General features: G+C 38.5%; 1 protein-coding gene across 6 annotated transcripts; it reads left to right on the plus strand.

Moving 5' to 3' along the window:
* The first annotated feature begins 22282 nt into the window (after nucleotides 1–22282).
* On the plus strand, nucleotides 22283–29802 carry LOC132049933 (pentatricopeptide repeat-containing protein At5g57250, mitochondrial). 6 transcript variants are annotated; one of them, XM_059440919.1, is made up of 5 exons: nucleotides 22283–25809; nucleotides 26194–26425; nucleotides 26527–26556; nucleotides 26672–26908; nucleotides 29396–29802. In XM_059440919.1, exon 1 carries the CDS (start codon nucleotides 22573–22575, stop codon nucleotides 25696–25698), a length of 3126 nt encoding a protein of 1041 aa, XP_059296902.1. In that variant the 5' UTR covers nucleotides 22283–22572; the 3' UTR covers nucleotides 25699–25809; nucleotides 26194–26425; nucleotides 26527–26556; nucleotides 26672–26908; nucleotides 29396–29802. The 6 variants fall into 6 exon arrangements, with proteins under 6 accessions (XP_059296902.1, XP_059296900.1, XP_059296901.1 ...); XM_059440917.1 differs by having other exon boundaries at nucleotides 26194–26556; XM_059440918.1 differs by lacking the exon at nucleotides 26527–26556 and having other exon boundaries at nucleotides 26194–26526.
* Nucleotides 29803–72089: the final 42287 nt, after the last annotated feature.

A 72089-nucleotide genomic window follows, 5' to 3' on the forward strand; every position in this document is an offset into this window, starting at 1 on the left:
AAAACACGTGCTATGTCAATGCCTTGTGGAACTCCACAAGAGTATAATTTTGCTTTTAACCGTTTTCGCGAAGAGAATAATCGGATGCAAATACGCTACCTTAGGGTAGAATATGGTGTACATGGTAGCACAAGATTTAGATCAAGTGGGATTCGGAGCGGAGATGTCCGACGAAGATTAATATTTTTTATATAAAGTAAGTAGGTAGGGTCCCCGCTCTCCACCCCCCCCCACTACGAGTACACGGGGGTTTGCAACTACATAAGTAGCACTTTCTTTTGTTATTAGACTACAAAGTATTCAATGTCGAAGTAGTAGAAACTCGGCTTGGTCTTTTAGTAGAAACTGGTCTTTACTCCTTCCAAAAGAACCAAATAGTAGTGATGATGAGAGTTCAAATCATAGTAGTTTTTCGAGCGATACTAGTGATTTCAAACTAGATGAGCTAAATCCCCACCTTCTTATAGAGCGTAATGATGATTTATGCAGTGTGAAATATTCAGATCCGCAAGAATATTATTGCGGTTTACGAAGAATGGTCACGTCGTCTTCCGAATCGAACGTCTTGTTCGTGACTTGGAAAATCTCGCGCTCCAATCTCAACAAGGTACTCCTTAACCATGCCTCAAGTAGGTCCAAAACTTGGCGAGTTTGCCGAAAAAGTTAGAAAAGAAAACAACGAGAATGTTGGCAAGACGATGTAGATTTTACATGCTAAAGTTGGCCGAAGAACAAGCATCATCAACCGGTAGAGAACTAACGGCCCTATCGAAAAAAATATGTCTTAAGAAACGCCAATATTTTTCGAGGACGATATTGAGGACTTGTATTCGATGATGATTAAGAATGTTGTGATTTTAGTTTTAAGTTTAATTTATGATGATGTTGTTATTTTGAAGAATATTAATATGTTTAGTTTTTCATCAACCAAGGGCATGAATTGATGAATGTATTTTAAGTTTCATTTTTTTTTTTTTTTTGATGATTGTATTTTTACTACTTTTGATTAATTATTAATGAACAAGTTTAAGTATTCGTAAAGAACTTAAAGCTAATGACACCAAGCCTTCAAACGAAAATGGCGTTCGAGCACTTTTCAACCACTAAAAGCGGTATCCTAAGATTTTTTTATCCTTGATGTATTGAGCCTACCTTATTAATCGCACAAAAATAAGTAGGGTTCTATATAAAATATTGAAGTTTTCGGATTAATCTATGGCATGACGTTAAAAAGTGTAATGCATTGTTAAGTACGTTGAAAAAAAAAAAAGTGTAATGAAAGAAGGGTTAACCAAAAGGGGGGAAAAAAAAAAGACGGAGATGCTTTAGCGCGATGAAATTTTTGCGCTAAAGCGATTACTACCTTTAAAGTCACTTATTTTTTTGTTGGGGTAGTTTGGTTCAAAAAAAAACTTGGACTACCCCAACTTATTTTTTTTTGAGGCTAATTTTGATTCCGGACTCAACGGAAAAGTCAAAACTTTTTTTCTTTTCTTTTTTGGCTAAAAATGGAAAAGCGGAATTGATTTGAAAGATAAGGGGTATTTCAGGGATCAAAATTAAAGACACCAAACACAAATTGTATTCCTCGAATATAATCACGCGGATAGTCAAGATGAACAAACTGTAGGGTGCAATAGATAATATTTGTAAATTAATGTATATTTGTAATTTTTAATTATTCTAATTTAATTTGAAATAGATAAAACGGAGTTAAAATTAATTTGAAGAGTATTTCAAGTAATTTAATAATTTTCAATCACAAAAATTAATTTTTAAAATAAAATTTAGGGTTAATCGCCATCTCAACTTTAAATTTTTTACTTTTTGTCACACAAATAGTATCCAAACTTGCTTCACATATCGAGTTCTTTTGCTGAATTTAGACAAATTGTACTAGTGAATTTTAAATTCTGAACAAATAAAATAAAAAATAAAAAATGATAGACAAAAGGGAGAACGAAAGCAGTTGGATTATTTTTGAAAACGAAAAATGAAAAACAGAAAAGGGTTGGATTATGTATTGTATATGAGACAGTATAAACGAGCTCAGGAGTCATTACGCGGTATAAGGTGTGATATTTCGGGATTAAATTTGAGATAATTTATATCTTTAATCAAAAAAGGTATAAAAAATCTATCCCAAACTTAATCTTGAATGTACCATCTTAAGTAGGGCTACTTATCGGGCGGATAATTAAGCTTAATGGTTCGGCTTATCGGTTATCGGGTTTTAAATATACTAATCTGCTAGCCAACCGATAAGTTCGATTTCAGGTTAGTAATTATCGGACAGTGTATCGGATAATTTCTTATCATAACTACTTCACCCACTTGAACTTTTTTATATTCAAATTGAAGGGAAGGGAAATATAAAAACAAAGGTAATTAATTCAATTACAACAATGTATAAATCCAAATTCTGAAATAAACTTGGGTCAAATTACAAACTCATAGACATAACTAGTCCTCCTTACTAAACCGAAGGCAAAACACAGTGAAACTTGGCAAGAAACTATTGAAAGTAAAAGATACTTTGCATTGCATAAAAAAACATATGATTGGTAGATACTTGGTGTAACCGAATATATCCCTCATAATGTTGTTTGTTCTGTTATTTTTCTATTCATTCATTTAGCTCATCTTTACCTAAAAACCTTAGTCCCTCTAGTCCCCCCTTAATTTCCACCAAGAGTAATATAAAAACAAGCTGCATATCCTGTTAACTACTACTTCTGCAGTTCTGCTACATCAAGTCAAAGCTTCATACTACTGTGGAGCTTAGTTAACTACTACTTCTGGCTTTTAAATACTTAGAGGTAAGAATATAAATATAATAATTCTTAACGGGTTAACGGTTTACCCGATAAGAAAATTGAGTAATCCGCCCCCGCACCGATAAACCGTTAATTATAAAGTTTTAATCCGTTAACCTAATACTAATAAGCCAATAATCCAATGTTGCGGTTGGATTATCAGTTACGGTTCAATTTTGAACAGTCTTAATCTTAAGTCATCAAGCTTGGTATTATTTTATTCCACCTCCATGTGGGATAAATTAATCCAGAGATTATATTCCAGAACTATAGTCCCGAATAACTTAGTCTGCGTACCAAACAACCGCTCATAGTATATATCACGAAGGATTGGAGTGGGACCCAAAGAATTTGTAAATTGTGACATTTTGGCGTGGGATAAAAATATCTGATAATGTGTGTAATGGTGAAAATGACAAAAAAGGGGTTTTAGCCTTTTACGAATGAATACAACAGGGTGTAGTGATTGACTAATGATTTTGTGAAGGATTAATATCATAGGAAAAAGAATTAAAGGTTGTCAGTCGGTGAAATTCTCTTGATGTATTTGGGGCGAAGAATAGAAAAAATTTCATTAATGAGTGAAAGGTAGTATTTCTTAAAAGATTTTCAAATTAGATTTATTTATATTAAAAAAAATGATAAAATCGATTAAATAACTAAAATGGGGAAAAAGTTTAATATCTTACCCACATGAAGAGCTGTGTGACAAAGTGAAACCTAAAGTTAAATTATCCAATTTCATAAAAATGAAATATTTGAAACATATGTGAAATTTTCGTTCTAATGTGGAACATTAAAATTTTAAAACATAATTTTACCTCAATTTCTATCCCAGTATTTAATTTCGTGATATTCTAAGATGTCATATATATTCATTTTATTATATTATTTATATTACTTTTTCAATTTTTTTTTAACCACGCTAATTTAACCACTAATGTGATTCAATCAAATTAACATATTAAAATTTGAAGTTCAATCAACTACCTTCATACATAAAAATAATACAAAAAATATTTAGTATGTTATGGATATAGGAGCACAAAGACATTGTATATGGTAAAAACCGGGTCAATGTTTGACCGGTTAACCCAGAGCCGAGGGTAAGTCCAAATGAGCATGAGTACGTTCGGTCTTTTCTTAAGAATCTGGGATCGCACCGAATGCGACTCGACCCGAGATAAGAGAAGTATGTCCGTTGGTCCGATTTCTCCGAACCAAACTCAACGTGGCTGTTGGTCCAGTTACTTCGATCCAATTAGAACGTGGCCGTTGGTCCGGTTAGTGCGATTCAACCTGAACGTGGCCGTTGGTCCGGTTAACCCGTTGCGATCTTTGCCACGCGCGTCGAAGCAGAGACTTCGTTCGTATTTTGTACCGACAACCGTACGGTGTCGAACTATACGGTCCTACCTTATCCCTTTTAGGGTTTTCTTTATTCCAAAAGGCTTTGTATTGTATTCAAGGCCCATGAGGCAAACATATAAATAAAGGACATTATCCCACTTTTAGGGGTTGACTTTTTCAGATCTAGAACATTGTAATAGAAAATATATTGAAGCTCTCTCTCTCTTCCTCTCTCTGATTTTAGTCTAGATCTGTAGTATTCTTTGGCTTTAATCATCCATTCAAGACAGTATATATATATATATATATATATAGCTTAATCACCAATATCAATATACTTATTCAAGGCATTAGCATACATATCTATATATATATTATATTATAACAAACAAATCCATACATATTTCGTATCAACCAAAAATAGATTAAAATTCATCCACATATCCTATACCTCACTTACAAATTCAATTGTTACCGAAATTCGGGGTAAACAGTTTGGCGCCCACCGTGGGGTTAGGATAATAGTGGTTTTTTAGTCTTTGCTTCTACCTCTTTTTACCCGTTTGATTAAGGAATCTTCTGCTAATTTCTGTAAAAAACGGACCAAATGACAAGCAGCGGACAGTCTGGTCATGTCAACAACAACGAAATTGTGGCTGAAAACGAGAACAGTGGGTTACGAAACCTACCAGCAGATCCAATTGACCCGAACTCTGTTGATTCGAGGGAAGGCCTTAACCGGCAAAACACCGTGAACCAGGAGAATGCCACCTTACCGGCCACTGATCACTTGAATACTCATAACTCAATTACTTTATCTCGGGCTCAAGGTCGAAAAGCACCGGATACTCCGGATGAGATTAACTTACGTTTAATTTTTGAAATGTTGCAAATGTGAAAACCGCCATGGCCGAATAGGGTGCAATAGCTCGGTACAGAAAGCAAAAATGACAAGGCGGCCTTCGGAAAGGGAAAAAGGGTCACCGGGGCGAAGGGGATGAAACACGGATAGTCGAGAGTAATGGATCAGCAGTCGGTTCATCCACCGAAGTTTTGAAGATGCTCGAGACCTTGGCAAAGCGGGTAAATTCAACGAAGAATAGGGTGAAAACATATAACTCTCAGGTGGGTCAGATCCCGGGGGCTCCGCCGATCTTAAAAAGGCCGGATTCGAAAAGGTACATTCAAAGGCCTTTCCCTCTAAGTGCAGTTCCGAAGTTGATCCCGAAGAGGTTCAACATGCCGGATATCCAAAAATACGACGGTACAACGGGCCCACATAGCACATGACTTCGTACACCTGTGCCATAAAAGGCAATGATGTCAAAGAGGATGAAATTGAGTCCGTTTTGTTGAAAAAAATTGGGGAAACCCTATCGAAAGGGGCGTTGACCTGGTATGACCATTGCCGAGCATTCGATCACTTCATTCGAATACTAGCCGGATGCGTTCATAAAAGCCCGTACCGGAGCGAAAAGGTGCGGACGGAAGGCGGACGTGCGCGCCAAAGGGATGATGAATTGTTACGAGAATTTGTGAACCGTTTTCCAAAGGGAACGAATGGAACTCCCCTCCGGAATCCGGAGGAATGCTGCGACAACTTTCACCAAAGGGCTTAATCCTCGGAACTCGACGGCCTCGACTAAGGCTCGAAAGAAAACTTGTTGGAATATGAGGTTGTAACTTGGGCAGATGTTCATAACAGATACGAATCAAAGATCCGGGTAGAGGATAACCAAGTCGAGCTTCCCCCGGGACCCATAAATATAAGCAAAAGCTCTAAGAGGTTGAGGAAAAATTACGAGCCGGAGATGCGACCATCGAGGGAAAGATACCGGCCATACTCTCATTCAAAAAAACCGTGCTTCAGGTCGAAAAAATCAAAGGTTGGCCCGAGTCACTTCTCTGGTCGGGGCGATAAGCGGGTTGAACGCCCATCAAACAGTCGAGGCCTCTCATTTAAGAGTGATGCCGGTAGCTCGGCTAGCAACAAAGACTTGCCGAGAATATCAGAGTACAACTTCAACGTCAATACCTCGGATCTCATCTCGACCCTCGGTCGTATCATGGAAGTAAGATAGCCGAGGCCATTGAGGTCAGAACCGGAACGAGAAGACCGAGCGTGGTGTGTGAATATCATAAAACCCATAGGGCGCGTAACCGAGGGGCTTGTCGCCCGGCCGAGGGAGGAGGTGGCTCGACTATTGAAGAATGGCCACCTTCGAGAATTCCGAGGTGAACGGGGCCAAAAACCATTACAAAGAAAGGGAGAATCACGAACGAAACAATTGGTGGAGCCTCAACATGTAATCAATATGATAACCGGGGGAACGGATGCTCCGCCCAGGGCCCCGATGATAAACGAACAAAGGTTTCCATTATACGAGGGAAGCGCAGCCGGGACTATGTACCCGAGGGACCCATCTCCTTCAGTAACGAGGATGCAGAAGGCATCATTCAACCTCACAAATGATCTCGTTGGTAATTTATCCTTATTTTCAAATTGCGGGTTAAATGTATTTTGATTAATCCTGGTGTAGTTCGACAACATCATCGGTGGAGAGTGGTAGAACAGCTAAGGCTACCTCGATCGCATTGTACCGGTAGCTCGAGTACTCGGTGGGTTCATGGCGAGTGAAACCACGAGGGAGATTCCTTGCAGTGACGTTGACGGTACCATACAATATATATTCTATGTCGAAGAGGAGATATGAAGTATAATGCTTTGCTCGGAGAAGGGGATTCATAGTACGAGAGCAATCCCATCAACACTACATCAAGCTTTCGGGTTCCTAATTCTCGAGAGGGATAAAGACTATCCGGAGGTGAACGAGGGGCTGCAAGGGAGATGTTCGCGGTCGAGAAGCGCCCACTTTTTCCAAAAAAAGTCCGAACCAAGAGATGATGAATTAATCGAATGGCGAGGACACCAAATAGAATTAAAGGAAACGTAGTTCGAAAGCGGAAAAAATGGATCGGACTCCGCTAAGTGAAGAGATGATTGGGCGTACCCGGTATCGTTTGTATTGGAGTGACTCGATGCAACCAAATCTACCGTGAGAGATCTAGAACAAATCATCTTGTTCGAATATCTACTGGATAGAAAGGTATACCTGGGCACGGGGTTAACCTCGGAGCTCAAGAACAATTTAATTAAATTTCTTCAAGCTAATGCCGATTGTTTTGCATGATCCCATATGGACATGACGTGTGTGCCACCGAAGTCACGACTCATAAGCTCGGCCTCGATGGGAGATTCCCCTGGAAGGACGAAGAAAAGAGTGCTAATGGATGCCGAAATATGCCTTCGTAAACATTTAGTAACAAAGCTTTTAAAAATAGGCTCTCTATCCAGGAGGTCTGATACCCGGATTGGCTACTAATGTAGTGGTGGTGCAAAGAAAAGGTGATAAATTTAAATGTGTGTTGACTATAAAGATTTGAACAAAGCATGCCCGAAGGATTGCGTTTCATGCCTCACATCGATCAAATGATCGATTAACGAGCCGTGAGATGTTAAGTTTTCTCGACGCTTACTCCGGTACAATCAAATTCGGATGCCTTGAGGATCAAGAGAAAAACTATCCTTTATTACCCGATACGGGGACTTATTGTTATAATGTCATGCTTTTCGGGTTAAAAAATGTCCGAGCAACTTACCAACAACACTTAGTTAATGAAATGTTCGAAGAACGATAGGGAAAACAATGGAAGTTTATATTGATGACATGGTAGTTAAGTCCCTGGAAACAAGAGGACCATTTAAACATTTGGCAGAAACCTTTGATGTCTTGCAAATACAACACGAAGCTTAACCCGAGAAATGTGCCTTCGTGTCCGATCAGGCAAATTTTTGGGTTTCATGGTGTCGAATCGGGGGATTGAAATTAACCCGGATAAGATCAAAGTCATAGAGGATATTGAGGTGGTGAAAAACGTCGGCGGAGTGCCGAGGCTCACCGGAAGGATAGCCATGACTGGGAGTTTCATTTCGAGGTCTTCGGATAAAAGTCACCGTTTCTTCTCATTACTGAGGAAGAAGAATGACTTTGTCTGGACACCGGAATTCCAAAAAGCTTTGTAGGAACTAAAAAGGTACTTATCAAGTCCGCCTCGCCGCACACACCGGCGTGCGGACGAGCGGTTGTTTACATACCTTGCATGTCCGTGGTAGCGGTAAGCGGTGTTTTGGTTCGAGAAGAAGCAGGTACGCAATTTCCAATATATTATGTAAGTAGGACTTTAGGGGATGCGGAGACTCGTTATCCCCACCTCGAAAGTTAGCTTTGGCATTGGTAAGTGCATCAAGAAAATTGAAACCCTACTTTCAATGCCATACGATATGTATAGTAACTACTTACTCGCTAAAAAATGTCATGCATAAACCAGAATTATCAGGTAGATTAACCAAATAGGCCATAGAGATTAGCGGATATGATATCGAATATAAACCTAGGCCAGCTATTAAGTCTCAAATCTTGGCCAATTTCGTGGCAGATTTTATCCCGGCCTTGATTCCCGAGGTCGAGAAAGAACTTTTACTTACCACGGGAAAGGCTTCGAGTATCTGATCTCTACACATAGATGGGGATTTGAACCTGAAAGGTTCCGGGCTGGGCATTGTCCTTAAAACCCCTGCCGGTGATGCCATTAGTCAGTCGATTAGAACCGTTAAACTAACTAACAATGAAGCCAAGTATGAGGCTATGATTGCAGGTTTAGAATTGGCACAGAGTCTGGGAGCCGAAGTAATCGGGGCAAAATGCGACTCTCTCTTAGTCGTCAATCAAGTTAATGGCGTTTTCAAGGTCAAGGATGAGCGTATGCAAAGATATTTGGAGAAAACTCAGGTGATACTACACCGATTTAAAGAGTGGACCATGCGAGCGTGTGCCTGGGGAGCGAGGAATAACGAAGCCGACGCATTGGCCTAATTTAGGCTCTTCGGTCGAAGGGAGGAAATCAACCTGTGTACCATAGTGCGATTGATGAATCGACGGTGATAAAAACGGGCATGCCGAGATAAACATGATGGGTCTAACTTGGGATTGGCATAACAAATACATCGACTACTTGCAAGATGGAAAGCTCCCCGGTGACCCAAAAGAATCACGGTCACTCAGGACCAACGGTTACGGATCCAATAGACGATCAATTGTATCGACGGTCCTTCTTCGGATCCTTAGCCAAGTGTTTGGGTCCCGAAGAAACCGATTATGTGATGAGAGAAGTCCACGAGGGTGCCTACGGTAATCACTCTGGTGCAGAAGCCTTGGTTCAAAAAATTATCAGAGCCGATTATTACTGGAACTGGATGGAAGATGACGCGAAGAATTTTGTCCGAAAATGCGACGGGTGTCAAAGGCATGCCCCGATGATCCATCAGCCAGGAGAGTTGCTACACACGGTGATATCGCCTTGGCCTTTCATGAAGTGGGGAATGGACATCGTTGGTCCTTTGCCATGGGCACCAGGTAAGGCCCGTTTCATTTTATTTATGACTGACTATTTCTCAAAATGGGTTGAAGCGCAAGCCTTCGAAAAGATTAGAGAAAAGGAGGTTATTGACTTCATATGGGACCATATTATCGCATTTTCGCATCCGCCGAAATAACTTGTGATAACGGCCCTCGGTTCGTCGGGCGATAAAGGTCAATAATTTCCTCGAAGGGTTGAAGATAAAGAAAATTGTATCCACTCTGTATGACCCGAGTGCAAACGGACAGGCGGAATCCACAAACAAAACAATAATTTAAAATCTAAGGAAAAGACTTGAAATGTCGAAACATCAATGGAGAGAAGTGTTGCCGGAGGTATTATGGGCTTACCAAACTACATCAAAATCAAGCACGGGAGAAACGCCTTTCTCGTTGGTCTACAGGGCCGAAGCTCTGATCCCTGTAGAAGTTGGCGAACCGAGCCTCCGGTTCAAATACGCCACCGGTGGGTCAAACAAGGAGGCCATGGCCATAAAACTCGACCTAGCGGACGAACTACGCAAAAATGCGTTGGTCCGTATAGCATCTCAGAAACGTAGAGAATGGAGAGGTACTACAACCTAGAGGACAATTTTCGGCATTTCCAAGTTGGGGACTTGGTGCTTCGGAGAGTTACTTTGAACACCAAGAATCCCAATGAAGGGAAGTTGGGTCCAAGCTGGGAAGGGCCGTAAAAGATAATAGGAATAACGGGCAAAGGATCGTACCAGCTGGAATCCGTGGACGGACAACGGTTGCGCAATAACTGGAATGTGGCTCATTTGAAGAGATACTACTGCTAAGGTATGAATGCCACCTTTGTGATCATTTTTTACTATTTACCTGTCTTCTTTTTTGCAGAGAGTATCGAACAAAGTTAGGTCTGAAAACACGTGTTGCACTCTTTTTCTTAGCATGATTTTATCCTGAAGTGGGTTTTCCGACAAGGTTTTTAATGAGACAAAGAGTACAGCGTGTTACTTTATGAAAACGAGGAAATGTACCCGGGTATAGAGGGTCTACCCCTCGAGTGGGGACTTGGTAGTGCTTACCCGATCATTCAGCTCGGATAAACACTAGGGGACTATTATACCCACATCGAGATCTACCCCGAAAAGTTAAAATGAGTTCAACTCGCCAAAATATGAAGAAATCGTTAAATGCTAAAAAGGTCTCGAAATTTTATGTATCTCATCTTTGTCTAATCCCGGACCTTCTGTGTTAGGCTTCGATGTAAGGACTAAACGCTCAAAAATGAATCGTGTCCACATAGTATTTGCTACGGCAAAAACAGAAGGAAACAGATGAAGTCGTCATATTATGTACGTGCAAATACTTGCAATATAAAGAAAAACTTGAAAAATTCATCTCGGACATGTCTTCTTATTAAATACCATATACCGGGGACTGCCGTCGAGCTTCGGCAAAGGCAACAGGGTCACGTTGAACCGAGCTAAAATCTTTTAACACCCTCGAATGGGGACTACCGTCTCAAAATTTGATAAGGCAGGGATTCGAGTGTCCGAAAGTAATCCGATTATAAGTAAGGTTCGAACTCGGAAAACCTCGGCCTAAACTGCCCAACGTGATTCGGAGACATCTGAATTCACGAAGCACAAATAAGCCCCGCGGGCAAAACACTCGATCAAATCTTTGGTCGAAAACATACCGAACAAAGAGAAAAGCCAACACTTAAGATGGGCACAATTCGAAAAAATAAAGTGACTCCGGACCTTTGATTATTATTAACAGGATAAGCGAATAAGGAAAAAGTCACAACATTCATTCGGATAAAAGAATGAAGAAAACAACAACAAAGGTAAATACACATTTCACATATAAAGAAAAGTCTTTACATATGGACTTTCCGCAAGTAAAAAGCAAAAACAAAATAAAGGCTCGGATAGGCCCTGATCTAGCCGGTATGGTTGGAACCGGAGTCCTCGAAAATCGTTCGCTCGGAATCATCAGACTCAGCGTCAAGAGCTTTCTTGGCCTACTCCTCGATTTCTTTGGCTTTGAGTATCCGAGCCTGGAGGTCTCCTAATCCTTGTTGGGCCTGTTCAAGGGTAACCCTTCGGGATTTCCATCGCTCATACTCGACCAAAATCGTAGACGAGCTTCGGCAGCCTTCATGTCCTTAAGAGACTCTTCTAAGTCGACCTCGACTTTTTCCAATTTAGCAGCTAGTTTGGACCGCTCTCCGAGAAGTACTGTCTAAATTTGGTTAGCCGACTCAAGCTCAGCCTGAAGCACGCCATTGGCCTCTGCTCCCTCCTCGAACTTGCTCTTGAGCTCGTTACTAATCTGGGCTCAATCCTCGGCCTTCTGTTCGACCACCCTAAACTTCTCCTTGTCTTTAGCACTCTCGGATTTGAGATGCCGATGCCTTTCGCCATCTTCACGGCATTCGGCCTTGACCGAATCAAGTTCACTTCGAAGTTGGGAAATAGTGGCCTCGAGTTCACCGAGCCTTGAAATGAAACGGATATTGTCTTTGTTGAGGCCGTTATTATCCGCTTCAAGGAGCCGGTTCTTTTCAACAATATCGGCCAGCTCGTCCTTCAAGCGAAGATTTTCGGCCTTTGCCACCTCGAGCTCGGGTTGAAGGTTGGAAAGAGCAGCGACCCGACTCAATTGGTCTTCTTTTTCCTACAGGAGTCGGTACTCGACCTTGGGCATCCAGCTGACCCTTCAATTCATCAACCTCGTGTTGGGCTCGAACAAAGCCCTCATTAACGAGCACAACACTTTGCAGAAGAAGAAACGAAATCAAGTTAAGGAATTGAATAAACGGGGTTGAAAATCACACATCAATATTATGCAAGGATGAACGTAGAATTTACCCGGTTACCTGCCTGCATGCCTTCGTTAATAAGGCACTGCCAAGGAACCCCAGCCATCTTCTCCTTGTCAGAATTTGAAATAAGGGGCCTTAGATAACTTGCAACCCTCACAGGATGGGATAAAAAACTACAGTCCTCGAGGAAGGTGATCATCGCTGACCACGTCCTCCTCGGCTCTACACTAGAGGCTGGGAAAATACCTACGAGATTGTTCCTTGCACCCATTTTCGTGGACCGGTTAGCCGCCCTCGTGACCTGAGGAATGGGAAGATGGCCAAACCCGGCAGCCTCCCCGGTTGCTGGTGGGGTATCCGAGAACATGTCATCGAGGTTATCAGACCTCGATGCAGGAGTAGGAGAAGCCGGAACAGCTCCAGCAGCCTCGGTAGGAGCAGGTGCCTCGGATGTAGTAGCTTGGTCACCACCGGGCAGTGGGCTGGTATCCATTGTAGCCTCGGTATCGGGGGCCTATTTTGCTCTTTGTTCGGCCTCAATATCCAAAGATGGCCCGGATCTTCTAGGCCTCTTCAAGGGAGCCTCTTCGGGCGAAGCATCACTTGAAATGTAAATGAATTCAATTGACCTTAGAGGAGTTGGAAAAAGAACTTCTTCCCCACTTGTGTGCGGAGCCGGAATGGAAGGTCCTTCCCCAGTGGTAGGAAAGGGCGGAATAGTGGCTTTCTCCTCCAGAACAGAGGCGATGGAGGGGCCCCCACCAACCCTTCGAATAAGAACGTCGGGCTCTGTTTCATCCCTCAGGGTCCGAGCAACGCTCTTCGCCCTTTTCTTTGGTTTTACGCCTCGAGGGCTTTTTCATCTCTTATCTCGCGGAATGACGGGATGACCTCGCCGTATCGGGTCAGCCAGGAGCCGAGTGGCAGGATCGGCAAGATTTAGGTCTCGGCTCCACCGAGCCTTTGGGCAAGCTTGAATACCGAAGGAGTTAGAAAAAGAAAAAGGGAGAATGCAGTAAATACCAAATCAAGGAGAAGATTACCGTGATTTTGGGCAACCCATCGGCCACGCGATAGGTCCCCCCATATCCGTTTTTCATGAGGGTATTGGCTAAGGATTGCTCCAACCCACTCCGTAAGGTTCCAGACAGCTGAAGGTATCCATGCCTCGGCTAAAAAAAAATGAGATCATATATGCACGTAAGGGAGCAAATTTTGACAAAGCATGGAGAAAGGATAATTATAGAAGGGAGAACTGAAACTTACGTCTATCGTTCCACTTCTCCGGGAAGGGCATGTGATCGACCGGAATAATGTCTGCGGTCCTTACCCGGACACAACGTTCCAACCATCCTCGATCTCTATCCTCATCGAGTTTGGAAAAGATCGGGTTCCGATCTCGTTTGGCAATCTTTATCACGCCCCCTCGGAAGATCCTCGGAGAATACAACCGGATGAAGTGTGCCAACGTGAATTCCCTGTTGACGTTATTTGCCAATAAGCGGAGGCAGGCCACGGTCCTCCAGATAATCGGCCCAATTTGGGCCAAGGTCACGTTGTACGTCCGGCACATCTCCAAAATAATCGGATCAATTGGAGGATCGAGTTTGAGCATGAACGGATACGTGTAAACGTATAGGAAACCTTCTCTGTGATCGGTAATGGACTCATCGAGCCCGGGGGTGAACACTTGCACCGGATGCTTATCCCATCCACATTCTTCCCGGACCAGAGGTAGAAGATCCTCCGTAATAGACGAAGGGTATCGCCTTACGTCGTAACCCCTATCCGCGACTAGAGATGGTTTCTCGACGTCAAATTCATGGTTGTAATTGGGCTTGGACGGTATTATGTCCAGAGCAGTCGGTTCCACGAAGGTTTTACCTTTGGGCTGTGAAACAGGCTCGGCTCGCAGAGAGAAAATCGAGGGAACGTCTTGGGAAGTGGATTCGGTGTTGGCAGACATTTTGAAGATATGAAAATTTGGGAATTTGAAGTGGCAGATGGAAGGTTCAAGAGCGAAACAAATAGAAGAAATATTAGGATGGAAGAGGCAGTGGAAAGATGCAAAATGACTTATGAAAGAGGTAGCGAAGATGCTCTTACGATCAAAACAACAAATGGAGAAGTTGAAGTGGCTGTTACGATCAAGAAAGCAAGAAATAAAGGAGCAGAGAACGAGTAAGTGAAGAAGTGAAAATGAAAAAATGACACAGCTTTGGGCCTTATATAGGCGTTTTACTGTAGCGGTTACAGAGAACAACCAATCGGGCGGCGACATGTGTCTCACCATTAATGGGACGTGATATGAAGCCACGTGCATTACGACGGTTCCCAAGGTCGACCATTTAGGACGAGACATGTGGCCGATGTCAGAAGGACGTGACATAACTGTTCCCGCCAAATTTGAAGATAAGAACGAGCTTATGGAACCATCGATTTTATGACTTATCCACTTCCCGTTACTCCGATAAAACTACGGTCCGAAAAGTGTGGGGACTATCTGTATACGGTAAAAACCGGGTCAATGTTTGACCGGTTAACCCAGAGCCGAGGGTAAGTCCGAATGAGCTCGAGTACGTTCGGTCTTTTCTTCGACCGGGGATTATTTTTAACGGATTAAAACTAGTTCACAACTTATGACTATGTTTCCTCTGGTTTTGAAAATTTTTCAGAGTCGCCACCCAATTTTAGGAAATATTAGGAAACCATTAGTAAAAAAAAATAAACTCTTTTTTTGTCTTTGAAACCTGTGAGATTCTAGGTAAGGGTTTATTTACCCCGAGGGGAAGGTGTTAAGCATCCCTCGGAGCCTATCTAAAGACAGTCTTTAAACTTAGCCTAATTAACACTAGAGGGGGGATTATTTAATTTATTATCACCTATTTAAAGAATTGCGGAAAAAGAAACTACTCTCTCAAAACTATTTGTATAAAAAGGGGGTTTTAAAGTAAATATAACTATGCGAGTAAATGCATATTTATAAAAGGAAGTAGTTAATGCTAATGTATGCATGAGGAAAATATGTATGACATTCATTTTATATAAGAATAACATGTATAATATAGAATAAGGAGGGATATATTTTTTTTATAAGAATATGTATAATATAGAATAAGGAGGGATATATTTTTTATAAGAAAATAATGTATATATGTGATATGTAAAAGAATTAGATAGTATATGTGATATATATGTGTATGAAAATGGTACATATGTATGTTTACTATAGAGACAGTAGTTAGTATACATGAGATGTAAACATATACGTATATATTCACGATGTACTTTTGTATACAATAGTATAAGATAAGAGGATTATGAATGCATATTTTTTATTAAAAAAAATAATAATAATGTATATGTGCGATATTTATATCCTATGAAAAACGGTATATAATGGTTCAAAAATAGCTATTTTTGTGATATGAAAATAATATATATGTATACACATGATGAAAAGATGATCAAAGGAATTACTGAAAATAAGATAGTATATATATGTATGAGTGTATATAAAATGGAATATTTACCTTATATCTCGTAAAATGGCTTGAGCCACTATACTCGGGCCCTAATATAATTTCCTCATTTAAACTTAATGAATCTGACCTGTTCCATACGTTAGCATTAAATAGAAAATGATTACCCATAAAATATGCATCTTATCCTTTTGAAACCCCTATTTAAATCGCTTTTTGTTAAAAATGGATTTAAAAAGAAACGTTAGTTTGATGAGCAATTAACTCAAAAAGGAATTTTTTTTTCAGTTAATTTCCTTTAGTTGGAAATCATTTTTTAATCTGAAAGTGCATAAACAAAAGCTGAAAATCATTTGACAATTATTATTCTAAATACGCCTATAATCGGAATATTACTAAAATGAATACCTGACTGGGGGTGAGAAAAATAAACGATTAAATTTCTATATTTAACTATTTCTCCGCAAGTTCGTACACAAGCAAAGACACAAATATGCTACAAACACAATCCATAAAATGTTAGTCAAAAATATAAACAACATGAATATACACAAGTTTACGCAAAGACATAAAGTTCGAAGAGAGGAAGGAGGACGGAGACTCTTGACACGAATGAGGAACTGAGACTGGTACACATTAATGAACGAGACATAGGCTGCTACTGTTGCCTTCTCTGATATGGGCAGAAGGGTCTAGAGTTGTCATAACTCCAAATGCTCCCAAGGTTCCTCATAAAAAAAAAAAAAGATAAAGATAAGGATTAGAAACAATCTCAATTTAAATACGTAAATTCAAATTATGCGATAGCGCACAGTGTACACTTGAAATGCTAAATATATACACAATCATTTTTTATTTTATTTTATTCAAAAAAAAAAAAAGGAGAAAGAACACTGCCGTGACGCCATAGAAGAACAGTGCACACAACCATCATACTATATTAGCAAAACCCAAATTGTATCTGTCCCATTAATTCAAACACACGAGTTCAAATGGCAGTTTAATATATCTAAGTATGAAAAGACTGATTGACTTTTTAGCCCATTTTTGCAGGTAGATGCTTGACTATTCATGTGAAGGATAGAGGTTTTAAGATATGCATATCATTCCCATAGTATGACATAAATCATTATAGAAGAAAAAACTGGACACACAACTAGTTTTAACCCATAATACTTCAGGTAAATTCTAATTGTTCAAACAAAGGGGGTGAAGCGACAGCCACAAATGAACGGTGTAATCACATTAACTTAGCATGTACTTGACATCATCACTTAGCTTAAATAGAAATCTCTGTATGCAATAGTGCAAGCAATAATTAGAACCAAAGAAGGAGATCAGGTTCTAAGGCATCCCTAAAAGTTGGACAACTCAAACAACTTTCACCCCTTTGTGAATTAGTAAAGGTATGTTAAGCATTGTCAAACTAATAGATTAACCAATGGCTTAGATGAGAACAAAACATACTTTAATGTATCCCACAAAGACACTAATTTCTATATATAATATAGACAGATCCGTATTACATTCTGTTCCTTTCTTCAATTAACTACATGGATGATTAATCTTTAGAACAGAGATTTTAACACAGAATTACATGTTAAGCTTAAACAACACTTTCAACCAATGCCAACAACCTTCATACAATTCAAAACACCCTGTCAATATTTTTTTTTTTTAGGCAAAGTGTACAACATACTCACGAGAATAATTACGATAATCATTATTTCTCAACTTCTACTGTTCACCAGAATACAACATGCCACTATTTCCCTTATTTTTATCCAATTTTACCAACAAACAAGGCCCTTACTAACCTTCCAAGAGGTGGATTCAATTAAGAACATGACAACTTGACTTAAGGACTGTCTCTGAGAAAAGTACAAATGATCATGTTTTTAACCATTTTTTCTAGCACATTTTATAAGCTCAGGTCGTTAGGAACATACTGGGAAACAGTCCCATATATTGACCTCTCATTTCCATGAACAAGTAAATGGACGAGTAAAATCTTTTGGTTAGAGATTTCGGTCATATTACATATGAAATAGTTGAAATAATGATTCAAAAACGTAGTCCTCTTGATAAGTTACTAGTAACTATTATAGGCTATGCTAGGATTCAATCATATTGATATGCAACTGAAAAGTTTTCATGCATGGTCGTACACGTTACTCAATTAATTCAAGCGGCTTGTCCGAGAAAGAAAAGTATGAACAACCCACACTTAAATCAAACTTAGGGAGAAACCTTGGCAACTTACTGTTGAAAACTACATATCATACTTCAAGAAAACAAATAGGTACAGCCATGATTACTAGACTCTCAACATTTATAAGTTAGCAAGTTAAGTAATCTTGAGCATTCCCAGCATTACAACTTAACCAAACATCCTCATTTTTTAAACAATTAGATGACAAATACATACTCCTAGCATTTTAGCAACTTTAGGGGAGATAGTTCAAGAGCAGATCCAAGTCACAGCTGGGTTTGACTTAAGACAATTTTATACTTCAACTTATCTCATGCATTCTCAAAAGAGTAAACAGTCCCAAGTTCAATAATACACAGCTATTTTCTTCTTCTTTTTATTCTAGTGAATCACTTATTTATCATAACAAGCCCATAGTCTATGTTAGCCTTTTATAAACCGACTCATAAAAAACAGAGGCAAAATAACCGATTTTTTTATTTTTAGCAAGAAGCCAGTTCAGTTCGTAAAACAAATCTTATAAAAGATATACTACTTCATGTTATCTCCTATACTTTTCAAATAAAAACAGCGTAAGTTCTCACAAATCTTTGCAAATTTTGCCTTTAGACAAGTTCGCATCATCAACTCATAAGAACACCAAGATAGTTACTATATTCTAGTACTGGTGTTTCATTCACACAAGTTAATCGACAAGCAAACAATTTTTTGATTATTATTATTATTATTATTATTTTTTAAACCAGTAATTCTCCCCAACCAAAACAGTAACTTTTTAACCCGAAAACAGTAACTTTTTAGTTAAAAAAAACAGTAGCTTTCTTTTTATATCAAAACAGTAACTTTTTCTTAAAAATAATAACTTTTTCTCTCGAACAAAACATCACCCTTTTATTTGATCAAACTTAATAACCTTTTCTTTTTAGTTATAAGGCATCATATATTCACATATAGGTCTCTAGACGGAGTCACGGCATGATATTTTTAGTCATAAGGTCTAAATGGATTTTATGGTAGAGCTTTAGGAAATCGTATTAGCAGCAGCTATGTTATCAACCATTTTATTTAAGCTAACTACAACAGGGACAATGCTAACCTTTCAATGCCCTCAAACAAATAAAGTTTCATGCTCATGTCCAAATGAAAGTAGGAAAACAGCTATTTGACACGAACATCTTAATATTGATCCATAGTAGAACTGGTTTTGAAGACATGAACGAAAGATAAAACATGATCCAAGCCGTCTATAGCTACAGCCTTAATGGCAAAAAAAAAAAAAAAAAAAAAAAGATTACGGGATGTGGACAGATTCAAACCAACGGAAACAAAATGATTATTTGAACCCATATGTAGACTAGTATTAACTACCACCAAATCAGGACATTTTGTTTTTGAGATTCAAGATTTATTTTAGCCATTTTACATGCTGATTTTACATGATAAAACAGACCCTTAAGGGATGCCACAAACAGGTTTTTTAGACAAGCGACACTACTATTCATATATTCAGCAAGTTCAACGATCATTCTCTTTAAACGCTAATAGATTGCCATGACTATTTCATGTTTGTTTATAGCAAATAAAGTATAGGCAGATTCGGTCAAGCAAACTCCAAGGAATGCTGAGAACGACAAAACAACGAAACGACTACATTTCGACTTCTACAAAATTAAAGACGAAGGGAGGACGAATGTGATTACCTTCTCCGGGACAGCGAACTGAGGCTAATGTCGTCGTCGAGTCTCCGAATCCGCTTCAAGCAACCGTTGCTTAGCCGAGAACAACCGCAATTATATAGCCAAAAGAACTTAGAGTTAAAACAGGATTTTCTGAGAGTAGGAACCTAAAAAAAAAAACAGTGGGGAATTTTCCAGTTGTTGAACTTTGTGAAAATAAAGAGATTTTTTTTTTCAATTCTGAACTTAAGGGGATTTTTAGCTGTCAAGAAAACTTATGAAATAAAGGGATTTTTTCAATTGTTCGACTTGTTCTAAAACAGCCCTCAAAGGCCGGTATTTATAGCTGAAGATTGGGGCGTTTCAACAGCTTCTTCAAGAAGCTTTTTGCCTTGGAATTTCGAATTAAAGAGGGGGGAAAATCTGCAATTTTGAAAAGATGAAATGATGAAAAAAAATGACAGATTCTCACCTTTTCAGAGCGATTTGAAGGCTACAAATTCGTTGGGACTCCGAATTAAGTGGATTCTTCATGATTTTAGTCTCCACGGACCGAAACAAACCTTTACCCTATGGATTGTTGGAAGAACGGTTTGGAATCCCAAGGATGTTCGCGTGCTTTTTGATTTGGGGGCTGATTCGAATTTGGACGAGCTGTTCGAAGCTCTGTCACTTGAAGAAAAGGGGAGAAAGGGACAGGGGTTGATGGGAGGCGGCGTCAGTGACGCCGAAATCGGCTTTAGCCGATGGTCTGATGGGTAAAGGGGGGTGGCGGCGAGGTGGAAGACAGAGAGGAGAGGAGCGTTAGTCTTTAGGGCTGTTTGGTTAAAGAGAAAGGGTCTGGTCTTGATTGAACTGAAAATGGGTTGGGGGATTTTAGTGTAGGTGTTGGGTCGGTTCGGGTCGGTGGGGAATTGGGCTAGAGGTGTTGGGTTGCTGATTTAATTTGGAGGAGAAGGGAATTGGCCCAGTGTTATGTAGGTGAATTAATTTCTAATCCCTTTTTACTCTAATCAATTAATTAAAATATGCTTCTTTGTCCTAATTAATTCCCAAATATATACACCTATATAAATTACAATACAAGTAATTTAATATACGTATTTAGTTAAAAAGAAATAGAGCAAAAGATGATTAATACGGTAATAAGTAGGATTAAAGGAAAAATGCCAATGCCAATATTGATATACGAATATCAACATTATTTTTTTTGAGTGATTTTAATTATAAAAAAAATGATGTTTAGTCATTTATAATTAAAAAAATATGATTTTTTTTTTGGTAATTTCTAAGAAACGATAAAAATTCCTTAACTTTAGAGAAATATATCTCGGAAAATAGCGTAGTAATCAATGAAAATATTCCTAGCTCCTTTGGGGAATTTTCAGGACTAAAAGCATAGTGAAATTAATTAAGCGAAAAGGGAAGGCCAAAATTGGGTGTCAACACTCCCTCCATCTCAAATTATATGATACAGTTTGGATTTTGATAAGAAAATATTTAACCACAATTATTCGTATGCCTTTTAAATATTTTAAATAGTTAATAATTGTGACTTATACTCTTTCCGGTTCAAAATAAGTGTCCACTTAGCCTTTAGCACACGGGCAATTCGCACGAATGCCCCTATCTTGGGGTGGTCTTTAATTTTTGCCCCTCAAATCGCTAGTCTTTAATTTTTATCCTTCAACACTTAAATAACAAAAAAGTGATAAAAAAAATACCCCTGATATTGAAAAAAAAATACGGATGTATTACCTAATTTCGCAAGGCAAAGTTTCATAGAATGTTTCTTGTCGGGCAAAGTTACATAGAAACTGTGCCTTGTCTGGTATCGTTCTGTAGAAATTAAGTTATGCCGCATAAGATAAAGTTTCTATAAACTTATGTCGAGCGAATTCGTTACTACACAACTTATGTCGGATAACTAAATTTCTATAGAACTATGTCGTTTCTATGTAACTTGGCCTTGTGATTTTTTTTCTGATTCTGTTGGGGATCGAACCCAGAATCTCTGATTTCGTAGACCAGCGAATAAGAGTGCGTTGGCCCACAAATTTTCATTAAATAACAAGTAGGGACAAAAATTAAAGACCGGTTTGTATGATGGACAATCCGCACAAAAAAATGTTAGCAGACCATTTAAGAAAAAACTAAGAAAAACTAACTCCTAGAAGAAAATATCGACTAAATTAGCTTTAATTAAAACTACCCAAAATAATATAATTTCTTGATTACATAAAAACTCACTTATCTAAATTGATTCCTTCTAAATTATGTAAGTAGACACTTATTTTGTATCAAAATAAAATGATTAAGTGAATACATATTATAAACCGGAAAAGAGTAGTACTGCTTTTTATATAGGTTCTAAATACGTAGATTATTTTTAAAAAAACTTAAAAATCTTATGTATCCGAATTTAGCGGCAAAATAAAGAAGTTTTACGGGAGGGAGTAATAATTATAATCTAACCTGTGTGGAGTAAAGAAAATAGGAAAAAGAAAAGGAGATCTTTTTTCTTTTTTTCTTCTGGGCTGCTCGCCCAATTCTTTCTCAACTCATTGGTGGTGCTGCTGTGGAAATGAGAGGGCAAAGTTATGCAACACAATAAAACAGCATTAGCTTCTTCAATTTGGCTCTTTTTGTACACTATTTGCTCTTCTTTATTTTTTCCTCTTGCTGTTATGATTACATTTATTTCAAATTAGAGCTATGAAATCGAAGTTCCCAAATCTAACTGTATAGTATCACAGGCCATGATTCTCTCTAAGATATCTCCAAATATTGTTTCTCTATTGAAGACTGGTTTCACTCCCACCACACAACACTTCAACCAATTCCTCCTCTTCCTTTCTCAATCCAAAAGATTCAAACTTATCACACACTTAGTCAAATCACACCAATTCAAGAAAGACTCCCAAACACACAGAATTTACATACAAGCCCTTGTAAAAGAGCATAAATGCGAAAAGGCCCTTTCTGTATTACAGCAGGATTGTGATGGCAAAGTTTTGCTTTCTTCTTTCACTTTTTCTTCGTTGATTTACTCTTTATGTAGTCAGGGAAGGATGGATTTGGCAATTGAAGTGTTAGAATTGATGACTAATGAGAAAAATAAATACCCTTTTGATAATTTTGTGTGTAGTTGTGTGATTTCTGGTTTCTTGAGTGTTGGAAAAGCTGAGCTTGCTGTTGAGTTCTTCGAAAATGCTGTGAATTTAGGTTATTTGAAGCCTAATGTTGTTACTTATACAGCATTAGTAAGTGCTTATTATAGATTGGGAAGAATTGATGAGGTTCAAGATTTGGTTGCTAGGATGAAGATATATGGATTAGAATTAGATGTTGTGTTTTACAGTAATTGGATATATGGGTATTTTAGGGAAGGAGCGATTGAAGAGGCGCTCCGTAGATACAGTGAGATGGCACAACAAAGCAACAACGTCGCCAGTGGAATCCCACAAGTGGGGTTTGGGGAGGGTAGGATGTACAATGAGATGGTGTGTAGGAGATTTGAGTTGGATACGATAGGCTATACGATACTTATTGATGGGTTCTCGAAGGAGGGTCATGTGGAGAAAGCGGTTGGGTTTTTATACGAGATGAAAAAGCGCGGTGTGCAACCTAATTTGGTTACTCTTACGGCGGTGATATTAGGATTTTGCAAGAAAGGAAAAATGTGTGAGTCGTTTGCGGTGTTTAAGATGGTTGAAGAATTGGGGATCGAAGCGGATGAGTTTATCTATGCAGTGTTAATTGATGGCGTGTGCAGGAAGGGTGACATAGTACGTGCATTCGAACTGCTCAGTGAAATGGAGAAGAAAGGAATAAAACCTAGTGTTGTCACGTACAATACAATTATCAATGGATTGTGTAAAGCTGGGAGAATGATTGAGGCTGATGATGTGTCTAAGGGGATCTCCGGAGATATTATCACATATAGTACGTTGTTACATGGTTATATTCAAGAAGAAAATGTCATCGGAATGGTAGAAATAAAAAATAGAGTTGAAGCAGCTGATGTTTCCCTTGATGTTACTATGTGCAACTTTCTTATAAAAGGCCTATTTATGATGGGGTTGTTTGAGGATGCTCTTGCCATATATAAGAAAATATCGGATATGGGCCTGACTTCCAATTTTCTTACTTACTGTACCATGATTGAAGGTTACTCAAAAGTAGGAATGATAGATGAGGCACTTGAAATATTTGATGAATTTCGGAAGGCATCTATAACTTCAGTTGCGTGTTACAATTGCACCATTCAAGGGCTGTGTAGGAATGGCATGCCAGACATGGCAGTTGAAGTATTTGTTGAACTAATAGATCGAGGTTTACCTTTAAGTACAAGGATCTATATGTCATTGATCAAAAAGATCTTTGGAGTTAAGGGTGCTCTTGGAGTTTTAGATTTATTTCAGAGATTGGGAAGAAATGAGCATGAAAACTTTGATTCAATGTGTAGCGATGCTGTTTCTCTCCTTTGCAACAAAGGATTATCAGAGGCTGCATTCGATCTATTAATGGTGATTCAAAGTAATGGTTTTGTTCTAAGCAAGAACTCCTACTACCTTTTAATGAGATCCCTTCTCTATGGTGGCAAAACATTTTTGACTGGCCTCCTTTTGACAACATTCATAAAAAAGTATGAGATGTTTGAGCTTAGAGCAGCCAAGATACTTGTTTACTTTCTTTGCATTAAAAATGTCGAAACTGCGGTTCGGTTTCTTGCTACTGTGAAAGGTGGCATATCTGAAGCAACTTTTCCTGCTGAAGTTTTGAGGACACTGACAAAAGGCGGCCGATATCTGGATGCTTTTAACCTTGTTGTGGGAGCAGGAGATAAGCTACCTCTCATGGATGTGGTTGACTACTCAATTATTATTGACGGCCTTTGCAAAGGAGGACATATTGACAAGGCATTAAACCTCTGTAATTTTGCCAAGAATAAGGGAATTTCTTTCAATATTGTAACCTATAACTCAGTTATCAATGGGTTGTGTCGTCAAGGGTGTGTGGTTGAAGCTTTTCGGTTATTTGATTCATTAGAAAAAATTGATGTAGCTCCTTCAGAAATCACATGCGGAATACTCATTGACACTTTATCAAAAGAAGGTCTTTTAGAAGATGCGAGGAGGTTGTTTGCAGAGATGTCCCTAAAGAATCTTAGACCGAATACTCGCATATACAATTCATTAATTGATGGATACAGCAAGTTAGGTCAAGTCCAGGAAACTATGAAGCTTCTCCTTGATTTACAAGCTGAAGGCCTAACACCAGATGAATTCACTGTCAGTGCAGTACTTAACAGCTATTGTCAGAAGGGTGACATGGAGGGGGCTCTTGGGTTCTTTTCTGAGTTCAAATTGAGACCTGATTTCTTGGGTTTCATGTACCTGGTGAGAGGCTTATGTGATAAAGGAAGGATGGAAGAATCTCGATGCATTTTGAGGGAGATGTTTCAGTCAAAATCTGTCATTGATCTTCTTGGCAGAGTTGAAAGTGAGACTGGAACAGAGTCTATTATAAGTTTTCTTTCTCAGTTGTGTGAGCGAGGAAGCATCCAAGAGGCAGTTAATATTCTCAATGAAGTGGCGTCCATGTTTTTCCCTGTTAGAAGAGGTTGGAATTTATTAGAGGAGCCTAATTATGATGGGAGAGAGGAGAGAGTTGATTCTAAAGACTTATTATGCAAATACAAAATAGATATCGACGAGGCTTGGACTCCGGATAAGGCATCAAACAATCGTAGTAACCGAGACAATCAAATAACCCAGTTGCTCGACTTCAGTTATTATTATTCCCGTATTGCTTTATTGTGTTCAAAAGGGGAATATGATAAGGCTAATGAAGTGGCAAAAGTTATTACTGGTTTCACATAGAGCGTATTCATCTTCAGACAAGATTGACTAGTTTCTCTGAATATGGTTTGAGCTCTTCTAGTGTTTCTTGCTGGAACAAAGAACCATACAACCATACAGGAGCTATCTTGGGTATGTTTTCTTCTTGTTGAGCTATACCTCAATACAATCTGCATGCTAGTCTAAATGCTCAATTCATTTTTTTTTTTGTTACTCTAGGTTATCAACTTGGCAAACTCATATATCCATTTTCCAGAAACAGTCAAATTTAACTTCGTAGTCGGAGTTTATTCTATTTAGAAGTATTCCGAGTGTTCGCTTTAGAAGAGATAGGTCAATTAATTATATATTGTTAACTTATTAAATACTATTGTTTTTTATTGTACTGATTAAATATTATTGTTACTTCTATTTTTTCTAATTACATAACATAACATTCTTTACTATGTTTTGCTTATTGGTTCTAATTCAAATGTTTGAACTATAAGCCAACTCCGAGTTTGATATCCAATGCAGGTGGAAAAAGAACTGGAAGATTTACACCAAGAAGAGAAAATCTTAGCGACTAAAGCTAGGTATTAGGAAACATTGCACCATGGACTTAGTAGTATTCTTTCTAAAGCAGAAGCACAGGGGAATTTGGACCTTCTTGCAAAGGTCATTCAAGACTTTGTGGCATTTTATCTGCCCTTTGGCAGACTATACATAAAGCCTTAGGCGATGTTTCACTGACACTCGTGTTATTTCGGTAATTTTACACACGTCACTTTTGCAGACTATACATAAATATTTTCACACATCACTTTACTGATTATAATTTCTTTCCCTCCTGCTTCGATCATTCAAAAGGTGAGTAGGGATAAGTATTTATCTGTTGTGGTAAGCTTATTTCATTGTTGTTAGTTGTATCTTTTGTTAGATTATTTTAAACTGTGTAATAGTGTTTGATAACATTGATAAAACAAACACCACTGTCTTTGACATCATCTTACAGATTTTCGGGAGCGCGAGTTATATGTGGATTCCTTCGGAAGACGCATTGCTCTATCGGATGTACTGGATATCTTGACATTGAGGACTGGAAGTGGAAGTTGTTATGATTGCACGTCTCTAGGTGAAGCTTGGGAATCTTTGAAGCATTTTTTAGGAGTGCTCAGCAGATGCAAAAGACAGACCATGATTGCAATTTCTATGAATATTTGACTGAGGTAACGTTTGCAGCTATTAGAAGGTTATTATGGCTTGTTCAATTGCAATTTCTATGAATATTTGACTGAGGTAACGTTTGCAGCTATTAGAAGGTTATTATGGCTTGTTCAATTGCATACTAGAAGGCTCCTGGGTTATGTATCTTATTCTAATTTTTATACGGCTATTTGTTATTTCTTTTCCAGAGGGAGAAGTGATTCTAGCCTGGGTTTTTCTATTCCTTGTATGACGTGATTGGTTTTCCAAAGTTTTCTATCACTAATTATGTCTATTTTCAGGCTTCAAGTTTGCCTTGTTGGGAGAAAAAAAGGTGGTTGTTTTCCATCTGCAGTTGTGTTTCAATGTGTTTGGACGAATAATATTGTGGCGATATTGAAGGTAAGAATGTTATTCTCTGACATGGTTCGCATAAATAAAAAAATTATGATTGACCATCTCCCCGGAAAAAAGGATACTTTCGAGAAAGGGTGAGCGCAACTGAAGTGTCTATACATGCAAATCTATTACTTCCTCCATCTTAATTTATGTGATGGTGTTTGATTGTTCACGGTTCATCGACCTAGAGAAAGCTTACGATAAAGTGCCAAGAGAGGTTCTGTGGAGATGCTTGGAGGCTAAAGGTCCCAATTCTGATGGGGTTTGCATCAGGGATCGGCTCTTAGCCTATTTTTATTTGCCTTGGTGATGGATGGATTGACGCGACAAATTCAAGGTGAGATGCCATGGTGTATGTCGTTCGCAGATGACATAGTCTTAATTGACGAGACTCGTAGCGGAGTTAACTCTAAGCTAGAGGATTGGAGACGACGTTAAGTCAAAGGATTCAAGTTGAGTAGGACCAAACGAGTATTTGGAGTGCGGGTTCGATGGCTTACCTCGGGAGGCGACGTGGAAGTGAAGCTTGGCACCCAGGTCATCCAAAAGAAAGGAAGTTTCAAGTATCTTGGGTCTATTTTACAAGGGAATGGGGATATTGACGATGATGTCACACATCGTATTGGTGCAGGATGGTTGAAATAGAGGCTTGCTTCCGGAGTGTTGTGTGACAAGAAAGTGCCACCAAAACTTAAGAAGCGAGTTCTACAAAGTGGTGGTTAGACCGACTGCGTTGTATGCCAGAGTGTTGGCGATCAAGAACTCTCGCGTGCGAGAGAAGATGAAAGTCGCGGAAATGAGAATCTTTGCGGTGGATGTGTGGGCACATTAAGAGAGATAGGATCAGGAATGAGGACATCCGGGACAAGGTGGGAGTGGCATCGATGGAGGATAAGATGCAGGAAGCAAGGCTGAGATGGTTTGAGCATGTGAAGAGGAGAGACATAGATGCCCCAGTGTGGAGTTGTGAGAGGTTGGCTATGGACGGTTTTAGGAGAGGTAGAGGTAGGCTAAAGAAATATTGGGGAGAGGTGATTAGACAGGACATGGCACAGTTTCAGATTACCGAGGATATGACTTTAGATAGGAGGTTGTGGAGGACTCAGATTAGGATAGAAGGCTAGTAGGTAGTCTCGCTTTTCTTTCGCACTAGTAGGCGTAATTTTGCTCTACTATTTGTTGCCCTTTGATTCCTGCTTTTATGTGTTGGGTCTTGTCTTTTCATGTTGTTTTATCATGACTTTTTTGCTCTTGTTATTTCTCATTTTCGCATTGCTTTGATTTGCTTGTCCGTATCTGACTCTTTTCCCTTGTTTTCTTTTGAGCCGAGGGTCTTTCGGAAACAACCTCCCTACCTTCCAAGGTGGGGTAAGGTCTGCGTACACTTAACCCTCCCCAGACCCCGCACTGTGGGATTCAACTGGGTATGTTGTTGTTTGACTGTTCATGGAGTTTAAGAATGAAAGGAAGTCTTTTGAAACTTGTGGTATAATATAAGCTATAGATATTTGTACCTATTAAAAAAAACTATAGATATTTGTGGCTATAAATTATCTTAATAAGGGTAAAATGAGAAGTTTAAAGTTAAATCATTACTAAATATAGAAATGTATCATTCTTCTCGAGACTGACTAAAAAGGAAAGAGTTCACAAAAATTGGGACGGAGGGAGTAGGTAGGGGAGGATTTCCCTGCATATCAAGGATATGTACTTCCATTTTGTTTACTATAGAGGTCTTCAGAGACTGAGAGTACACATGCGTAGTGGATGTTTGAGGCAACTTAGTTAGCTGAAACTTTTGATATTGTTTTAACTTCTTGCAACTGCTAGTCCACGAGCTGGCTGTTGCTTCTTAGTCGTTGCATGTCTTGAACAAATTTATTAAGTTTTTACTGTTCTGTTTAGCCTAAACATTGCTCAGGATGAGAGACGGAATATTACTTTCTTTTCTTCATTTTGGTTACAGATGGTTGTTTGGAATTGCGAGATTAAGTACTGTTTCTTTCTTTTCTAGTTCTTGGTTACAGAGAGTTTAAAATTGTGACTTTCACTCTTGATTAGCTGTCTCATTGACTCATTTTATATTGTGAATGAACTATTATCTCATTCGATTTTGTTTTTCTTTCCCAGGGAGTTTTCTAGAGAAGCTAGTACTGGGATTTGTCAAAATGGATGGTGAGTCTGATGCTTTAGGGCACAAACAAGTTATCCTTGAGAACTCAGAAAATCAGCAACATCAACTGTCAGGTTGATGTCCTTAAGAATCGCGAGGGTGTTCGACCAGATTGAAAAGAGATCAAGTTAAGCAAATATACTTGTTAAATATAGATTACTTTTACCTAGCGAAATTGTTGGATTCCGAGGATGAAGCCAGTTTAGTTTTTGTTCTGATTCATGTAACAAGAATTGCTAGATACCAGTTACATGGTAAAGCTAAAAGTCAATGACAATAGTGGGAGAGAGCTGGTATGCATTTCTTGGCATTAATGGGATTGTGAATATAATGTTCATGATAATTTGATTTATGGTTGATAAAAGGAATGAGGGAAGCTCCAATAGAAAAATATTGCAGAGGAAAAATACTTTGAAGATGAACCTATTCTAAGTATAGTCAAGAATTTTTGACGGTGTCGAGTTGGAACAACTTGTTCTTCCTGAATATCCTGATTTAAGACTAAAGAAATTCTTGCCGCTATCCTATACTAGTTTTTATTTGTATTTGGAAATAAATAAAACATTGCACCCCGGTTGACCTCTCAGAAATTTCATAAAAAAGGCTCTTAATCAAACCCATAGATAAACACTGACATGCAAACCAAGTTCAGCCATCAAACCTTATCTAATAGGTTGAAGCTCCGACCTAAGTCAGCTGTTTATTCACACGCCAAAGGTGAGCTAGTTTCTTCACTTATAAGGTTGGGGTCCTGATTTTTCTGTACCTTTTACCGCATTCAAACTTTTCTTTTAGCCTTTGCTATTATAGGCTAGCAGTAGTTATGAGCAACAGTCCCTTGTCTAAAAATAAGAAAAGACAAAGGTGAGTGCCATGATCACAAGGGATTAAGACGTGGATGAAATGGCAAGTTTAGCTGGTCGATTGGATGACAGAATTTGCTAAAAATATGAAAGATCCTATAACCATCTTCTGTAAAATCAAACCATTAAAGCTTAAAAAGTTTGGTGTGTAATTTATTAGATAAGTGCTGACAAAAGAAATAAAAATTGCAAGTAATCGCTCAACCCGCTTCTGTATTTTGTGTTTGTATGTGAATGGATTAGCGTTGAAAAATCTCTTTTCATGCCCCCTCCGTCCCATTGTAGTTGTCACAATTTCTTTTTGCACACCCTTAAGAAATCATAAATAAGAAAATATTTTTACTAATTTTCCCTCGTCTCTCTTTAATAAATATGCTCTCTGTTCAATATAGGTTACTTTGAAGAGCACTTAATATTAAAAGTAAAATGGAACAAAATTAATTAATTTCATTTCAATTTTCTAAAATAACCAGGACAAGTATTTTTAACGTTGACAACTAATATGGGACGGAGAGAGTAGCAATAATGCCTTTGATCTAAATATGTCAAGATACCTTGTTTGTAATTCCATCAATATTTCCAAATAATAATTGAGGACTGATCTATATTTTTATTGAGTAGGGCACTAGACCCGCCATGTGATATGCCTCTTTGGCCTCAAATGCTATTTCTCTTTTGTCTTTTTTTGGCCTTTTCCTTTCAAATTTTCTATTAGGGTCTTAACAAGAGAATTCCTATCCATAATAAAGAAAACAACTAATAAAAGCCATATTCCACAAAAACAAATTCTAGAAAGAAATAGGGAAAAAGAGAATTCAAGTGGCCCATAAGAATTATATCAATTGCAATGGAGGGTTTCTTCAAACAACAAGGGGTTGGGTCAACTATTCAATCAAATGATATTGAACCACGAGATGGGAAATGAAAACGATTTTCCCTACACGAAGTTTGTGAAGTGATTGTACGATAATGAGAAGGAATATTCGTCTTTCTGCTAAACAGGATGGATTGAACTCATAATTTCTTTCGACTCTTTTTTCAAATTCGATAAACATTGGTTGATCGTATATTTCATTATAGTTCTATGATTCAGAGGATCAATCTATAGTGAGTGACTGCCTCCATTATGTTGTTGCTCGCAAATACCACTATTTTTGGTTTTGGATCTTCCAATAAATGAATCTTTCTATCATACTATCTATCTATTAGAATACTGCCGATTCTAGTCCACTCATTTCATTTAAGACATGAAATTGGAATCCTTTTCATTTTGTTTCATCAATTTTGGCTAAGAACTCAGGAGTCAAGTTTCATTCAAATTAGTTAATAATTAATCGTTTTGACTGACTATTTTTAAGTAAATGATAAGTAGAAAAGCGGTAGAAACTAGAATAAAATATATATATATATATATATATATATATATATATATATATATATATATATATATATATATATCGAATGAAGTACCACATGGGTGGATATATATATATGAATCCAAATCTGCCGAATCACTCATACTATAATCTTCTACATCCTGAGTTTAAGGAGCCGTTGCAATTTTTCCCAACAGCAACTAAACGTTGCATCCCTTGACAAATGAATCATGTGGTTACAATTAATTGAATTGAACTTTTTCAGTTACAACTCCACACTTAATTTCTCATATTCTACTAATGTTCTCACATAATAATTATAATATATCAGTTACAAAATAACTTTCTGCCCAACACATCTTTCTTTTTTGCTCCTCCTCTCCTCTTAAATCCTTTGTCAACCTATTTTTTCTTCTAAACTTATTCACACCAAAAACGGCAACAACGATTACGCATGAAATAGCTTCTCTTCCCCAATCCTAATCTTCTTAAATCATCACTCTCATCTATCACTCTTCGTTAGTCCATAATCCCATTTCTAATGCCAAATTAATGTAATAATTACCCAGATTACAAAAAAAAAAAAAAAAAAAAAAAAAAAACTTTTTGGAAATTCAAAGTTCAAAAACTTCTTCAACAATTCATTTTTTCCTTTGGATTTTTCTCTATATATTTAGTTAAAATTTTCATTACCGATTTGACTACTTTAATTCTCTTCTTTTGAAGATTTCTGATGTATGATGATTGACTTATATTTTAGGAATATGAAATTACGATGGAGAAATATTTGATAAGAATTTGATTGCTTATTAGTAAATTTTCAGAAGTTTGTTTTGATTTTGGAGCAAGATGTTTCATCCGTGTTATAGTTTATCCACAACGCGTTGCCGGTCAGTATTGAATTTATATTTATCTATATATATTTCATCGGTGTTGTAGTTTTTCCCAAACTTTTTGTCCAGTTATTATTGAACATTTTTACATTCATCATGCATTATTCAACCAATATTCTTCAATTTTATGCGCTGCTGCTTTTTACCAGAATGTCAAGTAACTTCCTTAAAACTTAAAATTACTTTATGTATTTAGGTATGAAGATTTCTACACTTTTCTTGATTTCTTATCTTTTGGGTGTTTAGAAATATATCTTAACAAAATTTTGTTTAATTTTTGTTTGTAATTGGACTATTTTGAGGAAAAAATACTTTAAATGCATTCGACATTTTTGCTTTTGATTTTTTGTTGTGTTGTTGTGGCCTCTTCTTTTTATTTCACTTAAAGTTATGTTTTGATTTAGAAATTTAAGTTTCTCTAAGTATTTTCCTGTTGATGTTATGAACTTGTGTGCATCGTCATGAAAAGATATTCTAATATTTGCAAAAATCTATTTTATGGTTAGTTTAAGATTAGAGTATAAGAAAAATACCATTTCATAAATTAAATTTGTAAAATTCTTAAATTGGTATCACTATGTTGTTATTTCTGATACTTTTTTAATTTTCCAATTAAAGCTTGTGCAACATGACAAGCATTTTTTACAACAACAATAGTTTCATTTTTACTCGTAGAATAGTTGAGATAAAAGATTGATGTAGAAATTGTCAATATACTTTGTTGGTTCCAGCGTGACTTGTAAAAATTAATAGACAAAGATTATGTTTCCAGCTAAGAACCTTTTGTAGTTTTTCTTCTTAATAAGGCAATTAACCATCTTTTGTAAGATTTTCAAACAGTTATATTTTTGTAGATACTTGAGAAAATGATGCTATGTTGCCTTTTTGTGATATTGTATTGTAATGATCCGTTTGGTCGTTATTGCATTTCCGACACTTTTGACCCTTTCCCGAGCTTTGTTAGCTCACTTTTGACTCGAGGGGACCGTTGACATGTTGCCCGAGGTGTTTAGATTTGATTCGGATGACTTTTTGTGAAATTTTGGCTTAAGGCGAAAAATAGTTAACTCAAAGTTGATTTTTGGGTAAACGAACCTTTTTCGAAGTCCGTTGACTCCGCGAGGTTCAGAAGGTCTTTTAGAACTTGTGTGTATATCTGGTTCGGTTTCCAATGCACTCGGATGCATTTTGGGACTTGGGTTGGGAAATTGGAATCGAGGTATCGGGTGTTGACTCGATCAACGAGACCTCCTTTGGGAATTCCGAGGCCACAAGTGCGTTCGTAGCGTTTTTTTATGTGTGTATGGTTTGTGAGCAGATCGTCTCGGGAGTTAGTCAGAAATTCGTGTTGTGTTGTGAAAATTGGAATAGTTTCTGGTGTCTGGTGCCCACTTTGGCGCACTGAGGGCCGGTGATACCGTATACGGTACCGCTATATTGCTCACACGGTAGTACCACTATATGTCAATTGAAGCGGCCCATGCCATTTGGCGTGACCATTGTGTGATCAAGGGACAGTGGCTGGCGCGCCTAGCGATCGAGTGATGAGTGAAAGCGGTGATCGGGTAGTGACTGGAGTATTTAATGATATAAAACCCCAAGTCTTTTCATTTATTTATTATTACGAAAGTGGTTCATCTTGGGAGCTTTTCTAGAGGTTTCTTGCGACAAACTCTTACAGGTAAACTCATTCATCTTCTCTACCTAATCTTGATTCATTATCTCACCCAGTTATCATTAATCCATGCTAGATTCTTCCTAAAGTTATGCGAACTAAGTGGGTTTTGGGTTATCTTCCTCTAATGAACTAGTGAGTATAAAACCTTGTTTTGTTAATGAATATAGCATGGGTTCGTATGGAATTGATAGGTATTAGCTATTGTAACTTGAATCTTCCTTTTTCCAAGGCTTAATTGGTGAATTTAAGGTTAGGGTTTATACCCAAATTTGGAGGTTTTGCCTAGAATCCGAAATAGAGTGAATTGTTGATTATTCTAGCTTACTAATGATGGGAATTGATCACCTAGAGGTTTAATTTCATGTTGGGACCTTTAGACCCCTAATTTCACCCTTCTAGTTCATAAACCCTATTCCATTAGTTGGGGATTTGGGTCTTGATAGAAGTAGGGTTTGTTTTGATGTTCTCCTTGATTCTAATTCCATGATTCAAATATGCTTAGACTTTCTTGATCTCGAAGCTCAAAGGAAAGGAAAGGCTAAGGAGTGATTATTGGTGTTATGGCTGTTCGGCCTTCCCGGTAGGTTACGGTTTACCCTATGGTGAGACTTCGTTTAGCGAAGCATATATTTAGATGATATTTTTGGAGAAAGCATGTAAACCTTCGGGTATGAAGTTGGGTTGGATGTTGCCTTAGGGTTTGGTATTGCTTGTGACTTGTTTGATCAGGCTAGTGGCCTGTAGACTCCATAGGACCCTGTTTGGTATGTTGTGTATAAATTGGTGGATTGTTGGTGAATTGGGAGTAAATCGGAAGGATGAAATTACTTGATATTGATATTAGTACTTAGTGTACGCCTCGTTATTGGTATAGCCATTTTGGGATAGTTGGCTCTTATTGTTTTGAAAATTGGAGATTCATTATGATAACTATGTGGATCACTTGTTGACGATATAGGTGCGTTGTGTGTGGCACAACTTGAACTTGATAGTATTTATTATTTGTACTTGCATCGTTCCATATTCATTTCATATCATTTTATTATGCTGGGTGACTGGCACTATTGATGGAAACGAGAAGGAGCATTTATGATTATGGAACATGGTAAGTCACCTCTAAGTTGTGTGCGGAGGGACTGATATGGAACACCGATATTGCGATACTTGTGGAAAATTGGGTCCTCTGAGCTGTGTGTGGAATGATGGTGCATGGACTCCGCGGGTCCCCCATAGGTTGTGTTACCGAGACGTCGATACTCCCGTCCGGAGTATATGTGTACACAGCATTGCATTGCATTTGCATTCATACATTATTGCATTGCATTGCATTATGGCTTATATTGTGATCATCTGGTGATTTACTTGTGTTGTTGGGTTTGGATTGGATATATTGAGACTTGACACACTTGGGTTTAGATGCTTCCACCTAGGTGATGACGTGTACTTGGCTTTGTTTGTGGTTGACTTATACTTGTTGATTTATCTGCTTATCTTGCTTTATTGTCTGAATTATGTTAGCTATACTTAGTCGGCCTATGATACCTACCAGTATTGTGATTTTGTCTTGACTTTATACTTGCTTTGCGTTCCTTTATGAACGCAGTTCCGGAGTTGGATGCCTTCCGTCTCCCGTGGCCGATAGTCGCTATCGGTACTAGACTTAAGTTCTGAGGTGAGCACGAGACATTTGCCTTGAAGACTCCTCTTATCTATGTCTTATTTTCCATTCTGAGACATATTCAGATTTGATGTATTATTATATTTCCAGACTTGTATAGTTCTAGCTAGATGCTCTTGTATGGATTAGACCAGACTCTGGGGTGTATTTTCCTATTTCCGCACTTGTTTCATATTATTATCGTCAGACGTACGTGATTTATTCTCTTCCGCTTATTTAGTTATTTATTTACGTCTTTATTATCGTTAGGTTGAGGGTTCGCTTACCGAGGTGAAAAAGGTAAGTGCCCGCACGGCTTTGCCAAATTGGGTCGTGACATGTATATATTAATAATTACTATATTTTTAATTTTGGTGAACACTTTATGGTGCCATCAAGATTTTTTTTTTTGGATTTTACCTCTTAGGTTTTTTTTCCCTTACGAAGTGGAGATAAAATAGAAACTTCAGTTTAAATACACTTTTAATTCAAAAACTGTTTATTAGTTTTACTAATTGTCCGTCCATGCATTAATAATATCATTATCTTCTAAAGATATTAACTAAAAAGAGATTCTTGCTTTGTTTGCATAATCTAATTTTTTTCTCTACGCAATAAGATCTCTTCACAATAGGAAATTTTATTCATTTAATTTGTTTTTATATTTATATTTTTCATATGTATTTTTTTCCTTAAACGTTTGATTTTTTATTTTATTTGTGTTTGTCTTAGGTTAAAGCATATTTTTACAAAATAAAGTGTCTTACCGCGCGAAGCGCGGGTCATTTAACTAATTAATATGAATGTCCCTGAAAATTGATCTAAATAAATGAAAATATCTTGTTTGTTATTCCAATAATATGTCCAATATAACTAAGGACTAATTAATTATATATGTACCTGAAAATTCATAAACGTAACATATGCATACGTGCGAGCACACATAATTGTATTTGTTCTTATCTGTTGGGCTGTCTCCTAAGATTTTGTTAAATTAATTAACTATATTGTATTGGGTGAAAGATGCAACCGGGGTAAGCTCATGACCGGATGCTAGGTAGGTTCGGAGGACTCGTCCAGCTGGCCTCCTGTTACATCTCGGAGATGATAATTGCATTGTGAGTGGACTAACGCGAGCTTAAAATGAACATGAAGTCCTTATGAGATTAAGAAGAGTATTTGATAGCTTTAAGTGCGTACCATAAGATTTTGAAGTCATATGAATCAGTGAAACTAAGTTCGTTGAAGAAAAGTGGAATGCAAGCCATGTTTGGAAAGGTTTTCGCAATGATTGAGCCAATATTTGTTTAGTAATGTCTTGAGGAGGGGAAATAAGGCCTCTTAGATGGTTAATGAAGTGTTATGCAAGTGCCAATAAGGTTCCATAAGGGTCAGAAATTGAATGAATCGACGAGAATAAATTTCGGGAAAATTTGGATTGTAGGGCCATTGATATAGACCGTATAATTTATATGGCCCGTATAATTATTTGTAGAATATTTCCAGAATGGGGTGGATCCCTGGTGGGATTATACGGTCCAATTATACGGACCGTATAATTTATACGGCCCGTATAATTGGCCGTATATCCGGGTCGGGTCAGTTTTCTTTTTTTGTTGTATATGACCACCCTTGTTCATTATTTCATTTCCCACTTTTTCCCCAAGTCTTGAAAGCCCTAGAACCTTCTTCCAAACATATTAACACAAATCTAAAGTGAAATCAAGGATCAAGAGGCCAATATTAAGAGACCCATGTGCCAAGAAGCTTGCTAGGGTTTGTGGAACTCAAGATTTCATATGGTGTTGATGTTAGAGACTTCACTCTAGTGGAGTAAGCTAATCCAAGACTTTTTCTTAAGTGATTAAGGTAAGATTTTGAATCTTTTACATATGGTTAAGGTTGTTTGATTGTTATGCCATGTAGTTGGAGGAAGAAAAGTGAGAATCGAGTGCAAGAATGAACTTGAGGATATTGTGAGCTATAAGTTGATTTGAATTACGATTCTTAACATGATATAATCTTGTTGTGGGTGATGCTAATAATGTTGAGGAAGTATTGAATACAAGTAAATATGGCGTTATGTTGTAGCTATTGTTATGAATGATCTTGGAAAGGAGTTTCGAGGATTGGAAGGTTTCCATTAGAAAAAGGGTAAGTAAATATGATGAACGTTGGTAGAGGTATAAAAGGTTCTATCATCCTTATGACTCTTCCATCTTATGTTACTTTACATGCTTCTATGTTTCCGTTGATTATGCCTTACATACTCAGTACATTGTTAAACCGACGTCCTTTGTTTGTGGGATTTGCGTCATGCCCGCAGGTAGACAGGGAGATAGGCTTGATTCTTAGGCTGCTTATCCAGAGACTGCTAAGAGGAGCTCCCTTTGATTCGGAGATGCAACTGTTGGTACTATTCTTTTATGTATATACATATGGGCATGGCGGGGCCCTGTCCCGTCTATATGATGTTACATGTTCTTCTTAGAGGCTCGTAGACAGTTATGTATAGTTAGATATCTTTCAGCCTTGTCGGCTCACATTTTTGTATATCATCTTGTTAGCCTCGTCGTCTTGTGTATATGGACATGGGCATAGTTGTTGATGTTGATATGAAAGTTCTCTTGCCCGATATGGGGTTGTATTATTATTAGCGAGTTAGCCATGTGACTCACTATTTATGGTTGTGAAAGTATGATGAGAGGTGCCGGGTAAGTTGGTTTAGTGTGCCCGTCATGACCTCCGGTTGGGTCGTGACAAAGGTAGTGTATCAGGCGGTTCCATCCTAGGGTGTGTACGAGACGTGTCCAGTAAGAGTCTTGTTTATGGGGGTGTTGCGCGCCACACTTATAAACGGAGGCGCGGGCATTTGGGAATGAATGACTGCTTTCTTCGTAGATCGTGCGATAGAGCCATGATATAAGGATTTCTCTTTCCTTAACCATGTGTTATGTATTTCAGAAATGCAGCAAGAGAAAAGCTACGGCGGCCCAAAAAGGCGAACGGTGGCGAAAAGGCGGGGGCGAAGAGGACCGCCAACGGATATAGAGAAAGGTGAGTCCCAGAATACGGTTCAATCTCAGTCCTCTCACTTGTTGCCTATTTTTGAGGAGTATAAAGGAGTCTCGGCTCCGGCACCCCCGGCTCACTCCTCATGAGAGGGTTTCGGACGAGAGATGAAAGAGGCCATTCAATTGTTGATTCAATTGGTTGCCATGCAGGCCCAGCGGCAGGGTATGTGTTATGGCGATCGGGCTGTAAGTGCTAGAGCCCATGGTTTCATTAGCTTAAATCCTACGGTATTCTTCGGGTCAAAGCCGAATGAGGACCCTCAAAAATTTATTGATGGAATGTTGAGGACACTTCGGTTAATGCATGCTTCCGACATTGAATCGGTGGAGTTAGCATCATATAGATTGCGGAATGTTGTAGTTCATTGGTATACGGTTTGGTTGTCTTCTAGGGGAGTCAATGCACCTCCCCCGGTATGGCAAGAATTTGTTGATGCTTTCCTTCGACATTAGTTGCCCCCAGAAGTTCGACGGGCTAGAGCCGACAAGTTCTTGAATCTTAGACAAGAAAGTATGAGTGCCTTAGAGTATAGTCTCCGCTTCAATTCTTTGGCTAGGTATGCTCCGGCCATGGTAGCGGATATGGGTGATCGAGTGCGCCGATTTGTGAGTGGCCTAGGGTCACATTTGATGGATAAGTGCTTGACTGGGTCCCTTCAGGACAATATGGATATTTCTAGCATTCAAGCCCATGCCAAGAGTTTGGAGGAAAGCCAAAAACCACAAAGAGGTGAGCGTGAACTTGACAGAGGTTATAACAAGAGGGCTAGATCTTCAGGCCCGACTAGTAAGTTTAGCGCCTCCGCGATCTACGGGCCATAGATTTAATAGATTTATTCACTACGGGCCAAGCCAGAGTTTTAGAGCTTCAAGTTCTCATCGCAGGGGTGACTCAGGCCAGGCAAGATCGCCTATCCACGATGTTCCCAGTGCGGGAAGTTACATTGGGGCCAGTACCGATTGGGTTTAGATGTTTGCTATACATGCGGTCAGCCAAGCTATATCATGCGTGACTGCCCTTCGATTGGTGGTAGGGGTAGGATCCAGCCCTCAGGGTCAGCAGTTGGGTCTTCATCATCTATACGCCCTCCGGGGCAAGGCTTTCAGAAACTAGTTAGTTGCGGTAGAGGTAGAGGAAGAGCTCCTAGTTCTAGTGGTCCTCAGCACCGTATTTATGCTCTGGCAGGACGACAGGATCTCGAGTCCTCCCTTGATGTCGTCGCAGGTATATTATCGGTATTTTCTCATGATGTATATGCTTTGATTGATCCAGGCTCCACCTTGTCATATGTTACTCCATATATTTCTGGTTGATTTGGGTTGAAATCAGAATCAATCAAACCTTTTGAGGTATTGACACCTGTTGGTGAACCGGTAATAGCTAGCCGAGTATATAGAAATTGTGTAGTTGTGATTTGTAATCATCATACTATGGGCGATTTACATGAGTTGAAAATCTTTGGACTTTGATGTTATTATGGGCATGGATTGGTTAGCTTCATGCTATGCCAATGTCGATTGTAGAACAAATTTAGTTCGCTTCTAGTTTCCTAGAGAATCGATTTTGGAATGGAAAGGAAATACAGAGTCTCCGAGAGGTAGGTTTCCTATCTCAAGGCCAGGAAAATGATTGCTAAAGGCTGTATTTATCATTTAGTCCGGGTTCAAGATATAGAACCCAAATCGCCAACTCTTTAGTCTGTCCCCATAGTGAATGAGTTTCCGGATGTATTCTTGGATGAGCTTCTAGGCTTCTCTCCTGAACGGAAGATCGATTTTGCTATTGATGTGCTATCGGATACCAAGCCTATATCTATTCCTCCTTATAGAATGGCTCCCGCAGAGTTGAGAGAGTTGAAGGAACAATTGAAGGATTTTCTTGAGAAAGGCTTTATTAGGCCTAGTTCCTCCCCGTGGGGAGCACCCGTGTTGTTTGTAAGAAAGAAAGATGGCTCCCTGTGAATGTGCATTGACTACAGACAACTGAATAAGGTGACAATCAAGAACAAATATTCGCTTCCAAGGATTGATGACTTATTTGATCAATTACAAGGTGCCAAATGGTTTTCAAATATAGACTTGAGATCCGGGTATCATCAGGTGAGAGTTAGGGATGAAGATATTCCTAAAACGGCCTTTAGAACAAGATATGGTTATTTCGAATTCCGGGTAATGTCATTTGGGATAACAAATGCACCGGCAGTATTTATGGACTTGATGAACAATGTGTTCAGGCCTTTCTTAGATTTATTTGTGATTGTGTTCATTGACGATATCCTGATATATTCTCGGTCCAAGATAGAACATATGGATCATTTACGTGTTGTTCTTAGAGTTCTTCAGACTCGAGAGTTATTTGCAGAATTTTCAAAATGTGAGTTTTGGTTGAATTCGGTGACCTTTTTGGGGCATGTTATTTCAAACGATGGTATTCGGGTGGATACCCAGAAGATTGAGGCCGTGAAGACTTGGCTAAGGCCTACAACACCTATGGAGGTTCGTAGTTTCTTGGGCTTGGCAGGTTACTATAGAAGATTTGTAGAGGGTTTTTCTTCTATCTCTGCACCACTAACTAAGCTAACTCAGAAAGCAGCTAAATTTAAGTGAACGGATGCTTGTGAGCACAGTTTCCGGGAGTTGAAGAATAGATTAACTTCTGCCCCCGTCCTGACACTTCCAGAGGGATCGGAAGGCTATATTGTTTATTGTGATACTTCAGGCGTTGGGTTAGGATATGTGTTGATGAAGCATGGTAAGGTGATTGCTTATGCTTTAAGGCAGTTGCGAACACATGAGAAAAATTATCCAACCCATGATCTTGAGTTAGCTACGGTGATTCATGCATTGAAGATGTGGAGACATTATTTGTATGGTGTCCATGTGGATATCTATATGGATCACAAGAGCCTTCAGTATATTTTCAAGCAGAAAGAATTGAATTTACGGCAGAGGCGATGGTTGGAGTTGTTGAAAGATTATGATGTTAACATTCTATATCATCCCGGGAAGGCGAACGTTGTAGCTGATGCTCTTAGCCATAGATCCATGGGTAGCTTATGTGATGTTCAGATAGGGAAAGGCGAGTTAGCTCGTGAGCTCCGACTAGCTTGCCTAGGAGTTCGGGTAATGGACTCGAGCAATATGGGAGCTACCATTGAGAATTTAGCTGTTTCGTCATTAGTAGTTGAGGTGAAAGAGCGCCAATACGAGGATCCTATACTAGTTCATTATAGAAATACACTTCCTCAGAATAAGAAGTCATCCTTTGAGATTTTTGGAGATGAAGTTCTCCGATATCGAGGTAGGTTGTGTGTTCCCGATGTTGCAAGGTTGCTTCATTAAATTTTGAAAGAAGCCCATAGTTCCCGTTATTCCGTTCACCTCGGAGCAACGAAAATGTATCATGACCTTAAATCCATATATTGGTGGAATGGGATGAAGAGAGACATAGCGAAATTTGTGGCCCAATGTCCTAATTGTCAGCAAGTGAAGATTGAGCATCAAAAGCCCGGTGGATTGGTGCAAGTTATGGAAATTCCAACTTGGAAATGGGAAGTGATTAACATGGACTTCATTGCAAGCTTGCCTCATTCTAGGCATAAATATGATTCTATATGGGTAATTGTGGATAGACTTACGAAGTCAGCTCATTTTCTACCAGTCAGAACTACATATGTAGCCGAAGATTATGCAAAGCTTTATTATGCAAAGCTTTATGTCTAAGAGATAGTACGACTCCATGGTGTCCCAGTATATATTATTTCTGATAGAGGGACACAGTTTACAACCAATTTTTGAAAGTCTTTTCAAGATGGTTTGGGGACTCAAGTGAGTTTTGGTATAGCATTTCATCCACAGACTGATGGACAAGCTAAGCGTACCATTCAGACTCTCGAGGATATGCTACGGGCATATGTGTTGGAGTTTGGAGGTAGTTGGGATGATCACTTACCGCTTGTTGAATTTGCTTATAAAAACAGTTATCATTCTAGCATGCAAATGGCCCCATATGAGGCTTTATATGGGCGCAAGTGCCGATCGCTAATTAGGTGGTTCGAAGTAGGGGAGACTGAATTAATAGGGCCAAACTTGGTCCAGCAAGCTATAGAGAAGGTCAAGCTTATATAAGATCGATTATTAATAGCTTAGAGTCGTCAGAAATTCTATGCAGATAATCGTTGAAGGGACTTAGAGTTTCAAGTGAAAGATTAGGTATTCTTGAAGGTGTCGCCAATGAAAGGCGTCATGAGATTTGGCAAAAAGGGTAAGCTTAGTCCTCGGTATATTGGACCTTATGAGATTGTACGCAAGGTAGGCCAAGTGGCTTACGAATTAGATCTACCTTCGGATTTGGAGTCAGTCCATCCGGTTTTCCATGTATCGATGCTCCGTAAGTGCATTGGAGATCCTTCTAGAATTTTACAGGTAGATGATGTTCAAGTCACTGAGCAATTATCCTACGAAGAAGTTCCCATTGCCATTCTAGATAGGCAAGTACGGAGACTCAGAACCAAAGATGTAGCTTCAGTTAAAGTCTTATGGAGAAATAATAATAAAGAGGAAATGACCTGGGAAGTGGAAGAAGACATGAAACTCAGGTACCCACATTTATTTCCACCTCCAGAGGAAACTCAGGCAGAGACGCCATTTTCCTCAGGTATGTAATGCTTTCTTTGATGCTTTCTTAGTCGTGTGTGGCCATGGTTGTTGATGTTGTTGTTATAGCCCTGTGAGGCGATATATTTGAGTTCTTTGTGACAGGATGGTAGTGCCATATGGGAAACTTTGGCAAAATTTTTGTAGAATCCCCAAAAGTCTAACATTCGAGGACAAATGTTTCTAAATGGGGGAAGAATGTTACATCTCGGAGATTTCGGATAGTTGCATTGTGAGTGGACTAACGTGAGCTTAAAATGAACATGAAGACATATGAGATTAAAGAAAGTATTTGATAGCTCTAAGTGCGCACCAAAAGATTTTGAAGTCATAGGAATCAGTGAAACTAAGTTCGTTGAAGAAAAGTGGAAGCAAGCCATGTTTGGAAAGGTTTTCACAATGATTGAGCTAATATTTTTTTAGTAATGTCTTGAAGAGGGGAAATAAAGCCTCTTAGATGGTTAATGAAGTGTTATGCAAGTGCCAATAAGGTTCCATAAAGGTCAGAGGTTGAATGAATTGACGAGAATAAATTTCGGGAAAATTTGGATTGTAGGGCCATTGATATAGACCGTATAATTTATATGGCCCGTATAATTATCTGTAGAATATTTCCAGAATGGGGTGGATCCCTGGTGGGATTATACGGTCCAATTATACGGACCATATAATTTATACAGCCCGTATAATTAGCGTATATCCGGTCGTCGCTTTTCTTTTTTTGTTGTATATGATCACCCTTGTTCATTATTTCATTTCCCACTTTTCCCCCAAGTCTTGAAAGCCCTAGAACCTTCTTCCAAACATATTAACACAAATCTAAAAGTGAAATCAAGGATCAAGAGGCCAATATCAAGAGACCCATGTGCCAAGAAGCTTGCTAGGGTTTGTGGAACTCAAGATTTCATATGGTGTTGATGTTAGAGACTTCACTCTAGTGGAGTAAGCTGATCCAAGACTTGTTCTTAAGTGATTAAGGTAAGATTTTGAATCTTTTACATATGGTTAAGGTTGTTTGATTGTTATGCCATGTAGTTGGAGGAAGAAAAGTGAGAATCGAGTGCAAGAATGAACTTGAGGATATTGTGAGCTATAAGTTGATTTGAATTACGATTCTTAACATGATATAATCTTGTTGTGGGTGATGCTAATAATGTTGAGGAAGTATTGTATGCAAGTAAATATGGCGTTATGTTGTAGCTATTGTTATGAATGATCTTGGAAAGGAGTTTCAAGGATTGGATAATGCTTAACTTGAATGAAGCCTCTTGATTTTGGTATTGTTAATAATGTCATTGTGTTTGGGAGTTGTTTTGGAATTTGGTAGAAGTGGATAAAATAGGGGAAGTGCTGCCCAATTTTCGTTAGCTCATGAACTATTCTAGTTTTAATTTAAGAGTGTCCTTAAGGCTTAACCATGGTATAAATCCTTTTAAATGTAGATTTCCCAAGATTTGGAGATGAACGTTAAGTAGTTAAGAAGACGTAAAGGTATGTAAGGCTAACCCTTCTTTCTTAAGGCATGATTCCATTTATGTATACCTTCATGTGAAATCCATAGTATCTTCTATGATGACTTCAATTCCTAGAATCACTAAAGCTCCTAGTTCTTGATATTCTCATGATATTATTGGTTCCATCCTACGATAGTTGATCCTCTAAGGAAAGATATAACGAAAGTGATGATGATGATGATGATGATGTTGACGATACTTATGTATATACATATGTATGTACATATGTATGTACATATATGTATATATATATATATATATATATATATATATGGTTATCAAGTAACACCGAGCTATATGGCCGGGTATGATATCTATTGCGTGCACACCACTGCAGTTGGGTACGGATGACAGTGAGCCTTGGTAGGGCCAGGTATGTATAACACCGAGCCCTGTCATGGTTGGGTATGTGAAACACCGAACCTCTATGGTCGGGTATAGTACTACTATATATGTAAGTTTATGTAATGGAAGGTTTCCATTAGAAAAAGGGTAAGTAAATATGATGAACGTCACTAGAGGTATAAAAGGCTCTATCATCCTTATGACTCTTCCATCTTATGTTACTTTTCATGCTTCTATTTTGCTATTGATTATGCCTTACATACTCAGTACATTGTTCGTACTGACGACCTTTTGTTTGTGGACGCTGCGTCATGCCCGCAGGTGGACAGGGAGATAGACTTGAACCTTAGGCTGCTTATCCAGAGGCTGGCTTAGAGGAGCTCCATTTGATTCAGAGCTGCGGTGTTGGTACTATTCTTTTGTGTATATACATATGGGCATGGCGGGGCCCTGTCCCGTCTATATATGTTACATGTTCTTCTTAAAGGCTCGTAGACAGTTATGTATAGTTAGATGTCTTTCAGCTTTGTCGGCTCATATTTTTATATATCATCTTGTTAGCCTCATCGGCTTGTGTATATGGATATGGGCATATCTGTTGATGTTGATATGAAAGTTCTCTTGCCCGATAGGATTTGTATTATTGTCGTGAGTTAGCCACGTGGCTCACCTATTTATGGTTGTGAAAGTATGATGAGAGGTGCCTGGGTAGGTTAGATCTGGGTGTCTGTCATGACCCTTCAGTTGGGTCGTGACACCTCCACTCCTACCAATTCGGGTCATGTCTGAAGATTTCAATCAGAGTACTGCAGCTTGTATGCACATTGGAGCTGCAGAGAGGTCACATCACCAGTACTTTAGGGTTTGAAAGTCTAACCTTGGCTTATATATGGGTAGCTTAGGGGCGAAGGAAAATGATCCATCTAGTTCATATTCTTATAATCCTCCTCTTTTTTCTCAAAAGACAATATTGTCACAACCCAATTTACGGCTCATGCGGGCACCTACCTTATTCACACCTAGTAGGCGAACCTTTACCAACTAACCCGTTATTAACTGGTAGGAAAGAACATTAAGTAAGGAAACATAACGACACTCTTTATAAAATTAAAAATTACAACTACCCGGGACCTAATCTAGACATGTACAAGAGCTTCTACAATACAGAGGAGTAAACTCAAAATAAAAATGACCTAACTTCTACCTAGGAATAAGATACACAGAAGCTGTAGGGAGATGTATGCCACTTCCGCTATCGAAACCTTCAAGCCATAACCTGAAACACATCTACACCCCGAAAAGGATGTTGCAAAAGTAGCATCAGTACATCACACGTATTGGTAAGCATCATAGGTTGACTAAGATTGGTTCACGCATACGTTCATAAAATTAATAAGATAGACAGATAGGCACGGTCTTAACACCTTTTTAAATTCTAACCATACTTAAACAGTTTTCGACATAGACCTGCTCAAATTCCTTTACCATATCAATGCAATAACAGGAAGCAAGGGCCAATAGACAACAACATTTACATTCAAGACTAACTCCTAGACCAGCTAACCCATAGTAATTAATAAAGGACAGACATCAACCTCCATACCAACCAATACTAAGTGGAACCACAAATCCTTACCTTTTCCCTACATAATCTAACAGGCTCATAAATTGACAAATAGACACCACATCACAATAGCCCACATCAGACACTTGTCAATAATTGCTTATCTAATGCAATAAAAACCAAGTAAAAGCAATGCAACCAACGACGGTATTTCAACCGTATTACCAACTAGAACCATGCTAAATGGATTCAGTCCGACACCACCTTTCCTCGTTAGTCAACGGAGCCAAGAAGTTACATGCAACCACAACTGCCCATAACTAAAATAACATCATCAAATAGGAACAACCATCAACCAATCACAGGGATATGATATATCCACTCACTAACCAAGCACATTAATAATATGAGTCCAATGCAAAGCAATGCAACAATAATAGTAACACATCCGTGTAAACACATACTAAATAGTTATGTTTGCCTAATTAGACATGACATTTAGGGGACCCATGGTGTCCATGTACCACTCGCTCCGGAATTGACCTCGGATCACGAGCCCATAACTAGGCCACATCCTCACCCCTGTCAAATGTGCCTTTCTATATGCATTCTTTCTGTATCTCATCATAATATGAATCTCAACGTATTTTCAGTCCAACAGTCAATATGGAATATGATCAACCAACGATCTCATGTCATGAAATACAAGGCATCAAGCCACCAGTCATATCAAGACTGAAGTAAATTAACTCATTAGTATAGTGGATATGTAATCATCTCAATCAACAAGAAGAGTATATATGAACTAATATATATGAACTACTTCCTTCTTTAACACAACAATTACACCTCAGGTTTTAGTACACAAAGTAATAGCAACAAGCCCACATAATCAATCAATCAGTACCAACCTAGGAATTTCCAACCAGACTTCATGTCCGAAGACCTATACATGCTTTCTCCCATCAATTATATTACATATACATTCAACTAATCAAAGTCTAACTCAAGTAAACCATAATCTACTCGATGCCGAGCAATTATCACAAACGTCCATGGAATCTCCACTTTCTTGTTTCCAACCAGAAGCTATGACGGAAAAGTCTATAAATATCACGAATCCGAGAACGAGAGTCAAATTTAAGCATACGTAGTAGTCTAGACTCCATAATTACTGGTCTTTATAATTCATAGGAATTAACCTTTCTCTTCATGTTCCCAATTCAATAGGCCAAAACTTAATCCATTCTCTAAATATTGAAAGAATTATTATTCGTGTTTGGTTTATCATCCTAAAACAAGAATCTATGAGGAGTTTTCTAAAGTATAATATTTTCTGGTCAAGATTACCCGTTACACTTTTCTTGGGTGAAAACAATGATAAGGACCCCATCTTTATTAATCTCATAAGATAAGCTTAGAAAAAGAAGAATTTTTCTTTGAAGAAGATAGCATGAAGAGTGTTTGAAGGTTTACCTTTGTCAAGCCTCTAAGCGTTCTGTTCAGAAATCCTCCCAGGTGACGGCCTAGAATAAGGTTTTGTGAAAAAAGGGGATCAAATCCCTAAATAAGGTTTTCAAGCTGGGTCTGGTTTGTGTCGACTGCTGCAGCTGTCCACTTGTCCGCTGGGGCGGACACGCTGCTGCGGTTCCCCAACCTCTGCGGCAAAACGACCTTACCAGACCCCACACTTTTTGTTCTAACTGACTCGACTATAGTTAAAATTGGACGTAAAATTTCCCTACAGACTAGTCATACCACAAATCAACTTGGTTCTCATACACGAGCCGCGGATAGTTTAATAACGACTAGACGGGTCATTATAAATATACACAAGTTTATTCATGGCTTATTTGGATTCTGGAATCACTGTCTTATATTTTTGTTTCTTATTGTGCCTTACTTGTACACACCATTACTCCGAATCGGGCTCATAAAAGAGTTCTCGGGATTAGATACGGCTCACTTGTCTTCAAAGCCTATAAAAACTAATCTCTAACGATTTTTTTAATTAAATCCATTTTCACAAAAAAATACCATTAGTCCAAATCGGGCTCATAAACGAGTTCTAGGGATTGGATATGGCTTACTTGTCTTCAAACCCTATAGAAACAAATCTCTAATTGATTTTCTGATTAAATCTGTTTTCATCGGAACACACCGCCTATGGGGATAGACAGCTGTGGTGTCATCCCGATCCGTAGCATAAAATCTTAAAAACTTGCTGGCATTTAGAGTTGTCCTGTTAAAGAATGCCTGACCATGCCTGAATCAGCTAGCAGCACGTTAGAGAGTAGTGTCCCAGTTGGAGTAAGAGGCCTGCAGGGCTCGCGATCAAGGGATCAACACAACTCTAATAGGGAAAATAAGCAAGAGTTAGATGAACTAAAAGAGAGGGAGGGGATAGCACCACCCCCGGAGGAGGTTTATGACAAGATCCCAACTGGGTAAGAATATCCTAACCGATCGGCTAAAAGTAGGGAAGTGCTTCCCAGAGGACGTTATTTTGGAAAAAGGAAAAGGCGCCCTCACTCTGGGGTGGAGGGGATGTACAAAGCGAAGGACTACCCATCGGAAGTAACTTCAACAGGCTATCCCCCCGAGGAGGTTCATGACAAGATCCCAACTAGGGAAGACTATCCTAACCGATCGGCGGAAAGTAGGGAAGTGCTTCCCAGAGGACGTTATTTTTAAAAAAAGGAAAAGGCTCCCTCACTCTAGGGTGGAGAGGATGTACAAAGCGGAGCACTCCTCATCGGAAGTAACCCTAACGGCGGTCTTGGCATTGAACAACGCGATGATGGAGCGCATGGAGAAACTTTTAAATTCTCTGATGGAGAAAACACTGGTCAGTCGCCCTTCAAATAACCCGGAGGTTATCGAGGTGCCTGGGACTCCTAGAGTAAATGCAGGAAAGATAGAGTCGAAGCCAATCGAGCAAACCACAGACTTAGCAAGGATCACCAAACTAGAAAAAGAGCTCCATGACCGGATGAGTCAGTTACCTGGGGCACCCCCTATCTTGAAGGGGGTAGGAGCAAGGAAATACAGAAAGATCCTATACAAGCTGAGCGCAGCTCCCACGCCTATCCCAAAGAAGTTCAAAATACTGGACGTACCCAAATATGGCGGAATCACGGACCCGGAAGAACACATAACGACCTTTGAAGCGGACGTCACTGGGCACGACCTGAAACAACACGAAATCGAATCAGTCATGCTGAAAAAATTTCAACGCACGCTCATCAAGGGAGCACTTTCTTGGTATACTCTTTTTACCTGAAAATTCTATTAACTTTTTTGCTGCTCTTGTAGATACGTTTGTGAAAGCTCATGCCAGAGCTCGAAGAGTTGAGACGCATAAAAGGGATATCTTTGATATAAAATAGAGGGATTATGAGTCTCTCTGCAACTATGTGGAAAGGTTCGATCCTGAGAGAATGATGTTGCTTGATAAGTTGGTATTTTACCCACTTATCGCTTCTTTAATCTTAGATTTTTGCTATATTTAATTGAGAAGATAGTGCATTTACTGTGGTTTACTCCTATTTTGCAGGTTTATGTGATTTAGAAGTGATCCGGAAAGAAACCAAGTGAAAACAAGTCAAAAGAGGCCTAATTGAAGAAAACGAAAAAAGTGGCTAAAAGTGCAAAAACGGGACTGATATGCAAAACTGAATATTTGGGGCTGTTTTGGTCATATTTTGATGTGGGAAAATTGGGGAATTATAAAATTGAAGCTTGGAGCAAAATATCCTTCATCTTTGGCCATTCTTCCAAGTTGAGGAACGAGAAACTACACCTAAGATTTGAATATTTGGAGACACTCAATGAGAATTTCTTTTCCCATTTCTTCAACTCTTGCTTTTATTGTATATCTAAGCGTGTAACATTTTATTAATCTTGTTTATGAAAACATTCATATGTTAAAGCTTGGATTGAATCTCTTGTTTTGCTTATATATTCTCACGACCCAATTTCACTAAATCATGAGGGCACCTACCTTTTCCAACTTGGTAGGCGAATTCTTAACCCAACATTTCATAAACACGTAAATAGATAATAAATAAATAGAAGAAAGAAAGAAAGATAATGGATATCTCACGATAATAATATAAGAAAGCGGAAATAATAGAAATACACCCCAAAGCGGAAATAATAGAAATACACCCCAGTATCTGGTTTGGTCATATAAGAGCATCTAACTAAATACTACAAGTATGAATAATAAAAATACATCAATGGTATCAAAACATATGTCTTAGAATAACAAAGTAAGACATAATGCAAGAAGAGTCTTTGGGTGGCGAAGCGTCCACATGCTCACACCAACAGACTCGAATCAGTAGCCTCAAACTCTTAGCCACGAGGGGTAGACATCGATCCCACCTGATTAGCTATTAGTAGGTATCATAGGCCTACTAAGATTAGCTAACATATTCCAAGACAATAAAGTAAGATAAATAGGTAAATCAACAAGGTATAAGACAATAACGAGCCAGTAACCAAGTACAAGTCATCACCTATGTTATAGCATCTAAACCCAATTGTGCCAAGTCTCAATATATCCAATCCGAATCCATCAATCGCAATACATATCACACATATAAACCCCAATTAGGCCAACTCTCAGTATATCACAATACCTACCACAGGTCTAAGCCCGTACCAGGTCTCAGTATATCAACACCGAATTCGTATATCACAATGGTATCACAAGAATATCACAGGAAGCCAAATGATACAATGTAATGTAATAAGGTACGTAGGATGAGTGCAATGCATATACAACTTTGTACATCATGTCCCAGACGGAATGACTCCACGTCTAGACGATCATGACCCATGGGGTACCCGCAATGTTCATATACCACTCACTCTGGAATATGACCTCGGATCATGAGCACACTCTCACGATCTCGGCAGATACCTCGGGCATCGAACACTCCATCATTCCTGGTAAGAAGCTTCGGGCAACGAACACTCATCCCTCTTTTACGCTCTCCGACAGAAACCTCGGAGGCTACACTCTCTCACATATCATTAGTACCTGCTGACACCCAATTTTTACCCTCCAAAAATTCAAATTAACTAATCGAGCTTCTCGAATCGCAAAAATAGTAATATAATCAAAAATATTATTGAAACTGTTTTCGGTGTTATTTTGCCATTTTCATTTGGCAAAATACCCCAACATATATTATGTATACTCTACGTATATTTTTAAATGCTAATCATGTCACTTATCAATTCAAAAATCAATATGCACAAAAACGAGGATTTTTAATTAAATACATGTTTTTAATTATCAATTAAAGTAATATTTTACTTTGTTAAAATCAAGAAGCTTAATTAATTAATTAATTGGATGATTTATTTATCTCAATCTTATTTCAATTTGGTTGGATTTTAAAGAATTAGCTTTGATTTAAAAGAATTGATTTCAATTTGATTTGAATTGACCATTCTACTAAAAAAAAGGTGGTTACAATTGAAAAAAAAGGCTACTCTTTAAACCCAATTGTGGCAACATTTTTAAGCCATATATCAACCCCTATTCTCATATGTTTTGGGCCATTTTTGCTCCAAAACACAGCCAGCCCAACACCTTAGGCACAAGACCCGACCCAAGTCTTTAATTCCCCAGAAAATCATTTTGTTCCTCTCATTTTTCCAGAAATCAAAAGAAAGAGGAACCAAACGAACCCTAAGGTTCTCTGACTCTAACGTACACATCCAGCTTGTCTTCAACGGTAATGTGTCATTTTCTTTTATTTTTCAACGGATTTTGCTTGACTTCTTTGGGAAGATTGGGATTTCAATCCAAAAAACAAAACAAAAATGAATTTGGAATTTTGAATTGTCCCACATCATTTGAAATGCTATAAAAACCTAGCATTTGGGTTCTATAAATAGAAATGCCTCTCTTCATTTTCAAGAGGTTAAGATAGCCACAATGGGTTTTTACACCCACAATGGGGTTTTTGACAACCCCAAGAGTGAGAACGCTCAGGAACCCGGCTAAGCCATTGAGTTTCGAGGAAGCTCTCGCTAATGTTAATTTTTGGAAGTCATTTCCGTTCGTCGAAAATTGATTCGTGTGAAAGGTAGTTTGTCGTCTCTCGTCACCCCCATCGTTCCTCGACAAAAAGATCCCTTTCTTTGTTTTTAATTTTTGTCCTTTAAGTTCTGATTATGAAGTGATTGTTGTGATTATAGGGAGATTAGTGTCAAATAGTTATTAGCCTATTTTGTTTGCCCAGTTTATGGCAGTTTATATATGTTTCGTTGTCAGCTTAGTCCAATTTTAGCTATTTCAGTCATCTGCCGGTGTAAGCAGGCCTATTTGTCTTGTTTTGCTATTGATAAATAGTAACAATATTAGTATAAATCCCTTTAGCTTAGTTTAATCATTCATCTATCATTTATGTGTATTTGCTTAACTTGTTTTTTCTGCTTACTGTTAGTTAATGATGGTTAGTATGATTCTTTGGTTTGGTTGTGGATAGACTAGTCATTGGTATGCCAAGTTTTTGGTTAGTTTAAATGCTTAAGTGCTGTTTAGGTATTACGGTTGGTTAGGCTAATTGACAGTCACTTATATCATTCATGGTCAATGTAGTACTAGCTCAATATGGCAGTGTTAATTAGTATAGCTTAATCTAAAAGGAGCTATTCAACTTGGTGAATTAAAATTAAAGGCCATCTGTGACAATGCTAATTTGTTTATGACTCCCTCTTAGTTAAACTGATGATTAAAAGCTTATTGTTGTCCAGTATCCATTTTTTCCCTAAGATGTTAGTATGTTATGGTCTAGCTTAAATGCCACTTGAACAAATATGTGTTAAGACAGGTTATCCATGTTATCAGCATGCCTGCAAAATCTGTGAAAAGTCTGAACATGGCCTTAACTTTTATATGTTAGTCACTTGTGGGCTCATTAACACAACTCATATCTGATCATACTTAGCTATAGGTTATGAATGTGTTCAAACTTATGCGATGCTTCAGTCACTGTTTACCAACATGCCTATTAGTTTAGATGTGGGTTTTCCTAAGCACTATATCCTGATGTTATTATATGTTTACAAAAGCAGTGTAATATGAAAACTTTGCTTAGTTGTTTATGTTCAAATGCACAAGTTAATGCACATGGTGTTTGTTTGTGACATAGGAAGTATGAACTGGTTTCCCTTGATTTTATGGGATTGATATGTCTGGCTTAATCCCTTTTAAATATGGTGTAGAATATAATGAAGCTAACCAATATCCTCATGCCCATGATAAGCTAGGTCTGAGCTAGGCTGAGGTCTAGCATGTTGTTTTTTGGTCCTATCTTTGTCATTCAGAATTAATCTGGTAAGGGATATTCTGACCAAGTGGTTTAGTTATTTTAGAGAATTGGTAATATAAGGCAAATGAAATGTCTATGTCACCATCTTATACCTCTCCAAATGCTTGCTTGAAACCAAGACTGACCTTTCCATGAGTTGTGATAACACCTTGCTTGTGTCCATCTATTCCACATACTTAAGCTTGTGCATCAGTAAACTCTGATTAAATCTATGACTCTGTTTAAAGACTGATTGAGAGATGATATCAAACTTGTTGCACATGTTAGTTTGGTATAGTAGTCGTTTGCATATGGTATATGTTGGGTATAGATGAGTCAAGATGTCTAAGACTAACTTTATATTGATTATTATGAGGAGCACATAGTATATGTGTTTTGCCTTCCTTATTTTGAAGGCTGTTTGAGAACAACAAGTATATGTATGCCAGTTTGAGTGTGCTTACCCCATTCCTCCTTGAACCAATAGGCTTTGAGTTGTGTTTCTTATACTGTCCTTATCATGTTCTTTGTTCGTCTATCCTTTCTTGGTCTTGTCAGGGGTTCGGTTTAGCCTTCTCTGATAGCATGACATGCCTAAGGTTCTAGAAACCTTTTGACCTTGTGCGGCATTGTAAACATGGATGGTGGTAACCCCCTTTGTTGTCTCATCTTTCAAGTTTGATGTTTGGTCTATCATTAATGAGATCCAGATAAGAATCTGCCAATTGCATTTAAATGTAGCTTTTCCATACATATTGTGTATGGATCTGCAGCAATGTGAAGTCTGTTGAAACATGTTTTGCTTCTAATTTAAGAGTTGCAATTTACTCTTACTTAGTCCTAACTGCTGATTGAAGCAGTCTAGTTTGAATGCTTGTTTCTCCTGTTATGGTTCAATAAACATGGCTTAACAAACCTACTTTGATAGAGAATAATCATATAGTTCCTTAACTTTAAAAGTCAAGTCTTACCTATTAAGAGTTTATAATTTCTGGAGATTTGTGTTCATATTGCAAACTTGTTTGATGGAATAATCTACCCCTAAAGTTGTGAACTTGACTGTTTTGTCACCCTAACCATTGTCTAGCTTAAGACTAAGTTTTATAGTCATATAATCAAGTGAATAACCCCTTTTAACCTATTTGGGTACTGTTTTGTTGGAAATTATTTCTGGTTACTAATTCTTCACTCTATCTTTTCTTTGCATGACTTGGGGGGAAATTTCCAAATCCCCAAATGTCCTTGGGCTGCTACTTGATAAAAAATGGATATTACTTGGCTTGTTGCTGGTTTTTTAGGGCATCTTTGGTTGCCTTGTGAGTAAAGCTCCTAGCTGCGAAGCACTGCTGCTTATTGCCACTACCTATTGGTGCCTCTTCTGAACTTAAAGGGACAGATCCTACACTTGACTAAGAATGGTTGTTGAAAGTATGTTGAGCTGAATTTGGTCAGATGCTCTTATGGGATTATTGTTACATTGTGTTGCTATCAGCTACATTCAAAGAAACAGTTTGCTGCACATCTTGAGCAAAGCTGTTGTTATGCTTGAGACTTTGAAAGTTGCTCCCATATTTGGTAGAAGTGACTATAGCTTTAAAGGATTATTTGCTACATTTTAAGGGCTGAAAGATGCCATCTCTTTTAGTAAATTTGTTGTTGCTAGTTGGCCTGAAAGATGCTGCAGGTTTGAGCAACAGATTGCTACACTTGATTAAGGAAAGGTTGTTGTATAGCCTATGCTATTCTTGGTGAAGAATACCACTGATTTGAATATGATACTACACTTAGCACCAATGAAAAAATTATTTAAGGCCATGCCTAGTATGGAAAGATTATCCCTCGGTTTGGGCAAGGATAATCTCACATTGATATCACAAGGTAGGAACCGACATACGCCTGGCAAGGCAACCAGAATGGCCAGTAGTTTGCAGCCGTGATATGATCCAGGCTCCTTTGCCTTCGGAACTGTGAGTTTGAGCCTCCGTAATCAAAGCTCTCAAAGTTTGATACGAATCCGAGAGATATTATATTTTATGTTCCTAAACGTCACCCTATGGGGTGGCGTGTCATTTTGGACTAACTACTTTCCTTTTCATTGTGCGAGGTACCAATAAAACAAGCACGGAGAGCAAGTCTTAAGGACGAAGTAAAAGGATCAGACGTTTAGAGCTTTGGACGAAGACTAGAAGAGTGCGGGATTGGGGCCCAAGGCCGACAGAGCTAAATTTTCTTCCCTTTCTTTATTTTGTATAAAACTTGACTATTTTATATGTTTACATTTACTTTGTATTAACATGCTTGTTGTTGTAGATGTTTATATAGCTATTAAAACCCTTAATGGTCAGAACCTAGGATTTAGGTAGACGATATTTCAAATTGTACCTAAACGATAAAAGAGTTGTATTCTTTTTTATTAAAGTAAATAAAAGTGAAAGAATATTTCTCGCACAGAAAGTTGATTACCTTTGAATATATCTTTAAAAGTACATTTCGTAATTTGAGAAGCTTAAGAAAAGAAATATTTGGGCTAGACCCAACTTAATGAATTCAAATAAGTGGAATTTTCTTCAAAACCCAAGTTTGGGAAAATAGTTCTAAGGATACCATTGACTGAAAAGATAAAATGTGGATAACGTATGAATTAAATAAAGGTTGTACATGTCAAGACCCTTCCGGTCGTTATGGGAAATGTAGGATCACGCTACCGAATAGAACCTTTCCAAGGGTAGAACGAACCAGTAGAAACTCAATCGTGTGAGCTTATGAGCTGAAGTTTGACTTGGTTGTGGTTGCTGCTTGATTTTTCTTGAGTCCGTCGGCAGGTGACGTATAAAATTAGAACTCCGTTGGGAATTTCGAGGCCATGGGTGGATTCGTAGGACGTCTTTATGTATATGTGCATGTTTGTTTTGTGGTTTTGAGGCCTTGGATGAAATGTTGGGTGATAGGGGGAAAAACTGGACAAAAGTCAAGCTCACTGTCCAAGAGGGACCGTTGTGGCAGTGGAAGTACCGGTGTGGCGGTACCGCTATAACGGTGGTTTGACTGCTATAGCGGCCATCCATGTTCTCGGTGGCCGTTGTAGCGGGAGGTAGACCGCTATGGTGGCACTGCTATAGTTGTGGACAAACCGCCATAGAGGTAAGGCGGATCCCTTTGGTGTACTATAGCGGGACCGCTGCAGCGGCGAAACGACCGCTGTAGCGGTCGACGAAAAACAGTAGCCCGATTTTAATATACTTAGTCTCACATTCTCTATTCATAAAACACCAACACAGTTTCCAACAAGTACCTAGGGTGAAATTGCAAGCTAGGGCAAGAAACTCTTGAGAGGTATGTTTCATCTATTCCTTTCTATCATTCCATTCTCCTTCATGATTGTTATCCCCTTTGTGGGTCTTTAATGGTGAATTTGAAATAGAAACCCTAGATATTAATAAACCTTCTAAATTTGATGGGTTATGGTTATTACCACTTAACTATCATCTAAAGGCTTGGGTTAGTTTCTCTTAATCATGAATTGTACACTTAGAGCCATAAACTAAGTGAATTGAGACCTAGGGTTCTATAAAAATGGTGTCTTGACCATGAAAACTGCGTGTATTGGGAATGTTGATATATTATTGTTACAATTTGTTGATTAATGATTACTAAGACCCTTTTTACATTGCTTTACACTTAGGGAATCATTCACCCATAGGAGTGGGGGTAAACGGGGGTAAAGGGAAGGGTAATCTTGAATTGGTAATTGTGACTAGAGTAATTGTGACTCATTGAGCCTTCTATTTAGAGACTTTGAGCGTTCCGAGGCTTTGAGGAAGGGAAAAGCTGTAGCGGAGTGACTTGCGTTGTCCTAGCTCTACATTTGAGGTAGGTTACGGTCCACTTGAGTTAGACTTTGGTTAGTTGATTATATGTTTTGTGAATTCTTTAGGATAAATCATGTCTAGTTTTCATGCATGATATTTGTGTGGCTAAAATCCTATGTGAATGTGATTGAGTGATTGTGTAGGCTTCGTGCCACTATTTCTGTGTTAAATCTGTAGTGGATGTGTTGTGATGAGAAGCTAATATGATCTTCTCGGCGATATTGTGACTTGAAATAATGATTTGAGCATTGATAGTGAGAAGATAAGAAACACTGTCCTGTAAAAAGGTATGAAAAGTCACGCATGAGACCTAGATTATAGGCTCGTGGTCCTAGGTTAGTTCAAAAAACGAGAGGCACGTTGATATATCCTGCATCCGAGGTTCGTTCCGGAGTAGAGGTTTGTTCTGGGATCTGAGGAGTGAATCCGAAACGAGTGGTACATGGACACCATGGGTCCCCTGCGCAGTCATGACTACTGAGCAATGACATCAGTTAGCATGTTTGTATAGTGAGTGTAGTTATTGTGGTAAACTTATATCCGTTGTGGTTTCCGTTGATTGGGATTCTTAATATCTTGGTGATTTGATTGTGATTATCCTTGGTTGACTTGCTGTGGTTATTTGATATTCATTGTCTGTTGATTGGCGTGTTTTATTCTATTGATTTTATGAAATATGCATAATACTAATCTTAGTCGGCCTATGATATCTACCGGTACATAGTGTTTGTACTGATACTACCTTGCTGCATTCTTTTGAGTGCGATTGGATCGAGATCGCTACCACCCTCACATCTAGCATGGAGGACGTTTGCTGATAGATTTAGGGTGAGATTCTTCCCATGCCAGGCCGCTCGAAGATCTTCTTCTTATGATGTCTTTTCGTATTCTGGACATGATGGATATTTATTAGTCAGATTTCATTCCTTAGACATGGTTTAGATTAGAGTCCTGTACGATGACTTTCGAATTTTGGGGATTTTGTAATAGTTAGAACTTCTGCATTTATTTCAGTATTTATGGCATGACTTATTTTGTTTATTCGATGCTTGAATGAGTAATAATTGATGGACAGTGGTCAATATAAAGTCGGACTTGGATAAATAGATGACGTGTGTGTTTGTTCGCCCACTAGGATGTAGTTGGGTGCCAGTCATGGCAGTTTAGGTTGTGATAGTACATATATATGTATATTTTCTTACATACAAACACATGGCATTAGTTTTAGAGGGGATATACCCAGTATACTATCCTTATAAGTAAGATTTTTATTCGGATATTTTAAATCCGAACTCAAAGTACCCTTGCTTAAAGGGAATTTTTTTAACTCTTTTAAAGCCAAAATGATATGCCATGACAATATTTTTATACGGGAAACTAAACAAAACATAAGCAATTTATACATAATCACACATTGAAGCTCGAAGGTCAACCGTATTCTACGGATCCTTAATATTGGGGTGCCTAACACCTTTCCCAGGGAATCATTAGAACCCTTACCCAGAACTCTGGATTACGAAGGATTTTTCACTGTATTTGAATAAACCCTTCGCCACTGGTTTTCCTAATTTTCGAAAAATTAGGTGGCGACTCTTTTAAACCAAAGTCCGAAAGAGCACCAATAAGTTCGAAGTAGCTCTCCGAGAGCTAAGCCCGCCCGTGAAATGCGGACCGTTACAGATGGAGACTTCGCTGGGGACTTTAGGTTCTAACCATAAGGGTTTCAATATGATGTGATTATTTGTACAAATTGCTTATGCATTTACTCTCCTATATATATATAAACTGTCATCGCATGCATATCAGCCTATTTTCCCCTAAATAAGGACCTGATTAAGAAATTGGTTTGCGCTCATGAGGGTTCTTTTTCTGGAAATACTTGCATGGATTATGAACGTTTGTATTCTATTTGATACTTGTTTGGATTGCATGAAGCTGAATATCCTTCTGTTGTTGGTTTAATAAATGCCGAATATTTTGCCTTGCTAAGATTATGTCCAGATTTTCCTTAGAATTAGTTTGAGAACCATATTGCCTAAAAAGGAAATTAGTTAGGTGGTTAATAGAGTCAAAGACTTAAGGGAAGTTTGGAAAGACTTGGAGTTGCTTGCAACCTAGTTCAGTACATTCAACTTAAGTTGATGACTGATAATCCTAATTGAATCATAAGATTAAAGCGGCACTTGGAGGGATTAAGAGTTGCTTGCAACCAGGTCCGGTACGATGTCACCAATAGACAAGAAAGGGGGTTAAAAGATTAAGCTTGGAAAAGCCGGAGTTGTTTCAACCCAGCCCAGTACTGCTTAATTATAATAATAAAGGAACTAGAATTTAGATGGCTGAAGAAGGGCATTAGTGAAAATTGCCTAAGTAAAAAAGAAGTGTATACATAACATGTGTACAAAGGTCTTAATAAGAGGTGATCCTTTTAAATATGTACACCGTATATACACTTGATATACATGTCAAAAGTGTATATCAAGTGGCATATCATGTGTATATAGAAGTACATCAGACAATACATGAGTATATATCAAGTCAAAAGGGGATGGAAATCACCGTAGGGTTTAATACTTAGTGTTTAATTGGCTTACAGTACGAACCTAAGTGTTATGGTCCCTTTTAGTCCAACTATGCGCTACGCTGCAAATGTCAAAACCTTAAAAAATCTCCATTCGTAATTTATTCAGACGCTACCAGTCTCCACCCACCCTCTGGTGGAGAATTAGTTTCGGTTTTGAGCTACGCAGACTTGATTCTTGTTCCAGTAAGATATGTAGGCAATCCTATATAAGGATACGGTCTTCCGCTGTTTCAAACTACTAACAACGGATCTGGGGTATGTCTTTGAATCTGTCAAACTCTTCAAATCTTCGTTCACAAGCATCTTGAATTAAGTACCCTAAGGACTGGAAACTGGGGCAACTTATTCAAAATGTTCAACAACTTTGTTCAAACTCCAAAATGATCCTGTCAAACAAACAACTCCTTTCACGGAAACCCGACAACTTAGTTCAAAATCCAAAATGACCCAGTCAAATAAATAACTCCTCTCACGAAAATTCAAGCAAATAGGGACACGCCTTATGTGATGTCCCTAAATCAACTAGTTAGCCCTCAAATCTCTCAACACTTCTTCCGGGGCTCATATTCCCGTGACCACCAGTCTATCATGACACTTTCAACGGGATCAACATGAGTCAATCATTATCCCACTAAGGAAATTTTCTACGAGCCTCAAGTCAGCAAGGATAAGAAAGGCACAAGGCGACGAGCCTCAAGTCAACATCAAGAACTAAGCCACTATGCTAAAAAAGCATACACAAATCCCCGACAAGTTGACCCCATCCATGCCAGAAGGCGCGCAGGATGATCGCCTTTCGAGGTCGCCCTTTCGCCAATTCACTCTTAAAGAACACAAGTGTCTAGTGCAAACATAAGTTAGCACTACGACGATTTCAATCCCCTTTCATTCGGAAATCAAGGTGACAACATTCTTAAAGTAGTGTGGAAACTATGTCCATGTAAAGTCTTTTTTATGGATGTGTCGCCGGCCACATTTATAACTAAGAGGTTGCAAGCCTCTTTTCCCTATGCTCGAGTGACGGACACCATTTGTCTCTAATATTTGGCTTAAGTCTTTGGGGGTACATATGGGCAACTCAAATCCGCCCGAACCCATCACAACTCATGGCTTTCCGAAATCATTCTGATTCGCAAATGCTATCCCAGTCTCACACATAATTCGATAATGGGGCAAAACAGATCCATTTTTTGACCTCACTACATGAACTACACAGTGACCTAACTTCCCAAGATGGGGTAGATAGGCAGTCCTTATAGGACTCAGCCATATTTTAGGGGGGAAAATACCATTTCTCCATTCCGAAATACGTTCGACCTGATTCCTGACATAACAGGATACGTAGGCGCTCCTCGAGCTTGGTTGTACCAATCAAAAAATGCAAGAAACCCCTAGAAAACCTCAGGAATGCAGAATTTTAAGGAAGACTTCAGAATTCCAGAGTATAAGAAGCGACGCAAGAGTTAGCCAATAAGACCCTGAACTGGGGCAGAATTTTTTAGGAGACCTCAAAAATCCCTTTCAAGACAATTAATGAGAGAAGACATCAGTGTAGATCGTACACTGGGGTAGAATTTTTCAGGAGACCTCAAAAAATCCTTTCAAGACAGTCAACAAGAGAAAATGACCAACACAAACCCTCAACTCGAGCAGAATTTTTGAGGTGACCTCAAAAATTCCTTTGCAATAATTCGGCATAAGAGTCAGTCGACACGAACCCTCAACTAGGCAGAATTTTGAGAGAAGCTATAAAAAATTCTAAGGCAAGGTTCGACACAAAAGATCATCGATGCAACTTAGATCGGGGCAACTTGCTATCCAAATCTCTCAAATGTCTAAAACGCTTCTAGCAAACATCTCCCCCCTTTTCGTGAAATCCAAACAAAGTAGGGACACAACTTACGTGATATCCCGAAATCAGCTATTTTATCACGACCCAAATTACGACCCGTGCGGGCACCTACTGTATTATTACCTAGTAGGCGAACCCTTACCAACCAACCCAATATTCAAACACATTTTTATTACCCGTAATATAATTAATGAGCATAATTTAAAATAAAGATTCATAATGACCCTATTATCAATACTGTCACACCATAATTTTCGACAGGGTGTGATGGGCACCCGACCCTTACTTAGGGCCGAGCGAACCCGCTGACTCACGTAATACTCATAACCATACTGGGCCCACAAAACATGACATAAGTATGTAATGAAAACTTTTTTTTTTTCGAAAACAAACATGCCTTTCATCTTACCAAATCAAATAAAGCCTGTAATCATAACCAATCTTCTGTAATAAGCGTAATGATACATCGGCTTACATAGCCGCTTACAAAACCGACATCTCATACACACGACACCGCAAAGTCTCTACCATAACCGGATACCATACAAAAGCACTCGGACTCGGCGGTGCTCGAGGGAATGGAGCTCGCCAATCCGGTCGGAACATCTTCTCGCTAACATCATCTACTCATCTCCGTGGGTACCGCGCGGCATGAAACGCGGCCCCCGAAGAAAGGGGGTCGAGTACGGAATATGTGCGAGTATGCAAAGCAAAGAAGTACGAAAAAAAGAAGTCATAACCGAATAAGAGTACGAACGTGAGCACAATAGCCAGAATACCAAAGTGCTTGTATCTGACATACAAATCATACATAAGAGATACAAAAGACAGATATGATAATCAGAATGCCAAAATGCTTCGCTTTCTTTTGAAAAACATTTCTGTCTCATACATACGGAAAATCATACACATCATATGAGCTGACGTTAACCGAATGCCGAGGAACATACGGCCCGATCCATAAATAGTACGATAATGCCGAGGAACGTACGGCCCGATCCATATATAATATAATAATGCCGAGGAACGTACGGCTCGATCCATATATAATATAATGATGCCGACATCAAAAGCAAATACGACTCATAAACGTGCTCGGATTTTTAAGAATAGAATTACCCCCGAAGCTCATAACATATCATAACTTACTTGCGTCTAGGACATGCCAAAATAAAGAAAGGTAAGCTTTACATACCTTGATTGCTTCTTAAGCTAATCCAAACTCAAGTCTCGGCTTCTCAAAATTTACAACACGTCATTAGACACCAAATATTAGTCATAGGCACCTCAGAATCCCATTTTAAGCTCGCACTTTATTTACAAAAATTTGGGCAAGCATTTCCAGAATTCAACACCCCGAGAATTCAACTCGGCCAAATTCATCAACAACCATACCAACAACACACTAGTAACATCAATAATCAATTTAAATCGCATTCTAACATTAGCAACCCTTTACTACATAATTCCACAACATTCATTATATTCAATTCAACCACTTTCCTTCAACTCAATACTCATGCTCTTACATTCAATTTCTAATCCGAAACCATTCAAACAAGATTTAAGAACATTTCAAACAATCCGCACAATATTCAAAACAACCCAATCAATATACTACTTCAACCGAAACCCTCCATTTCCAATAAAAACAACAACAACACATTTCTTTCTTCCAAATTCATGAACTATACCAATAATCCACATGTTAACAACATTATTCTCATAATTTCAAGAGACTATACTAGCATCACATTAACTTCCAAAACAGCCCACAACAAATACAACTTCAACTTGAACCATTAAACTTTCATTTTACATCATAGAATCCACAACAACAACAACCAAAACACTAAGTAAATTTAGTTCATTCCTTGTCACAAAACAGCCCATACTCACGGCTCAACATCAACATACAAAGTTTCATGAATTTCATCCATTTCTACACACTATTCCCTACGTTTTAATCCGTTAAAATTCTAAATACACGCGTTAACAATGAAAAGAAACCATATTCATACCTTAAGCATGCAGCCCCCACGTTATCACTCTTCTCCTTGGTTGATTTTTAGCTCAAATTGAAGACAACGCAGCATACAACACTTTTCTCTTCATGGGCTTCGAAATTCGGGGCTCAGATTTTGGTCAAAATTGGTTTTTCTTCTCTCCAAGGTTCTTCTCTCTCTCTTTCCAGAATTTTCTGGTGTTCTTGGTCTGAAAAATGAGAGGAAAGGGCTGAAATTTCACTTAAATAAGCATGGGTCATGGGCCTAACCCGATTGGGCCCGATTTGGGCCTAGCCCACTGACCTTTCTGCCTTAAAACGTCCATATATCCTTATCCCGATGTCACCTGTGGGCCCACGACGTATGGTTGGAAAGATAATTCAATTATCTAAAACTTCTATCTTTGGTGTTTTTCCAAATTCCAAACTTATAATACCGTTTCTGCCCCTCGAAGTTAGATCACCCGAAAACATTACTTAAAAATATTTGTTTGGAGGACTTCCACTTTGACTTGGCTCAAGGGTCCTTCTTGAGTTATGTTTAACTTCACATATGTGATTCATATAAATTGTCTCATGTCCCAAAAAAAATCTCAATGTGTGGGCCCCACCTCAGCTTGCGAATAATCCGACGTACAAAAATACGAAATATAATACTGTCAACGTGAGTTCAAATTATGAAGCAACAACATGATTGTCAATTTTTAAGCACGTTAATAAGGACCTTCCAATTGGTTGGAATACTAGAAGAAAATAATTTTTCATGAAACGCTAACTTTTCAATATTCACTTTTAACCCCAAATTTTCCTTAACATTTCCATCCAACCAAATTCACAAGCAATTTATGTCTTAAAACAAAGTCGGAAAATAATCTTGTCCATAACTTGTCACAACCAACTTAAAATATTCCAACGTACAAAATACGGGATATAACAAATACAAAAAAACTGAAAAGTTCTCGGGATCTGGTCTAGACAGGTACAAGAGCTCCTATTACATAAGATTAAAACCAAAATAAACGACACAACCTCTGCCTTGAATGAGATGAGCAAGGCTGTAGGAAGATGTCCGGTAATCCAATAAGAGAAACTTCAAGTAATAACCTGCAACACATCTACACCCAAAAGGATGTAGCAAACGTAGTATCAGTACACCACACGTACTGGTAAGCATCATAGGTCGACTAAGATTAGTTCACGCAACATAATATAAAATCCACAAGATAAATAGATAAGTCAACGTACACCCTCAAGACTCCCAATATAGATAACTTCACCGACATGAACTCTCCTCTCTAATTCCTGGTTATTCCGGTTCCCTTATTACCAAAATAACACTAGCTACCCGACTAGTCAAAGTGTAGTCGTACTTCGTATTTCTTTTAGGGCCAAATAATTAATCTCTATCTCATCAATTCCACTAACGTCTACCCTTTTGATTATTAGCCCTAGAGTTTTCTATCTGGTTCACTCGCTAGGGTATGGTGCATCCACGGAAGCGTACTCAACACACTTTCACCAAACCCTGTGACTATCTAAATCCATCAGATTTAACACAGAAATTATGGAACTCAGTAATTCATTCTTACGCCAACACCTCCAAGCATGATCAGGACTCCTCAGACAGTTCAACACGATTATAAGAGATGCATAATGCAAATATAGTAGCATGGCAGCATGTAAGCATGAGGATATGAAGGTATATAATGCAATGAAATAGCCCAATACACAAACTATACATACATGCTAATTGGTGTCTTTGCCTAATAGTCATGACCTGCAGGGGACCCATGGTGTCCATGTACCACTCGCTCCGGAACTGACCTCGGATTACGAGACCATAATCTAGGTCACATCCTCACCCCCTGTCAAATGTGCTTTTTCATATACATATATATATATATACATATATATACATATATATATATATATATATATATATATATATATATATATATATTGTCTCATCACTTTCAATGATCAATTATCAAGTGGTATGTATCAAATAGTATCACAAGTTCAATAAAAATATTATATTAACTTCTTCATTAATTTCACATCACTTTCCATCATGTACGAATGTATGAATGCATAAATGAGTGTAAACAGGGTAAAACAATGCAAACAAAATAACAATGAAGGTACAAGTCACAAAGCCACAAGTCATATCAAGATAACCATCTCAACCAACATAAGGGTCTATGTCCCTCTTTACTTCCCAACATAACACGTACACCTCCCAACTAAGTCTTGTATCACCAAGGTGCTCTATTTTTTCATATGTCATCATCAACACCAAGTCATAATCCAATATTAATATGCATATGAATGAGAATGTATGCCATGCACGATATTATTATCAACAGTAAATCATAATCAAGATTTCATCTGAGTACTATCATAAGTATATATCACAATCTAAGTCTAAACTCATTATCCTTTCTTTCTCCGATGAAATGTTTCACAATAAGAGAGAATTGAGTGCAACACGTATTACAACACAACAATTCAGGTGACAAGTCTAATCACAATAACAGGGCAACATGCCACCATCAACAACAATCAACCTAATAGAAATCCATCCCGAATCACCACAGTATGAATACAACTACACCTCATATTTCAGTACATAAAGTAATGGCGACGAGCCCACAAAATCAAAAGTCATACCAACCTGGCTAATATCCAACCAAAACACCATGTTCGAAGACCTAATCATGCTTTCTCCCATCAATTCTACACAATACATACGTTTCGCTAATCAAAGTCTAACTAAAGTAAACTGTAACCTACCTTGATGACGAGCAGCTATTCAAACTCCCTCGAAGTATCCACCCTCCTAGCTTTTATCCGAAATCCGTGAGAGATGATAGTTGATGGAGAAGATGTGAAGAATGCTGGAGGAGCCTCGTTTTCTTGGTGTCAAGGGTTTTTCTCAATGTAAAACCTAATAGCAGCCTTGAAGGGTCTTTTATTAAAAAGAAGGATGAAATATAAAACTAAGTGTGGGAAAACGCGTTCACTGGTTTGTGATGTCCACTGCGATGGACATCAGGCTCATGACGGTGAGACCACTGTGGTGGACCAAGTCTTGCTACGATGAGATCGCTGTGGCGGAGCCCTGCCCGCTCCAGCAGAGAGAAGGTTTCCGAGGCCCACGACTTTTAACTCTTTTTGAAACTGATTTTTCTAACTATTATTCATTTTAAACACCCATAGAGTTTACCATTTAAGATCTTAGGCCTAGATTTGGTACGAGTTCGCAAAGTATTAAATAACGACCGGGTGGGTCGTTATAATTTTAGCCTTTAACATTCGAAATAATTCCTCAACGCGTAAAGAGTTATGAAATGATGATGACAAATCAACATGACATTCTCAAAAGCGCCCATCAAGATGAAGGAAAGCTGCCAATCATCAAGTCTCTCAATCAAAATGAAGAGGCACTTGATATGCTAGATGAATTAGAAATCGGGTTTTCAACAATGACAGAGACATCAAAGCCCATCTGATGGCATGAACCGAGTCTATGCCAAGTCATTGATGACTTTCCTTGACCACAAGCTGGGATAACTCGCTTCACATCAACGAGCATCAAGGAAATCATAAACCATGTCAAAAAACATAGTTCTCGCTATCGATTTATTTTTACCCGAAAGTGGGATTTGCTATTTGCCCGAAAATGGGATATATGCTATTTGCTTACCCGAAAGTGGGATTTTATTGCTTGTTGACCCCCAAGTAGGATATTTACTTTTAACATACTAGCTTGTCCACCTTAAAAAGGGACATATTTGCTCGTCCACCTTAGAAAGAGAAGTATATTTATTTGTCCACCTTAGAAAGGGACCTGCATGCTTGCCTACTTCTACAACAAACAAACGATGCTCAGTTGTTTTACAAAGCCTTTTTAAGATTATTTTTTACTAAAGTCAGTAGCAAAAGCGACGACATATCGACTAACCATTTTTTGTAGGTACAGGTCGTACGAGTATCAAAATGGACTTTGATACAATTCAAAATTCAGAGAGGCATCAAAGTAATTGCAAAATGCTCGAAGGCGAAGACATAAGCAATATCGGCCAAAATCTTCAAAAGGATAGCATTTGGCCACCCACATCAGCGAGGAATCATAAACCATGTTGAACACATGGTTTTTAGTATCTCAATTTATCTTTTTCCCAGAGATGGGATTTTATTACTTGTTTGCCTGCAAGTGGGATCCAAAACGAGACGCTAATCACTAGAGTGAAATGCTATCCGGTAATACAGAACGCTAGTCTCTATAGTGAGACGCTAACCGATAAAGTGGGTCACTAGAGTGAAACGCTACTCGGTAACACGGAACGCTAGTCACTATAGTGAGACGCTAACCGATAAAGTGGGACGCTAATCACTAGAGTGAAACGTTACCCGATAAAACGAAACGCTAATCACTGAGGTGAAACACTAACCAAAAAATGGGACGCTAGTCACTGAAGTGAGATGCTACCCAAATGAAAATGAAACAATCATTTAAATTATTTTTATTTGCCGCGAGGCCATTTGCATACTTTTTTTCCTGTTGCCAAAAGGGTCATTCATACAAACATTGCCAAAAGGGCCATTCATACAAATACGGCCACAACGGCTATTTCATTCAAACAACAACCACAAAGGCCATTTCATTCCAACAACAACCACAAAGGCCATTTCATACAAATAGACCGCAAGTGGTCAAAAACACAACAAATATCCAAAACAAACAACATTGCCAAAAGAGAAACATTCATACAAACAATGACCGGAGGAGGTCAAGGTAGTCAAACGATGTAAATCGGTCGAAAGGCCGCAGTCTTCATTGTTAGACTCAGAAAATGTAAATTTGGTCACAAAGGCCGCAGTATTCGTTGTTAGAGTCAAAGATGATGTAAATCCGGTCACAAAGGCCGCAGTCTTCATCTTCAGAGTCAAACGATGTAAATCCGATCACAAAGGCCGCAGTCTTCATCTTCATAGTCAAGCAATGTAAATCCAATCACAAAGGCAGCAGTATTCGTTGTTAGACTCAAAAGATGTAAATCCGGTCACTAAGGCCGCAATATTCATTGTTAGAGTCAAAGATGTTGTAAGTCCGGTCACAAAGGCCGCAGTCTTCATCTTTAGAGTCAAACGATGTAAATCCAGTCACAAAGGTCGCAGTCTTTGTTGTTAGACTCAAAAAAAGTGAATCCGGTCACAAAGGCCACCGTCTTTATCTTTAGAGTGAAACGATGTAAATCCGCTCACAAAAGTCGCAGTATTCATTGTTAGAGTCAAAGATGATGTAAATCCGATCACAAAGGCCGCAGTCTTCATCTTCAGAGTCCAACGATGTAAATCCGGTCACAAAGGCCGCAGTATTCATTGTTAGACTTAAACGATGTAAATACGGTCACAAAGGCCGCAGTCTTCGTTGTTAGACTCAGATGATGTAAATTCGATCACAAAGGCCGCAATTTTCATTGTTAGAGTAAAGATGATATAAATTCTGCCACAAAGGCTGCAGTCTTCATCTTTAGAGTCAAACAATGTAAATCCGGTCACAAAGGCCGCAGTATTCGTCGTTCTCAAACTATATAAATCCGGTCACAAAGGCCGCAGTCTTCGTTGTTAGACTCAGACGATGTAAATCCGGTCACAAAGGCTGCAGTATTCGTTGTTAGAGTCAAAGATGATGTAAATCCAGGCCGTCCATCCTAAAATTATGATACTTTACTTTATTTCAAAACCGGGTCGTCCACCCTAAAATTGCGACACTTTATTTTATTTCAAAAACGGGTTGTCCACTCTAAAATTGCGACACCCTAAAATTGCGATCCTTTACTTTATTTCAAAACCAGGTTGTGCACCCTAAAATTGTGACACTTTACTTTATTTCAAGCCTGGTTGCCCACCCTAAAATTGCGACACTTTACTTTATTTCAAACCGGGTCATCCACCCTAAAATTACGACAACTTTACTTTATTTCAAAACTGGGTTGTCCACCTTAAGATTGCGACTTTACTTTATTTCAAACTGGGTTGTCCACCCTAAAATTGTTACACATTGGGCTGACCACGTCGAAGTGGAAAGCCGCCTATTGCTAAAGTGGATTGTCCCAGGACAAGACGCTTAGATTCGAGATGTCGTCATAAAGACGGTGCTCCCGATTTTGTTTATAATGCATTTTCTACTAACGCTATTACTTTAGATTTTGCAGTATAAGTAACTCATGGTGTGTACTACGCCAAAGAGGACATGCCACAACGTGGAACCTTTTCTTAGCGGCGAACCGGGACACATTGCAGAAGAGCGGAGCAAACTCTTCAGGCTAGAGTTGAAGATCACTTTTCACCACCATCAAACTACATCCCTATAAGAAGGCATGTAAGGTACTTATGCAAAGGTCATTTGACCATTCTTCAAGTTTCGCATCCAGGTATAATTTCCGAGTCTATACTAGAGCACTTTCACTCTTTTCCAAATCTAGGTGACAAAGCGCTTGAGATCTATGGAAATTATGTCCATGTGAGATCTTATTCATGGGTGTGAAGCACACCACATTCATAAGTAGGAGTTTACAAGCCTCCTTTCCGAGCTCGAAAAGGCGAAGTCATCTATCTTAAACAAAAGGTTACTTCCGCATAAGGAATATCCTTTTCTACCGATCGAGTCGAACTACATACGACTTGATTCCCGAGGGTAGGGATATGTAGGAGACCTCAATATCAGAGCTCGGCCATAATCCAAACCTCCCCCCAATCATGTCCCAAACTGCCAGTCTCATAAATTCGACACCGGAGTAATTTTAAAAGCTTACAAAAGATCAAGTCGAACTACAAGTTGCCTGAATTCTCATGTAACCTGAGATATGTAGGAAACTCAGAGACTAGGGTCCGGCCATAATTTTCAAAATCACATGCACTTTTCACTTCAAGAAATGAATTGAATTTGTCGGTCAAAAATTAGGTTTGTCAAATTTCGTTGTCCAAGGATGGCTCCGTCGTCGCTGCACAATGAAGGGGTAGCTGTTGGCACCCAATTTTTGCCCTCAAAAAATTTAAATTAACTAATCGAGCTTCTTGAATCGCAAACAGAGTAAAATAATCAAAACTATTATCGAAACTGTTTTCGGCGTTATTTTGCCATTTTCATTTGGCAAAATACCCCAACATATATTATGTATACTCTACGTATAATTTTAAATGCTAATCATGTCACTTTATCAATTCGAAAATCAATTTGCACAAAAACAAGGATTTTTAATTAAATACGTGTTTTTAATTATCAATTAAAGTAATACTTTACTTTGTTAAAATCAAGAAGCTTAATTAGTTAATTTGATGATTTATTTATCTCAATCTTATTTCAATTTGGTTGGATTTTAAAG

This window comes from Lycium ferocissimum, chromosome 3, assembly GCF_029784015.1.
Source record: "Lycium ferocissimum isolate CSIRO_LF1 chromosome 3, AGI_CSIRO_Lferr_CH_V1, whole genome shotgun sequence".
In the NCBI taxonomy this organism is placed as follows: Eukaryota; Viridiplantae; Streptophyta; class Magnoliopsida; order Solanales; family Solanaceae; genus Lycium; species Lycium ferocissimum.

Excerpts from the sequence above, each read along its gene's own strand:
- LOC132049933 (XM_059440913.1), top strand. The coding sequence starts at position 22,573 with ATGATTCTCTCTAAGATATCTCCAAATATTGTTTCTCTATTGAAGACT.